This window comes from Diospyros lotus, chromosome 12, assembly GCF_014633365.1.
Source record: "Diospyros lotus cultivar Yz01 chromosome 12, ASM1463336v1, whole genome shotgun sequence".
Taxonomy (NCBI): domain Eukaryota; kingdom Viridiplantae; phylum Streptophyta; class Magnoliopsida; order Ericales; family Ebenaceae; genus Diospyros; species Diospyros lotus.
Window position 1 is genome coordinate 18,974,343 of NC_068349.1, and position 72,089 is coordinate 19,046,431.

General features: G+C 35.0%; 2 protein-coding genes across 2 annotated transcripts; one reads left to right on the plus strand and one right to left on the minus strand.

Moving 5' to 3' along the window:
- Positions 1-27,444: 27,444 nt before the first annotated feature.
- On the plus strand, positions 27,445-46,318 carry LOC127814202 (uncharacterized). Its single transcript, XM_052355545.1, has 7 exons — positions 27,445-27,890; positions 28,753-29,040; positions 32,572-32,727; positions 42,739-43,076; positions 43,990-44,512; positions 44,606-44,638; positions 45,550-46,318. Exons 1-7 carry the CDS (start codon positions 27,683-27,685, stop codon positions 46,050-46,052), a joined length of 2,049 nt encoding a protein of 682 aa, XP_052211505.1. The 5' UTR covers positions 27,445-27,682; the 3' UTR covers positions 46,053-46,318.
- Positions 46,319-49,478: 3,160 nt separating this feature from the next.
- Positions 49,479-50,775, minus strand: LOC127814203 (protein LURP-one-related 17-like). The gene is made up of 2 exons (XM_052355546.1): positions 50,141-50,775; positions 49,479-49,972 (listed from the first exon to the last, which is right to left on the minus strand). The coding sequence occupies exons 1-2, from the start codon at positions 50,462-50,464 to the stop codon at positions 49,589-49,591; spliced, it is 708 nt and encodes a 235-aa protein (XP_052211506.1). The 5' UTR covers positions 50,465-50,775; the 3' UTR covers positions 49,479-49,588.
- Between the last annotated feature and the right edge of the window lie 21,314 nt (positions 50,776-72,089).

A 72,089-nucleotide genomic window follows, 5' to 3' on the forward strand; every position in this document is an offset into this window, starting at 1 on the left:
TAAAACCCCTAAACACGCCTCGAAGTTCTCCATGTGGGCCCAATGACCTTTTTCTAGATCATTTCCATCCTGATACGGTGGAAGAGGTACAGGAAATAAGAGCCTCAACCCTTTTGTACATAGCCTCTCCTCATTGTGTAGCATCCGACACTCGATACACTTGGGATTAATGACTCCATGCCAAAATTACCCGCGACCACTTGCCTGAGTAGCATTAATCGTCGTTTGATGCAGGGGAGAAGAAACCTCTGTAATATCCCAAATTTTTTAAAGGGCTCAAGAGTAATTTTAACTTGGGCTATAAGTGAAATTATCAGAAGATTAGGGGTTTAAGTATAATTTCTTATAGTTATAAGTACCGAATCGACTGCAGGGAATACCCCAGAGTATAAATGCCTAAAGAAAATGATATGGTCTCGATGAGCATTTCAAGGTAAGATTTATAGTATTAAAAGAAATTAGAATCGAGATAGTTTTCGGTACAGTTTCTATTTAGGCTGAGAAATAGAATCGTCATATGAGACTCCTGGGAAGTCAACGGAACTCTAAGGGGGCTCTGATTTTTTGTAAGGATCAATACTGAAGTGGTTTCGGGACAAATCAAAGGTCCCGCGAGGGCCCAGGGATGAAATCGTCATTATCGAGTAAGATTTAAGTTATTAATTTTGGATTTTCGGTATCGTAACGCCAATTAATTTGATGTTTGAGGATGTAAATGCAATTAGAGAATTGTCTAAGTGAAATAGAGATGAATTTTGATATTTAAATGTGTAAATTTCTTATTATTTTAGTGTAATATGTATAATTATATATGTATATATATGTGCGCACGTGTGTGTGATGGCATATGTGAAAGCTTAATGGTTAAGCTTTGTGCAAGTGGGATGTAAAAAGTTAACGGAGAGTGATAGACAACAAACTTAATAGTTAAGTTTTCTCTGCAAGTGGATTGCTATATATAGATGGAGAAATGAGAAGGAGAGCAAGCAAATGACAATGACCAAATGAAGACAACAAGTGAAGATGGCCGAGAGCTTGGAATTAGGAAAGAAATTATCCAGGCATGCGTTTTGAGGTTATGACATGCATACCGAGAAAGCTTGAGGGGGTAAGTTAAGGTGAGTAAAATTTCTTAGAAAATATCAGAAAATCGGGAAAGTTATTTTATAAATTGTTATTGAGAAATATTTGAGAAATGTTTAGTTTGGATTTATCGATGAAAAATAAGAGGAAATAGAGGAAAATTATGAGAAAATTAAGAAAAATAGAATATTAATGTATTCTTGAATAAATATGATTTATAGGATCATTGTGGTTCGAGTTTAAGTGATTTCTAAGTTCAGCATGAAAATCAAGGTGGTGCACATTTGTCGAGGTATTCTGAACTTTGTGCAAAAAGGTAAGTGATTTAACCCAAAACTAGTTTTATGCAAATGATTCTATCATATTAGCATGCTATGTTATGTTATGCATCATGTAGAGTGCATTTACATGTATTGATGATGACTTATGCATATGTTCACGATGATAATATTGATCATGCGATGCATAAGGGTTTGGGATTAGGAACTGGCGCCGCTACTCTGCCAAGGGTCCACCCATACACTTTGGCCTGGTAAGAAGGCTGTTAAAATTGAGAGTAGCAGTTGGGTGCGATTGACTCAAACTAAAGGAATGATGTTATGTTGCATTTTACATTCATGCTCAAAATATGTTTATTGTTCCCTTACTTAAATGATTCATCATCAAACTTGGGCTTTGCCCTTGGAATGTTCAAATGTTCCAGATGGCGATTGTAGCGGAAATGAGGATGAATGAGGCATGATATGGCACTTAGCAAAGTGCAAGATGTAATGATTGAATGTTATGTAGCCCATGTGTTTAAGTTCTGCTACATCAAATTCTGAATGTTTTGAGGAATGATGATATATAACCTCATTTATGGTTAATGATAAAGTTAGGGTTCGAGGCACGTAATGACGTAGCCGATGGATTCTACATGTAGATCCGATGTTCTACTTATTCATGAAGATATGGTTATCTTATGTTTCAAGGCATGTTAAAAACTTATGTTATGTTTCAAGTTATGTTGAAAAACTTATGTTCTGTTGATGAATAGTCTTATATTTTGGGATATGTCCAAAGCGATCATGTATTATTAATGTGGTTCGATGTATGCTTGAAACATAAGATATGATTATCTTATGTTTCAAGGCATGTTGAAAACTTATGTTATGTTTCAAGTTATGTTGAAAAACTTATGTTTTGTTGATGAATAGTTTTGTACTTTGGGATATGTCTGAAGCGATCATGTAGTATTAATGTGGTTCGATGTATGCTTAGGATCGATTCATGCTTATGATGATTCTCGTGCTAGGTAGGTAAATGGAAAATTTGGGAATTAATATGATGTTGAGATTGTTCTTAAGAAAAAAAATATATCCCAAATTTGTTAAGTTTTAACATGCCCGAGAAAGTGGGGGTGTTACAACCTCGACCTTTTGCGAGCTTGGAGGACTTGGGGCTCCATCATGCCTCACTCCGCTAATGGCAGCAAAGGAGCCCACCTACGAGACAAGTTGAGCGCTAAACTAGGCTCCGCAACTGGGGATGGGATTGGTATGGGATTTACGGAAAGCTCTAGGATGATAAGGTCAGTGATCGACTGGAAGGTGGAAGGATCGACCTTTGTGCATTATTGCCACGCCTCTTTCTATAGTGAAGCGCCTCGCTAATCTCTCTCAGGCCCTCCTTCAATTCTAAAGCATAGAGCTTGGAAGGAGGAGGTGGGACCTCGAGTGAACCAGAAAGAGGTGGTTGCGCTCCATCTTTGGCTACCCCCTCCACAACCCTTCGCTGGGTGGATTAGATCATTCACTTTATATCTGTAAGGAATGAAAAAGCTCAAAGTTAGAAATTGTGGTTAAAAGTGAAAGTAACAGACGAGGCAAGAATCAATGGATAAATGAAGAAAAAAGAATCATAGGTGGGAGGGTCCAAACCCTTAGGAGGGGGCGACTCCTGGAAGAGGATTGCTCCTCCATTTATTGGGACATTGGTGGCTGGAAGAGTTGGGGTCTGTAGAGGTGACATGGATGACCCCTGGCACCATGATTGTTCTCCTGCATGGAGTGCCCAACCAGCCTTCCTTAACCTGTCCTCAGTAAGAAGGTTTGGGAGGTTCACTAGATCTCTACACAAGAGCTTGCGTCGATCGTCTTGGACCCGTTCCCGAAGCTCATGAACCAGTCTGCTTAAAGTCAATTTTGCCACCTTGTCAACAAAGACTTTTGGGAGAATGAAGCAAAATGAAGCAAAGGGATTGATAGATAAATTGAGGCAAGAAAAGTTATTGAAGTAAAATGAAGCAAGTTCTTTTGGGAGAATGAGATTTCTTTTAGGAACCAGAATAACCGAGAGAATTTTGGAGAGAAATCGCAGTAATATGTGGTAGGAAATGATGATGGAGATTACTTATCTATTATGCCCAAGTGAAAAACAAAAGAATGGGGGGCAATTGTTTTACCACTAAAAAGTGGGGGAAATCAAAAGCTTTTTTTTGGTTTAAGGAACAATCTCGAGAGAGAGAGGTTCTTTTTAGAGAAAGGTCTTTAAGAAGGAGCTTTTTCGGAGAGAGATCCTTGAGAAATAGTTCTTTTCGGAGAGAGGTTCTTCCCAGAGAGATGAAGTCTCTCCGAATCGCGAATAAATCCCTCCCCTCAGGGAAAGGTAATCCTTTCCGAAGAGAAGATCTCATTGGACTGTGAAAAATCCTTCTCTCCGGACTGTAAGAATCCTTTCCAGATAGAGCTTCTCTCCAGACTTTTAAGATCCTCTCTGGAGAGGTATTCTCTCTGGACAAAGCACAAGTAACACCATGCGCGACACGTGTCCTCCCAAGATCCAAGGGATGTGTTACATGTGTCTTCCCGACATTCTCGAGAATTATGCTCTATAAATACCAAGTTATAAGACTTAGAAAATAACCTTTGGACAATCGATAAATTTGAGACACTTAGAGAATTCTTATTATTTCAATTTCTTTCGGGTAATTACTTACTGTGAGTATTGATTTAAGCATCAGAGGGTCATCGCAGATAAGTATTCCCCATAAGCCTTCTAACCTCTTTTGTTGGTATTACCAGTGATACGAAGAAAGTCAATCGAGGCACCATTCATTCCCGAGAGGATCATATTCTTTCTAGAAGCCAAGTCAATCCTTCTCGATAGACTCCCAGTTTTCTCCAGAAGCCACCAGGACACCTTCCTGGAAGCTATCTGCATCTTTTCCGAAAGAATCTCATATCTTCCCAGAAGGCTCACAGTCCAAGCATCCTCATTCCCGAGAGATATTATTTTTGGGGTCTAATCCTTTCAAGAGACACAACTCTTTCAGGTGACATGCTTCTTTCGGGCAACATCTTTCTCTCGAGAAACTCATTTCTTTCGAGAGACTCATTTCTCTTGGGAGACTCATTTCTTTTGGGATAGTCTTTTCTCTTGGGTGATTCATTCCACTTTCCTAACAAGCATTGTTAGTCCATAAATTGTTCCCACATTACAAATCTTAATTATTGTAATCAGGCCACAATCAATATAAATAAAAATGAGTTTATTCTATCCCATCCATTTGCCTATTTTAAATCATCCTTAATTTGTATTTGTAAGCATCCCACAGCGTCAAATGAAAACTAGTCATTTTGAGTTGTTAGAATTTGAAAAACTAGTCGTTATTTGCTTTATACGGTACAAATTGTCGACAAAAAATAAGGGTTAGTCAACAATTTCTAATTAAAATTAAAGACTTAGTCGATAGATTCATAAAAACTGTCGACATATGCCATTACACATATACTGACTGTATAGATGCTCTCTAAACTGTCAACGGATGCCTTTGCACATATACTGATTGTCGACAGATGCTCTCCAAACTATCGATAGTTTCAAGGCATACAAAAAACATGTTTTCTAACTGTCGACAAAATCCAAGAGGACTGTCGATAGTTTCATGCATTTTTCCAATGCTTGTTGACAAATGATCTTGAATACACTAAAAAATGATGTATTTTGATTTAAAAGATATTTTATTGAAAATTCATTTTGATAATTGTTAACTAAGAGATTAATTTCCAAAAACCCTTGATTTCATCGAATCATATAAATTTTGAATTTGATCTAGATATTCATAAACTAAGAAATTGATTTCCAAACAAAATATTTAGATCTTTACAAAGATTCAAATATCCTTAGAAATTTACTTTGACAAGATACTTGATTTTTATATTTGCTTTAGTTCTCAAGCCAATGTTTGAAAATTGTTTTGAAATATAATTCTTTATTTTTCCAATCTCCTAAATCATGAACAACATACACATATATATGTATTAGAAAGTACTTTGACTAAACTTCTTGAAGCTTGGGATTCAAAATGAGTTTTTATTAAAATGATCTTTTTGGAAATTATACCTTGAAATTGATTTTTGTTTCCAAACCATATACTTTAACTTTGAGATATGAATCATTTATTTTTCATCATCAAAACCAACACAAGAGTAAAATATCAAAAACAACCAATTCACCCCCCTCTTGGGTAATCTTTCACCAACTGTATAGGTTTGTAGTTGAGCCTATAAAAACTACAAGGTAATATAATACACCTATGTGTGTGTTTACAAAATCCTTGGTTGTGAACCAAGGTAGTGGATTAAGTAGTTGAGGCTGAACCACTTTAAAACATGTGTTCTATCATTGCTATTTCATTTACAACATACTTATTTCAATTTTGTTTATTCAAGTTCATTTTTCAAAAAGGGTGAAAAAGCTTAATTCACCCCTCTTCTTAAGTTAATTTGTGTATCAGTGGATGACATTATTGTAAAAAGAAATGAGCCAACCAAAAGGGACTCCATTCAAAAATGCCTACTTAAAGAATTTGAGGTTAAGAAACTTGGAAAATAAAAGTATTTATTAGGTATTGAAGTGGCATACACCAAAGAAGACATATTGGTTTCTCAACGAAAAAATATGTCTGATCTCCTTAAGGAAACTGAAACATTTGGTTGTAGGGCAACTAACACACCTATTGAAATAAATCATATGTTAGGTGAAAAAGAAGATGATAATGTAATAGATAAAGAAAGATATTAAAGGTAGGTTGGGAGATTAATTTATTTGTTCCACATTAGGCCGGATATATCTTATGCTATGAGCATAGTAAGCCAATTCATGCATGATCTAAAGGAAAAACACTTACAAGCTATCCATAAGATTCTAAACAACCTTAAGGCCACACCAGGAAAAAGATGTTATTTAAGAAGAATAAAGAGCTTAATTTAGAAGTTTCTACAGATGCATACTATGTTAGGTCTATGGTAAATAGAAAGTCCACAATAGGCTATTGTACCTTCCCTAAAGGCAATCTAGTGACATAGAGGAGTAAGAAACATACCATAGTTACAAGATCAACTATTAAGGTTCAATTTAGAGCTATGGCACATGGAGTTTGTGAACTTTTATGATTGAAAATAATCCTTGATGACCTTAAAGTATGAAGAGAAAAACCTATGAAACTATACTATGATAATAAATATATTATCAATATTAGATATGATCAAGTGTAACTGTAATGTCCTTTTTTATCGTTTATATTTATATATTTTCCCTAAGGATGCGATACTAGCACGACTACCAAAAACCCATGGCGACCTCTTCCTTGGAAACCCTGGCTGAGGAATTCAAGGGGAAGCATCAGAATAGTTGGCACCTACCAGAGTTTTAATGAAAATTACAACAACTAACATACTTACTCCTGATAACAAAACTTTGCTATTGCTTTATCAACCATTCAACACATTCTTAAGCAAACTTCAGGGTCAATTACATTAAGTAAACAAACGTGAGTCTCAAGGCTCAGCAAGCATAATTGAATAAAGAAAATAGGTTAAGAATAGAGCTTTCCCATACCACATGCGTTTCATGTCAATGTAATAACACATCATGCCATGTTTAATACGTGCATTAGCACTAAATGCATAAACATAAAGTAAACTACACATAAAGGGTCCTTGGGGCCCACATAAGGTGCACATATTGGCGGCCAAGTCCTACATACAAACCTACTAGCAGCGTAACATAGGCTACCATATCATCATTCTTAACATGCTTTTTATCTCATCATTAATATCTCTTGCCATCATACATAACATATCATCATAACATATCGCTGTTGTGGGTCCATTCCATGGTCTTAAGCCATGGGCCTCACCCACTTCTCATAACCACTCTTCCTCATTATGCAATGTAACACATAAGAAATGCAATGACATCTGTAGCATAAACGTGATATCAAGGCCCCCATAAACCAAGCATTAGGCCATGCTACACCCACATAAGAACAAACACATGCGAAATACTCTAAATGCATATGCTCACCTAAGGTACCCAAGTTGACTCTTAGACCAACCAGGTCATGCCAATGCACACACATCTCCACACACACAAAGCATGTTCCCCCCTAATGAATGCAGCCTAATCCCCATGCATCACACAATATGATGATATGCATAATAACAAAGATGGGTGATAGTAGTACCTTCTTTCATGGCTCATCTGTGGCTTGTTACAACGACCGATAGTTGACGCTCATACATCCAACGATCGACTGTCACGAGCTAGCAGTCGACAACCAGTAGCTTTGTACCCCACACCCTTGGACACCCATAAACCCACACATAACATTCCCTTCACAAGGAGACACAATCCCTTGCGTACTCTGAACCTAACAATAAAGCGTCATTCCTGAAGGATTTTAGGGTGAAATGAGACCTTCGTTGAGATTACAAGTGTGTCTAAATCGAATTTAACATTATAGGCCAAATAAATTAATCAGATTAGACTATTCAGTATCGAAGAGGATAGTGCAAGAAGAGCTTACATTGAGAGCTTACAATCAGAATCGAAAAAAGGAACATGTCAGAATCTTTAAGAGGGTTAGGAGCTTGCATAAGAATCAAAAACTTGAGAAGAGAATTAGCAGCTTGCATAAAAGAAATATAGGAGTGGGAGCTTTCCTATTTAATGGCGGATCCGACGATTTTTCTATAGAAAATACCAATTCCTGTAAACCAAACGTTAAATATTTTTACATAGAATTGTTCTAAATGATCTAACTTGTTTATGTGTGAAATTTCAAGGGAAAAAAAGCTGGGATGCACCCTCATGAGCCTTAGGAAGAGGGTCCACTCTCTTGCATGCACATCCTTCGCCAGCGTATGTACTGCACACGTCGCCTTATTCTTCGGCAATAACAAGCTACCCCTATGTTTTTCGGCTATATCTCCCTCGTTTTAGCTCTAATTCGACGCTCGTTTGAACCTTTAGCTCCCTTTCTTCCCCCTCTATAGGAATATAGCAAGAAGTTGAACTTACCTTGTGATTTTTCTAACTGTTTGGCACGAACTCCACTGAAGACCCAAAAACTCCAGCAAAGCCTGTTCTTCCTCGTTTCTCCACCATTCTTCCTCATTCTTTTTGCAGAATCTCTCACACACTCTGAAGATCTTATTCCTCACCTCAAGCCCTTTCAAATGACCCAAAATTGTCACAAAATCTCACCTGAAGCTCTCTTGAATGCTTGTTCTTCCTTCCCAAGGGTCCTATTTATAGATTTTCTGTCCAATCCTGTTATGACAAGTGTCCCGCCACCTAGTGCCATAATTATTATATTGTCACTTGTGCCAATCCTATCCTGCCCCATGTCCCAAAACTATATTGGAATTCTATTTGGAATCCAAAGCCAAATTGGAATGTTATTTGAAATCCAAAGTTATATTGGAAATAGTTTTGAAATCAAAGTGATCCAAAGCTATATTGGATTTAAAGTTTGAAATCCATAACATTGAGGTCCTTGCACCAATTCCCAAGTCTTTTGGTCAATTATACTTTTACCTGAACCTCAATAATTATGATTTTTCCCTTGGCTTAGAAACTGAACTTTTCCCTCAAAACTTCCACAATTCTTTGAAATATATTATTTCCTCAAGTATTTGAGTCTAAAAATCTCGAGTATTATAGTAACATGTGAAGGGAATCACTAGTATGGTGGTACAAGCAAAAATAAATTTTTTACCATGTATCAGATACACGTAACGAAATATAATATGCATGCCATGTTCAAGTTTGGGTATTTAAGCAACACACATATTCATCAAATGAATACATAAATAATTGCATACCTATTGTCTGATGTAAGGATGGAGTACAGAAATGGTTTCTGCACTGAGATTGTATCCACCTCAAGATATGGTGGTCTTAGTCGGTTCACACCTAGTATGTTGAATGGTACCGTTTCGATCACCTCTTCCCGTGCTAGATATAGAGGGTCTGCGTATGACCAGTACCTGCGTCTCAAAATTATACACGTGACCTTCACATATAATTTATAATAGCAATAGAAATTATCAAAGGAAGCATGTGTAAGAGAATTATTAAAGTAAAAGACTATCTGCTTCTTTAATTAATTCTCTCCCTCAATCATAATTAAACTATTCCTTATTTTATTCTTTCCCTCAATCATTCTCTAATCTTCATCCTCTAATTTAAATTTCAATTGAAATCCGTTGCCTCCCACTAGCTACTCCTATTTTACACCACGTGGCAAGTTAATTATTAGCAGTCAGGGGGGACTAAGGGTTAACTTTTGACTAATAACTTTCAGAGACATTTTGAGCACACGATGTTGATATCAAATGCAATATTATATAGTGTGTGACTTTCTAGGTTTACTACTTGCTAGCAATCGGATAATACTGAAATCCCTTTTGGTATCGGTCAACTCCTTGACCCATTACCGAAACTTCTCCAAATTCTGATGACGATCCGAGAGTTCTTGAATAATGGCTAACAGCAGTTCAAGACAGTATAGGTGGTAGGCAGTCTTACTTTAAGTGAACCTATTACAATTGATGATTACTGTATGTTATAATCCGTTTATCACCTAACATCTTGATTGAGCGAGAGCCATGGAGTAAGAAACTCACAAACTCAGTAACTACGTGTCAGATATCATAAATGTGACTTGATGACACCTCAAGAAACACATTTCATAACTTTTAATCTACCTTGGACAGGGACTATCCCGTCACACTAATAGTAGATCAGATAGGATGTTCACCCCATCAAATACCGATAAGGGTGACAGATCATATTCCCAACACATGTCTTCATATACCAGCAATACAGAACCACATAGATGAATGTTCCCACCTCCTAATTGGATAGTTTGACCCATTAGCAAATCCCACACCCCAATACACAAAACAATTGTGCCGGTTCAAGTCAAGAATCAACACACCATCGCAATCTGATGACTCGACCATTATCCACCATGTCATGTGGTCAGTCATCAATGTCATATTCAGCTGATCATTTCCCAACAACCATCCACATGTCTACTAGCGACATCTCATATCATATGGTGCGTGACACACCATCCTCCCATCAGTATTCCCATATTGAACAAGATAGTAACTGTTATGCTAGTTCATACTCGATTAATCGGAGTCCCCATCCAAAAAATCTAAACACTATGAATAGTTTAAGAAGTTCTATTACCAAAGAATCATGTCACATGGTCTCAACACCTTGAGAATAAGATTCTAAGATAGAAGATCTAGGGACTCATTCATATAATTGATTGGAAAAAATATGAATGAAGAAAACCTTGCCTTTTATTGATTTATACAAAAGATACAATAAATGCATTAAATAAAAGCCCGCTAGATATCATTCAAATCTAGCATTAGGGCACGCAACACTAACAATATGGTTGCATTAAATACATTAAAATGGATAGACACTTCATAAAAGAAAAGCTTAATAGTGCCCTGATCAGTACTCCTTACATGCCATCAAGTGATAAGTTAGTATATGTTCTAAGGGACTACCCTACTTCTAGATTTTAAGAGATTACAAGGAGGTTGGGAAAGGAAAAAATCTATTTAATAGCTTGAGAGGGAGTGTTGCAGATTTGTAAATTTATTTGTTATTGATAGAATAACTATGTATAACTAGAAAATTGTATATACATTATTTAGATTAGTTAATTCTTGATTATCAAGAATCCTAGATTTTTAGGAATTGATAGAAAGGTGAAATCTCGTTAATTAGGTAGACCCTTTCACATAAATGTTGTCTATGTACTATTCATTCAGATAATTAGAAAGAATTTATTTTTCTCCAAGATTACAATTATGGGATGCATTTAACAATAGTATGTCAATTTCCTAACTAAAGTAATTAATGCTAAAGTTAGTTCCTTGATTATAGTATACTTGTACTTTACATATTTGAATGTTTGATTTATGTAGTAAATCAACCTTCTCTTGTCTCCCTCTTCTTTAAAAATTATCGAACTGATTGCATAAATACTAACTTCCAAGTATATCATTAGAAGATCTCCTAGCTTGGATTTAGTCAATAGAGGAAGAGAAAGTAGCATATTGTTTTAAGTCAGCAAAAGCCTTTTCACACTGCTCACTCCACTAGAAATCCTTTAGATTTTTAGTAATTTTAAAGAATGGGGAGCATCTATCATCAAGCCTTGACATAAATTTTCTAATTGTGGTATCCTTCTTGTTAACTTTTAAACCTCATGCATACTTTTTGGAGACTTTGTCATAAGTATAGCCTTTATCTTCTCTGGATTTGCTTCAATTCCACAATGTGTCACCATATATCCCATAACTCTAAGAACACATTTTTTAGGATTCAACCTCATCTTATATTGTCACAATATATTAAATGTTTCTTTTAAGTCCACCACGTGATCCTTAACTCTCTTTTTTTTGTGTCAACAAGTCATCAACATATTCCTCCATTTTTCTTCCAATTTGAGTCTTAAAGATCTTATTCACTAACCATTGGTTTGTAGACCTATATTCTTTAGTCCAAAGGACATCACTAAGTAACAATATAACCCTCGATTAGTAATAAAAGTAGTATGCTCTTCTTTTTCCTTACCATTCGAATTTAGTTATAGCCTGAATATGTATCCATAAAGCTCGTTAGTTCATTCCCAGATGTAACATCAACCAATTGATCTACCTTAAAGAAAGGAAAAAGATCCTTCAAATAGGATTTATTTAAGTTCATAAAATCCACACACATCTATCAATCTCCATTAGTGACCATCACAACATTTGAAATCCACATTATTAATCATGCCACTTGTATAAATCCAACTTTCAAAAGTTTATCAACTTCACACGTTATAGCTTCTTGCTTATCTAGTGAAAAGTTCCTCCTCTTTTGAGCTACTAGACAGAACTTTCTATTGATCCTTAATTGATGTTAAATCACTTTTGGATCAATGAATGGCATATCTGGGAGCCCCCACAAAAAAAAAAAAATATATTTGCAAATTCTTTTAGAAGACTTATTACATCTTTTCAAATCCCTTCTAGTCTAGAGGGTCTAAGCTTCATAATTTTTTTTTTCATCATCACGCAACATAACTAATTGAACTTCTTCAATAAGGGCAGGTGAAATCTATGAATATTCTTTTTCTACTTCCATAATTAACATTACATCCTTTTGTTTTGTGTAATCTACATAACACTTCCAAGTAGGTTGTTGGTCTCCAATTATCTCAGCCATGATTATACATTTGACCTTCAAATGCAAACTCGAACTATAACTCCCAACAAATTAAAGATAGGTCTCCAAATTATGATATTATACGAGTTGCGAGAAGCTACTAGCATTAAATTTTCCATAAAAGTTTGCTACCTTGACGATACCCAAAAGGTTACAAGTAATTATTACTTCCTCAGAGACAATCGTTTGATTGTTAAAGTTAACTAAATGATTCATTAGTGACAACTTGTCTCTATCCACTTTAAGTTGGTCAAAAGCATGTATGAATATGATATTTGTTGAACTCCTAATATCAATTAAAGTTTGATTAATATTGAAATTAACAACGATCATGGTTCAAAAAATTGCATTTGTGTGTACCAATCATACACCCTCTAAGTCATGATCAGAGAAAGATTTTGAACGAGGTTTCTTCACCAAAATTTGATAAACCTCCCCACCTATTATATAGTTACATCTACTTGCCCAGGAATTAGGTATAGGGTTGCCTAGGATCGAGTTAATCGTCCCACCCAAACCTATTTGCTTTGGTTAATCCCTTTTGGAGGAAGAGGAAACTTCTTTCTTTTCTAATTTCCTTGAATCTGAATCATTTAGTTCATCAAGTTCTTGAAAATCATTGCATCTTTGAGCAATATGTTAGAACGGGAGATGCTATGGCACACACCAAGAGGGGGGGTGAATTGGATATTTAAAAACTTAAATGATAAAACTTGAAAAACTTTTTAACCCAATTGAGGTTTTAGTGATTTAAAATATAGAACATATGAAATGACAAATGTAAAGCAAGAAGAATAAAAGACACAAAGGATTTATAGTGGTTCGGCTTAAACTAAGCCTAATCCACTACCTTAGCTCCCACTAAGGATTTTAAACCAATTCACTAAAACCTCCTACTTACACAAGTAGGCCCTCTAGCTACACAAGCTAGGAAAATAGAAACAATACAAATGAAAGAGATAAGCTAAGAGTTAACACTCTTAGTTACAAGTTATCTCACAATGAAAAACAAGGCTTAACAATAAATTTACAATGATAGAATAGCAAAGCCTTGGAGAGAAAAATAAAACAATGAAAGCCCAAACACTGTAAGCTCGAATAAAATTATTTGCAATTGCTAGATCATCTCATTTCAGTCCATTAGCCTCTCCTTGATCATCTATGAGTTGTATATATAAGCATCCATAAAGATTGAAGAAGAAACTAGCCGTTTTTGTGACCGTTGGAGTTCAAAAACTAGCCGTTATAAAATCTGTGAAACATAATAGTCGACAGAAGAAAAGATTAGTCAACTATTTTTACAAGTAAAACTAAGAATAGTCAATAGACATATACTGATAGTCGACTATTTTTAATACAAAAATCCAATAGTCGACAGACATACTTGAATAGTCGACAGTTGCTGAAATGTGAAGAAATTTTTGAATTTCATGAACAAAAATAGTCGACAGATCAAAAGGCATAGTCGACTATTTTTACTCAATAGTCGACAGATGCTAAAATAGTCGACAGATGCTTAAATAGTCGACAGAACATTAAAAACAGTCGACTATTTTGAAGCATAGTCAACAGAATAATCCTGATAGTCGACTATTCTTTAGAAAAACTTGAATTTTCAAAACAACCTTATTCGATTCTTTAAAAACTCATTTTGATTATCTTTAAAACAAGTTGAGATTATCAAAAGTATATTTTTGAAACAAATCACACTCAACCTTACTCAATATTTCTTCTATAGGTTTTCATACCTTGCTTCAAAACTCATATATTAAAAATTCATTTTCTCATTCACAAAATCCATATAGATTGATTTTCATATATTGATTTTCATATAGACATTCATCAAAACCATTTCATTACTCAAGAGTAAAATATCACAATATTCTCTTTCTCATATTCTAACGACAAAATTTGTATTCTTTCATTCCTTTTTTACTTGACCTTATATTTCTTCTCCATTAGTTGATCTTTCAAATCTACATATTCTTGTATTCTAGAATACAACTCTCGAAGGCTCTTAAGAGCTTTCTATAGAAGGTTAGTGGAAAGCCTTCAGTCTAAGATTCTACCTGTCAAAGCAGCTATAGCTACCTTTTTCATCTATATGATCAACCTCCTGTGTAACTTGCTGGAATTGCTCAATATAATAACGCAATGATTTACCTTTTTCTTATTTAACTCGAAGTAAATTAACCCAAGATTTCTTTATCTTTTGATGACTCTCAAACCTTATTATGAACTTCTCAACTTTTTAAACCTCTAAATACTCCTAGGTTCTAAATTATTAAATTAATCTTTAGCACTTTGTGGAAATCCACAACAAAGAAGTGCTTATGTTGGACTTCTATGGTTCATTTCCAACTTGTATTATGTAATATGAGCTATTGGATCATCTATACCATCATAACTTTCCAAAGAAGGAAAACTAAACCTATATGGAAGTTAATCCATTGAGATGTTTTCAGCAAAAAGGTTCAATTAGAGAATAAGAAGAATCAAAGTCTGTTCGCTATTCCTGAAGCCTTTTTTCCATGATTTTCAACAACTTGTGCAATCGTTTTGGATCAATAAAAATCTCTAAATTTCTTATTCTTTCGTCATTGAACTTTTCATCTTCTTGATAAAATGCATACTTTCGATAATATTGAAGTTCTTTATCAGTATGGTCTTTTTGGTGGTGATGATATCTTCGACTTATAATCATCTGTAATTCACTTCTATATTGTTGCTCTTCTTTCACCCAATTTTGTTCACATGGCTTATCTTCCGTAGATTCTTCCAATAAGACTTCTTCATCCACACGATTTTCATCTCACTCGATGTGTTGATGATTCTTTTCGTGCTCAAAATTTTCTACATTTTTTTCATTGTAATTTTCAAATCTAAAAATAGTTCATTATGCATTTTCATTGTAGATCTTAAAGCTTCATGCATTTCTAAAAATCACTCTTGTAATATGCATGATTCCATTGAAGCATTCAATCATTTTTCCACTTTTTCCCTCAAATTCATGTTTCCTTCTAGTTCATTGGTCATCTTCACAATTTTACTTGACAACATTCACCAAACTCAATTTCTATACCTACTAACTTCCTTGAGCTCACCTTCTCCCTCACACAATTTTGCAAAAATTGTACATGCAAGGAATCTGGGAGCCCATGATGGGTTCTAATTGATGAAGTATCGAATTTTGACTCCAATCCTAGCTATATGATTTTCTGCCTTATTTATAGGTGGCTAAGTGAATCAGCATTTCTCGTTTCTTGCTAGAGAGTCCCTACTTTTTCTCCATTTTTGTTGATGCCCACCACCTTTCACTTGTTGGTAAACAACAATCTTTCCCTTCCCCCTCATCAAAATGTTGAATACTAAATTCGAATCACACGAGGTCATCATAGAATTAAACCTAAATCACAAGAAATCGAGGTGGAATATATCCTACTTTTTTCTTCAGTTAGATAAAATATATCCTATTCTTTTTTAATGTCATTAATAGACTATTTATAAAAAAAAAGAACTAAAAGTGTTAAATTAAATCACATGGGGTCTTTATAAAGGACAATAATAAAGGTGCTGAAATTATTAATTGAAAGAAAGGGTTGACTAGTCAAAATAACCAATTCACCCTTGCTTTTGGGCAATAATTTTGATATTAGTATCGTTATTCTTTGATAAAATGACCAACCCATAAGAGGTTTGGGTTAAATTTACTTTATATTTTTTTACATAGTAATAATGATAGTGTAAAAATTATTTTTATGATAGAATCAAATGTTGAATAACACTATGTATCATTTTGCTAGTGATATGATAAGCCAAAAAAAAACAAAAAACTCTAGTAACAGTACCCTTATACCAACACTTGATATCTTAGATTCAAGTTTGGTACACAATAGCTCCTTAGGTGGAGTTGTTTGTTGTATGATCTACTAGAGATAGATAGATAGAGAGAGAGAGAGAGAGAGAGAGAGAGAGAGCGGTAATTGATGACACTAATGACTAGTCACTAACATCTTTGGGGAACTGTCTAACTTAACAGTTAACATGGGCTTCTAGAAAGTTGATGACATAAGCTTTTATCAATAGAAGTCTCCTATAAGGAGTGATAAGGACTGCATTGGAGTTCACTAGAAAAGCCAATTGGATAATTAAGTAAGGTAAATGAAGAATTAAGGTGGGACAAAGATGCATACAAGGAATAAGAGTCCATAATTCAAGTATCACACTGTAAAAAAAAATTTCACAGTTCATTTATAAGCTTGTTAAATAAGTTGTTAGCAAGAAAGTAAGTGTCAAAATTAGCTTTCAAGCATTGAAGTTTGGTTGTGGCTAATTTTTATGAGGGATTTTCCTTTCTATCTATAGCTATCCATTAAGCCACTTAAGCTACCACTCAAAGATTTCAAACAATAATCTCGAGAAATAGGTATTAGAGGGACTAGTGTGCTACACCCGCTTTAAGAGTGTTGAACCATCCTAGGCTGGCATAATCCTCAATTTAAGATCAAAAGAATTTGACAATTTGTTAGGTTAAAAATGTCTTGTAGGATTGCTATGCTGATGGTGAACGGTGGATTGCAAAGACTAAGGTGGAAAATGTGCCCAGTAAGCTTCGTAGGTTTAGAGTAGTTGTTGATTGGCTCTAGTATGATGTGGCCAACACATGATAATAGCGTTCCCCCCACATCCATCACCATGATGCCACCTTGGATAGCTCATAATGCAATTTTCTCGAATGAGTTGTCTCCACCATTTGCATAAGTACTGCCTGAACTTCTTGATAAAGACCTACTCTCATCTTGGCTCTCCTAACACACCTGATCATTCACATAGAATTACCTATAAGAGCCTTAAATAGTGTTGCAACTTGGTTATTAAAACAACCTTGGTGAACATATCAACAACATCGTTTTCCCCTACAACTTTTATTAGATTTATCTCTTTCTTTTCCAAAATCTCTCTAATAAAATGATGCCTCACTTCTATGTGTTTAGTTCTTTCATGGTGAGCTTGATTCTTAGTTAAGTGTATTTCACTTTAGCTATCACACATTAAGGTTGCCTCTATAATTTTCCCAAGTAATTCATTGTTAAGCCTTTCAACCATAAGGCTTCTTTTATAGCTTCTAAAACAACTATATATTCTGCTTCTGTGGTTGAGAGTGCCACCACAAATTGTAAACTTGTTTTCCAACTCACGGTTGAATTCCATAGCTTAAATACATATCCTGTGGTTGATCTTCTTCTATATAAATCTCCTGCATAATCAACATTTGTATATCCAAGTATGCTTGCTTCTTCTTCTATCTAAATCTCTTGCATAATCAACATCTCTATATCCAAGTATGCTTGATTCTTCTTCTATATTAACTCCACCATAAGACAAAACCATATTAATAGAACCTTTCAAATATCTAAAAATCCATTTTATAGCATTCCTTCGCAAGATTTTCCATAAACCTGCTGGTGACACTCATAGCATATGCTAGGTTAGGTCTTGTACACACCATGCTATACATTAGGCTAGCAACAACACTTGAGTAAGGTATCCTCTTTATTTCCTCAATGCTCACTTTCTTAGTTGGTGATTGCTCAGACGATAGCTTAAATGTTGAGCAAATAGAACATTCACACCTTTAGCTCCTAACATATGAAACTTCTTGATAAGTTTCACAAGGTAGGATCTCTATGATAGTAGGAGTTTCCTTTGTTGTCTGCCTCTTGAAATTTCTATACCTAAGATCTTCCTTGCCTCCCCCAACTCCATCATTTCAAAGGAAAATTTCAATTTCAACTTTAGTTCCTAAATTTCCTCATTTAATTGACTTGATATCAACATATCATCCACATATAGGAGTAGGAATATGGAGATCCTATTAGAAACATGCCTAAAATACACACAACATTCATTTGAACTCCTTTTATACCCTTGATTTAACATGAATGTATAAAATTTCTTATACCACCGCCTAGGGGATTCTTTCAATCCATAGAGGGACTTTCTCAGCAAGCATACTTGCGCCACTTTTCCTCCTAATTCAAATCCTTTTTGGTTGTTCCATTAGAATGTTTTCTTCTAATTCACCATGTAAGAAGGTAGTAGTTACATTCATTTGTTCTAGACTTATATTTAAGTGAGTTGTCATAGCAAGCAAAACTCTAATGGAAGTAGGCCTTACTACTAGTGAGAATACTTCATTAAAATTTATCTCAGGCACTTGAGTGAATTCTCTTACTATCAACCTAGCCTTATACCTAGGTTTTTCATTTTTTTTCCAGCTCCCTCTTTAATCTTAAACAACCATTTACAACCAACTACCCTCTATTTAGGCGATTTATCTACCAAAGTCTAAGTTTGGTTCTTTCTTAGGGACTTCATTTTAGATTTCATGGTTGTTATCCATTTGTGAGAATTCTGGAGTGAACAGCCTCTTTATAAGTAAGAGGCTCATCTCTTGTTACTTTTATTACACTTGTGAGTGCATATGATACAAGATCAGAGAATCCATATCTCACTAATGGCTTGCTGCACCTCCTTGCCCTATCCCTATTGAGGTTATATTGATGTAGATTTATCTATTGGTCTGTATCTATGACATCCTCATATTCCTCACTATCCTCTCGATGATTAATTTCCTGATTATGACTATCCAAGTCATTATCATGGACTTTATCTTGCAGTTCAACACCCATTGTCTTAGATTTTCCCTCTAAATCCTTTTGATCATCTATCTTAATGTCCTTAATAGTGGAATCCTCATCAAAGGTGACATCCTTGCTCACAATTGTCCTAGGAAAACCTAGTTCAGAATTCCATAACTTACATCCTTTTACTCCAGTTGGATAACCAACAAATAAGCACATTTTTTGCTCTAGGTTCTAACTTTCCTTGTTTTACATGTGCATATGCTAAGAACCCAAACACCCTCAAATGGTCTAGACTCAGCTTATGTCCAGACCACATCTCATAGGGAGTCTTAATATCTATAGCAGCTAATGGAGACCTATTTATAACATAGGTTGCAGTGGCTACTACCTCCCCTTAAAATGCCTCAGGTAATTTTGCATGAAGCATCATGCATCTTTACCCTCTCAAGCAGGGTCTTATTCATTCTTTTTGCTAGTCCATTTTGTTTAGGATTACTTGGAGCAGTTAGGTGTCTTAATATACCATTTTCATTGCATAACTGGGTAAATTCCTTATTGCAAAACTCAAGGCCATTATATGTCATAATAATCTTTATTTTCCTTCATTTCTAATTTTCTATCATGGTTTTCCAAGTTTTAAATTCCTCAAACATATGGTACTTTAACTTTAAGACATAAACCCAAACCATCCTATAGTAGTCATCAATTATAGATAGGAAATATCTAGAACCACCATGGGATAAATTCTGTGTAGGGCCCCATAAGTCTAAATGGATATAATCTAGAGGAGCCTTAGAGGAATGTATTGCTTTCTTAGGAAATTTAACCTTTACAACCTTTCCAAATATGCATGACTCACACTTGTCTAAATATATAATCTTTTTAGTACCCAATATTCCTTGCTTAGATAATTTTTTCAGTCCTTGTTCACTGATATGTGTCATACTAGAATGCGATAGTTTAGTTTGTGCATAGACTTTATTTTCCTCTACTGTAGCTAAAGAGGAATGCCATTACAAGGTGTACCAATGTAAGGTTTTAATCCATTTTCAAAACTTTTTCGAAAAAGATGGATGAAGGCAGAGGAAACATAAACAAAATTGATCTTGTAAGACTCATTTCTCATCTCCATATGCTATACGAAACTAAACCATGCCATAAAGGGTTTAGTTAATATACCTTTGAACGCTTGAAGGTTGATGTAGAGGCTAGAATCCTCCCGGTGACAGCAACTCCTTGCTCCAAGAAACAACTCTCGAACCTTCCTTCGGTTAGATGAAACCGTCCCCCGAAAATCAAGGGGCCTAGTTAGTTCACACCCCAGTGAGATGATGAATCCCACCACTCTCTTTGTGTTAGACAAAGAGAATATGGGAGATTATGGGTTGAAATAAAATGGGTTCAAAGAAGAGAAACTCTCAAGATTGATAGTCTCACTATCAATAGCTATGAACTTCAATAGCTATAAGAGAAGCAAGAGGAATAATGGGGAAGGGAGCTAGGATGATTAGTTTTGTGCACTGAAATAGAGTGAAAAATGAGCCTAGGGTTTAGAGAAAATCTCACACAAAAGGCTAGGCAAAAAGCTCTCTCATTTTTCTATTCCATTCCTTTTATATTCAAAAACACACAAATCCTAGCTACCCAAATCCTCCAAATCGAACAAAAGACATGGTGGACAAGCTGGGGAACAAGGGGAGACTACAATGACGCACGTCGTCCTTCCTTTCCATGTGCCCTAACTTTTCTGTTGCAAAAAACGATAAATGAACGTGCAAATTTGCAGAGGGATCGATAGAAACTGTCGATCGTTTTCAAAAAACTATTGACAGTTTCTTTGTTATGTCAAAGGAAACTGTTGACAGTTTCCTCAAGCTGTCGATAGTTTTGGCCGCCAATTTCCAAACTTTCATATATTGCATCTAGGTTGGCTATTAATTCTTAATAGCACTTTCATTATCTCATAATGACATTTAGGCCCCAATTAACTCTTAACAGCATGCCCATCAACACTTGACGATTACTCCTTATAAATTTGATCATTAAACTCGATCCGTTAACTCTTAACGGTAACATCATTAACTCTTAATAACGGTTTCAGCCTTAATCATTTACTCAACCATCACACTCGGATATGTGTGTGACCTTCTAGGTTCAGTACTAAGTAGCAATCAAGAAACATCAACTCTTTGACATTGACCAAACATTTTAGTCTACAACGAGGATCTCTCAATCTCCTCGTTGTACCCTGAAAGACCATGAGTGACAACTAGCATTATGTCAGGGCGATCCTACCAGTAATAAAGTCTTACTTCAGAATAGAACCTATTTGGACTTTTGATTCTCGTGTACTATAATCCCTCCATCAATTATCATCCCGATCAAGTGAGAGTCATGGACTGATCAAACTCACTAACTGGATGACTATGCCAAAATCAGTATGCTGAGATCGAGACGACACATCAGAACTTTTTCCTACATTGAAAAACTTTCCAATCAAGTGTACCATGGCCTAAGGTTTCTACAATTAAGAGCACAACTGATCGCATAGGATGTTCATCTCACATCGAAGGTCGATGGATCCCATTAGCAATCACTTGCTTTCATATGCCATTACATAGGGAGCACACAATGCATCTTCCACCTGGTAATCGGATGATTCTTTGCAACGGCAAATCCCTAGCATTGACACACAAGATAACCATGTTACCTCCAGTTAAAGGACCAATAACATAATTGAAGACTATGACAGACCATAAATCCTTTAAGCCATGTGATCTATCACATGCGTCATATTCAATAAGTGTTCCACTAACACCTACCCACATGTATACTATATCTATCCTATGGATTACGACATGCAACTCACCATTCCTTATCATTAGCATCTCATACTAATTAAAGGTAGTATCCCATGTGCCAGTATATACTTGACTAATTATAGTCACCTTCTAAGAAGTCTAAGGACTAGAAATTTATCATTAAGATATCTTTGTTACAAAGGTCAATTGCCATATATTTTAACACTTAAGAATAAGACCTTTAATAGAAAATCTAAGGACTCATTCATATATAATGATTGAAGAGTTATAAATGAAGATATGACCTCAAAATATGAAAACACATTTTGTTATATATATATATATTGCAAGAATTACATCATTAGTCCCATAATTATAAATCTAGATGCCATCTAAATCTAGCATTAGGGCACCAACACTGACAGTAGCTTCACCACATAAAGTGGAAGCTTGCAAAACATAGATTCCATTTTGCATATTAGCTTTCATGCATATAAGAGACCCTCTAGACACTTTAAGAACTCCACCATCTCGTCTATAAGAGTAACCATTTTTATCCAATTCACCTAGAGATATTAGGTTCCATTTTAAATCTGGAACATATGCCACATATGTTAAAGTCCTAATGGTTCCATCATGTAATTTAATTTTTATATCTCGTATTCCCATTACTCTACATTCATAGTTATTTCCTAACAATACCTTCCCTTCAATTATAACCTGAAAGTTTAGAAACCAATGACTATGAGGTGTCATATGATATGAACAACCAAAAGTCAAAATCCATACCTCATTTTCTTCCTTTTTAGAAACTACCAAGGCATCTGAACTGTCATATCCAAATTCACAAATAGATGTGATATTTTCAGAGCTACCTCTATCTTAGTGTAACGACCCGTTAGTGGGTCCAGGTGATTTATATATTGGAATAAGATATATATTTTATTAAAGTAATGTTTTGGTGAATTATATGTGATATTTTTACTTGATGTGCAATCGAAGCGAAAAAGTCAAAGGTTTGACTTAAATGGTAGTAGGACATGCAATGGCTTAAGGTATGTGTGGAAATGTTGTATAGTGTTGATTTAATGTTTAAGCTATTATTTAAAATATGAAATTCTCATTTAAGTGTTTTGGCACCAAGGGAATTTAAGTAGTTGTGGGTGGGAATGTGTATATATATATAAGAGAGAAAGGGGTCATCTTTGCATGTAAGGGAAGAATTAAAAGGCGAAGGAAGAGGAGGAGGACCAAGGTAGGGTTTCTTCTCCTTGCTTCCTTGTGTGTGTTTGATTTTCAAAGGGATTAAGAGGTTAATGATCACTTCATCATCTTCTTCTTTCTTCCTTTATTGCTAGTTTTCTTGTTGGAAGTGTGAACTAAAAGGTTGTGGAAGAGCATATTCTCAAGTAGGATCATCAAGAAAGGCTTCTAAGGCAAGTTCTAGTTCCTTTTATCTCTCTTGTAAGCTCTAGCCTTGATGTTTGGGGATTTAAGTACAAAAATCCTATGTTTTTCTAAAAGATACTTGTGTTGAAAGGTTATGTAGAAACCTTTGTAAATCTCCCATGTTTCTTGTTTAATCTTGTTAGTCTTTCTTGGGTTTCAAAGTAGAGCTAGTATCACCTTACAATCCTAAAGGAATGGTGCTTTGGGGCTAGGGGTGGATGGTATGAGCTTGTCTCCATTTGTCATGCATTTGGTAGGTCTCGGGAGGGTTTTAAGCTACTATCAGTCGATATTTGGGGGGAAACTGTCGATTGTTTGCAGCATCTGTCGATTGTTTTTGTCAAAAGGTCGACCATTTTTGCGATGTGGTAACCTGCGCATGCTCTACTGTTTTGGGTATAACTTTCAGTAAAAAATTCCGATTCGAGATCCATTTATTGAGTTGTAAACTAGACTTGATAAGCTTCAATTTCACATAGTATTCATACTATTTGGCTAAGTTTTTGAGTGGTTTATTCTTGATTCCAAAAAATGTCTAGATGTTTTTGAGAATAATTATGCACTCATTGGTGAGGTGTTATGTGAATTGGGGCTTCATGATAGACATGTTTGAGTATGATAATGAGCTAGTATTGGGTCATATGGAAATTTGGGATTGGAGAGCATTTCACTTGTGTAGGTGTTAATTGGGGAGTTTCTTGGGGTTTTTGATGAGTATGTATGGAGTGGTAGATGAATGAGAGATTGGGTCATATAGTGCTATGAGTTGGGGCGTAACACTTGTAGGTATGCCCTAGTAATGTTGAAATATTTAACCTGAGAGTTGCTTATGAATTTGAGAATGGATGTGAAGGTGAAGTATACGCCATGAGTGGAGTTGTAGTTTCGGGAAGAGATATGGGGTGCGGTATGAGTTCATGTGCATGCGACGACTATGGGGGTGTATATATGGTTGACCTCCCTTCTTGGCTAGAGCATCGCAAGAATGAGGCTACTACATACTTGGCGTGTGGTATCGTTGGCCGGTGCTAGCTTGTTGGGAGTGGGTTGGGAGCGAACCGAAAATGCTGCTATGATGAGGCCACTGCATATTTGACGTGTGGTATTATAGGTAGGTACTGGATAGCAGTGGACTGGGGAGTGGACTGAGGGCACTACTATGATAAGGCTACTACATACTTGGTGTGTGGTATCATGGCATGTACTAGTGCCATCAAGTTGAGAGTGAGCTAAGAGCACTATTATGGTGAGGCCACTGCATACTTGGCGTATGGTACCGTAGATGTGTGCTAACATCGCAGAATGGATGGAAATTTATGGGCCCAAAGTGGGGTGCCTTGTGGCATGAATATTATGTTACGGTGAGATAGTGAATGTGGTGCTTATAACATTATGTGGGTTCTGGAGACTATGTGGTAGCAGGGTTACCGGATTGTACCTTGATTATGGTGGGAGCTAGATAGTTGAGTGGACTACAATGATTTTCGTTATATCTTTCATGTGGTGCTCCCTGTTTCTATTTTGTCAGCAGTACTCTATGTTATGATCCTACCATATATTGCCTGTTATTGCTTATTGAGTCTCCATTGTGATATATCCCATGCAACATTTTGTTGTGTTATACTTGTTGAGCCTTGCGACTCTCTCTTTACATCATTCTAGGTACATGTAAAGCGAAGGATGAGAAGAATTCTAGCGGGTTTGATCTATTAGGTTAGATGTATACAGAGCTCACCCGAACAAAAGGTCTTGCGGACGTTGTTAGTTTGTGGCTTGCTAGTGGATGTATATTTAGAATTTGGGTTTGTTGTTTCCCATTTTGGACAGGCTAACAGAATGTAAAGGACAATGCTTATTTTGTTTTGTATGGAAAAAAAGAAAAGAAAAAAGCATTGTTATTTGTTGTATGGTATGAATGATCTTGATTGAGTTGCGCTTTGTTCCCATCTTGTGTTGGACCTCCGACTCGTTACACTTAGAACTCCTTTCTCTTTGGACAATTCTTCTTAATGTGTCATTTCTCATGGAAATGGTAGCATTTTATTACTTTCCTGCCACTCCTTGACCTAGACCTTGACTTGTTCCTGCCTCTAGTGTCTCTCTTGTCTGGTCTTATCTTGACAACAAGTACATCTCCAGTGGTGATCTTTCTCTCTACCTTATTATGCAATTCTTTAGAGTTTAAAGCACTTATAACATCATCAAGAGTTAAGGGATATCTTTGTCATGCTTTAATATATCCACAAAAAGTTTCATAAGATTTAGGTGTTTTGTCCTCATTATCATACTTTACCTCTATATTTTTAAGATCTAGGCATAACTTATTGAATTTATCAATATGCTCTTATAGTTTTTGCCCTTCATTCATCTTGAATGTAAAAAACCTAACATTCAAGTACAACCTACTTGAGAGAGATTTGGTCATAGATAGGCTTTCCAACTTAAGCCAAATCCTTGTTGTTGTCTTCATCTTAGACGCCTCTCGCAGCATCTTATCTCCTAAATTCAATATTAGGGTATTGAATGCCTTCTTACTGATTTCTTTCTTCCTTTTTGTGGTATACACGACATACATCTTTGTTTCCCCTTCAAGTGCTTCCTTTAGTCCAAGGTTTCCAAGCAAAACCCTCATTTTCATCTTCCATAATCCAAAATCATTCTATTCTTCAAACTTCTCAATGTCATACCTTGTTGTAGATGAAGTTGATGCCATTTCCACGAGTTAGAATTCTCAATTATGACTTTTTAACGTTGAATCTTGCTTTTCTTGACTAAATGACTGGGCTATGATGCCAAGTTGTTGTTTTGAACGTCAAAAACCTTAAATAAAACTTCTTGAACGCACACTTTCACGCACAAATGTTACAGAATATAAGAAAAAATAGAAGAATACAAATTATAAGAACAATAAAGAAATACGAACAAACAAGAACACTCACAAGACAAGAGGATTTATCCTGGTTTATATCATCATAGATTTGATGATCCTACATCTAGCCTTAAATCGAGAGCCAATCTTTTTACTAATCTTAATCAAACAATACACACGAACACGAGCACACTTACAAAGATTACAAAGTCTATCGCTCACTAAGCTTTCCTCTCTTGAGACACTGATTTGATTTAATTCATCTAATCTAACAATCCAACCTTCTATTTATAAAACATAGAGACATATTTTACAATGTAATTGATAGATAATTATCGTTGCAAATCCAATAATTACTTTTATAATTCTATTAGCTGCCACCTAACTACATGAAACTTAACTTGGATTAAAAATGTGCCTTTGACCTTACTTAATGCAAACAAATAACAGGTTGATTATTGGCACTACCTAAGAAAACAAAAAGAAAAAGGAGGAGAAACACCACCACACTATGTTTCTAATTGTATTGAAATTTTTATGAAATTTCAATACAATTTCATTAAAAATTTTGGTATTGAGAAAACTGTACTGAATAAGGAAACTTTGATAAAGTTTTATAAAATATAAAAGGTAAAGTAAAAAATTTCCAAGTTGCTTATACAAACTATTTTTGTATAGAAACTTCAATCGAGGGGTGTGTTGCGGTAAGAGTACTCCCAGTCCATGCTACTGGAGGAAGAGATACAGCCGCTCTTCGCATGTAGAAGCAAGGACTTAACTGTAAATCCGCTTGGCCCCTTCAACAGTCTTCTTAAACGTGTCAAGTTTTAACTGGCCAGACTTTCAAAGTACCAAAAAGCTGGCTGTACCTGAACATCACCTGAACATGGATAACGCCACGTGGAACAAAAAGAAAGGATAGGGCTAGATCACACTGATGGCAACCGCACCGGAATATACCCCACCGACGGAGCAATGCAATCGACTTTCGCGTTTTCCCGAAAACTATAAATACCTCCAATTCTCAACGTAACGCCTCCCCCATTTCGTGCCCTAGCCCCTTGAACGCCTCCGCCAGCCGCAACATGAACTCCAAAGCCCCAATTTATCCCTTTCCTTACTTCAATCCGCCGCTGAATCCTTGTTCTATGGCTCCTTTTTGACTAGAAATTTGCTCGGAAGAGCGGTGGAATGGTCTGGCCTCCTGTGAATCGGAGGTTTTTGTGCGGCTTGGGTTGTTGTTTGATTGTTGTGTTGTGGCGATGGATGCGGTGAAGTTGGCTCTTCCGGCGGCGGTTGCGGTGTCAAAGATCATGGGATCGGAGGGTTGTGGCGGCGGTGGGGCTGATGGCGGTGGTGCTGGTGGTGTTGGGGTTACGGTCGTGGAAGTCGAGGCTCGTGAATCGGACCGGATTTCTATTGTCGTTCCCCCCGCAGTCGAGAGGTTCGGCTCTTTTTTTGGCAAGAAAGGTGGGTTTTTTTTCCCTGTTTATTGTTTATCTCGTTTGATTTTGGGTATTGGTTTATCTGGTGGGTTGATGTTAGTTCGGGTAACCAAAAATTAATGAAGCTGAAATTCTATTGCTTACTGGACTTGGATGATATTCACTTTAATTATGCATGTATTATAAAAACTGAATCTAGGAGATTTAGAAATTGAGTGGACCTTTAGGGTTTGCAGCGAGATTGGTCCCATTAGGTCATTGCCAGGTCAAATATCTCCAGAATTGATAATAATCCTTGTTTGTAGTTTGTCAGTGAGGAGGATATCAAGTGAGGTTTAAAACTTATAGATTGGCATGGAGCTTTACATGAGAGGTTATGTTATGTTTAGCAGAAAGTCATTTGCGATCTTATTGATTTTGTTGAGCTTTGATGAAGCTCTTGGTCATTGTCGACATTGAGGATTCTCTGTATGCATGTAGTGGTTGTTTTTACGTGTTTCATGATTTCATTTTTTCTTTTTGTTAATTATTCAGCAGGCTAACTATTGAAAATTACTTTTGAGGAAAACACTGGGATAATTTTGTGAACATTAAATGTATCTGTACTTGCCATTGGTTTGGGGAATTTGTATAATCATCTTAGACATTGCTTGCCATTTATTTCTTGTAAATCCTATCTGTTTAATATTCTGATTTCTCAGTTATTAAGTAGACGACCTTTAGGATCATTGGGTCAGTCATTATATTTTGGTGCTTTTGAGGTAAAAAACTTGGAGATAGAGAAGATGGGATGTCAGGAGAATGTTTCCATTTTTTTTTTCTGCTTTCATTTTTGTATTTTACATTTTATTCCATTATCAAATTACTTTATGGAATGTGATTTGCAGATGAGAGAGATGCTGTTAGTGCCAAAGAACCAACTTTCCAGAACAGGATGGCATGTACTGAACTGTGTAGTGATATTAATAAGCCTGCTAGCTCTCAGTGTGAAAATGCAGCTCGAGAGCTTAAACTCCAAAATGGTTCACCTTTCCCAATTCCAATTCTTGAGAGTAAACAAATACAACGAAAATCTGGGAAAGTGGCAAGAAGTGCTACTGGTTGTTCCAAGAGACCGAGGACGGCACAAACGGAAGAAGTGTTCATAAATGAAGTTGATGCTAATGATGTAAAGGGTAGGTCTAATGAGCTTGTTTTATCTTGCAAATACCACATTTTGATTGGGAAATAAAGTTATTGACACGACATAGGTACATGCTTAAGGTTTTCAAACTGAAATATTGGTAAAAATGTAAATGTACCCAGGAAGAGATTTTTGATACTTTGACCAAGCCATGTTGTTTTGTTTGATATTGTGTGTACTTTTAGAATAACTTGATTTGATGCCTTTTTATGCTCTTCTCTCTCAGCTTTCTGTATAAGTGCATATTTGCAATAATTGATGTCTTGTAGATGGCTGCCCCCCTACATATTTATATCTGCGGTTTTGGATGTTCTGAGAATGAGTATTTTTGTTCTTGCCAATCATCTATCTGAGTGCATTTTAATTGAGCAATAAAGTGAATTATCTAGAAACATTTTGTAGACTTGGTTTCTTATTAATATCAATTATCTTTTCCTCTTGAAAGTTCTGATGGTGAATTACTTAGTATGCATTTTAAGAGGAGTAGCATCAAGAACGCTACATAGATGAGAGATGCAAGGGCACTGAAAGTGGGCATTAACAAGTGAGAGATGACGTGGGGCTGAAAAGTGTGCAAAGAAAAGGACATTTTTAGTTGTTTATCTAACTGTATATTTATTAGACCTGAATATATGGGAAATATATACATTTTTGGCAACTTAGAATTTGTGTCACAGCTTCAGCAGACTGTCACCTTTGTTCTAGTGTTCCCTGCTGTAGCATAGGATTATTCACTCATGAACCTTTAATTGATGGAAAAAATTATTCTGTGGTTGATTAACCATTTTTAGGCCTTTGTTGAAATTCAAAATTGTAACACAGTCTCAAAAGACACTATTGCCACACCCTGATGTTTCCTGAACATAGCATGGAATTATTGTAATATATGTGCGTTAACATTAATTGATGGGGAAAAGTATTCAGTATTTGATTAATCAATTTCTGAGACAATTCTTCACATTTATGCATCTAATGGATTGGAATATAGTGGCCTTATGGAAGATATGGTTATGGATAGAGATGATTGGCAAGCTTGAATCTATGCAATTAACCCTTAGTGGGATTAAGGCTTTTGTTGTTGTAATGCATCTGAATGGTTCAATTATTATAGGGGTTAGCCCTATGATGCAGCCTAGTTAATTAAAGATTTACTTTCAGTTGTCAATGAAGTACAGATTTTTATGGGAGAAGAAATTTGGATTATTGGAAGATTCCTCTGATTTTTTGAATCCTCTCTCTCTCTCTCTCTCTCTCTCTATATATATATATATATATGCAGGCTCTGGTTCTATCTCCTATGCTGGTTCTTTCCCCTTCTTTGTCGATTCTCTTTTTCTGATATGTCATGTGTGTGTGTTTCTCAAATGGTTCTATTAGCATCTTTGTTATTACTGTTCTCCAGAACTTCTCTATTTTTTCCTTTACATCTTCTTCTTTCTCTATTTTTTTATGCTGGATTTCTTTTTCACTTTACGGGAACTTGTTTTCTTCTTCTACAGAAGATTCCTTTCTTGTCTCTACTGATCAATCTTCATTTGTCTTTGCATTTTATCCTCGATTTCTGCTGCATCCTTTCCTCTGTTTCTGCTGTATCTGTGTCTTTTGAGTTTATGCTGCATGTATTTCTTTGTGTCCATTACATGTTAGAAGACATCCATGGGTTTCATCACTTTGTACTGATGTAACCTTCACAATATTGAGTTGTATTTTATTGTTGAAAAACACACTAAAGCTTGCAGCCCCAGGAAAAACATGAATTTCAATCTTTTGGGCATTGGGATTGTATTTTATTTCATTTTCTTTTTACATGGTCAAGGTTGAGCCACCTTGTGGATTCACATATCTTGTTTTATGGTTCCATGTTAAATGTTGTGTGTCAAGTCGAAGTGGTTTCTTCTGTGTATGTTAGCAGGATGAAAATTTCCTACTCAAAACATGAAATCTGTTCCAATTTCACTCTTAGTTTCAATCTCAAAATCATGTTTAAACACTCAAAAGTTAGGTAAGAATAAACATTTCCAATTGGTTGAATCTTATGCATAATTGACATCTAATTTTAACTTTATATGCAAAACTTAAACATTTCCATAAGGATATCTTATTCAATGGGAGTTAAATATTGGTTGTGTAAGAAGAATGGTAGCTCTGTGTTAAAGCTAGAAAGGAGGAAATAATGATTGAATATAATTAACTCAATAAAATTTCCTACTCAAAACTTGGAAATCTGTTTCAATTTCCTTCTCACTTTCATCCTCAAAATCATGTATAACCCTGCCCAACTCAGGTAAGAATAAAAGTTTCTAATTAGTGGAATCCTTATACATAAGCGACACCAATTTTAACTTGATAAGCACAACTTAGATATTGTAATATGGATATCTAATCTAATGACAAGTTCAAAGCTTAAAGCTATATGAGATCTAGGGTTCTTAGTGATTTAGAGACCAATATCCATGCAGGTGACTTTTATTTTCGTGTTTAGCACCAGTTTGATTTTACTACAATTTTTAGTTTTCTGTTTTCATTTTCATTTTGCAGAAAAACAGAAAATGGAGTTTGACGTGTTGTTTTCATTTAAAAAAAACACAATTTCCATTTTTGGGAAAAAAATCAATTTCCATAATCATATTTTTGCTTATATTCAATTGATTACCTACCCCGTAATTAACTTAAGCTTTGGTTACCAACCAGCCACACCCCTTAATTAATCCAACATTTATTTATGCCCCAACCATTTTTGTAGGGGATAGTATTTTTATTTATATAAAATAAATTTTTTACATATATTTAATCATCTACTAAAATATGCAACATTTTTTTTTATCAAACATTATCTTCAATTTTTATTTTCAAAATTTTGAAAAAAGACAACATTATCAAATGTAATGGTTAGTTCCTATTTTTTAATAGAAAATAAAAACAACCACAACAAATAAAATGAACATTAAAAGTGAATGCATAAAAATTAATGGCAAAGTCAAAAATGCCCTGGAAGATTCATGTCATGGCATCGCAGGTATCACTTGTTGGAACCATGTTTTGTTACCAGTATCATTTGGTAATACAACCTGCATACGTCACAAGATATCTATCCATCCTACATGTACTTGGCTTTTCATCACTGGCTCATGACATGTATGGCATCCTCCTTTTAGAGTTCATGTAAGTAAATAATGCTGCTAGGCATCATCCCGTAACCCTAGATGATTTGTTCTTTTTTTGTCCTTTCCTTTTTCCTTTTTTCCTGAACATGGTTCTTTAACTTGATGAGCAAACTTAAAGGAGAACGCAGCTTTTATGATTTTGTATTCTTCATCCATTGTTCATAACTGGATATCTGTACTATACAAAATACTCTAAAGTTATATTTTGCCTCCATCAAGTCGGTGATGTATGAAGTTACCAATTTGCAGTCCTGTCACTAGAATAAGTTTCACTGTTTCCAAAAGCCTGAGTAAATAATTTATCTTATATCTATCTGAGAAACACAGAGCATAATTGTCTCATTTTTCCATATTTCTAGAGAAAAGCCACTTGTCTAAGCAGAAGAATGGGTTACATGGAAAGCGGGGGGACAAAAGAAATGGTAAAGTTCCCATGAAAAGTAAATATGATCATTTCTCTCTGAAAGCTGGCATGGGGAGCTTCAATTCAGCTGGTGGCAGCAACAACTTTCTTGGTAAGTTGTTATTGCACATGTAGATATCCTCTAGTTGTATTTATTGTTTTTCTGGGGTGTGTTTTCCTTTATGGCTGTTACTGCAATTGAATTTCCCGAATTAAGCATTTCCTTGGGCTTTCACTCTCTCTCCCTTTGCCGGCTGGGGGGGCATTGGTTTTTTTTTTTTTGGGGGGGTGTTGGGACCAATTTGTATAATTATTTAATTATTTGAGAGGAAGGTATGAGGGCATTCCTTGGTAACAATAGTAAGATTATTCCTTTATAACTAGAAGGTCATTGGTTCAAGTTGAGGAAACAATCTCTTATAAAGGGTGAGTTTTGTACAAAATCAACCCTTTCCCTACCTTCATAAAGTGGGGAGCCTTGTGCCCTAAGTGCGTGCACTAAGCGCTCCCTTTATTTGAGAGTAAGGCATCCTATTGGTAACAATAATAGTTGCGTCTTTTTGCTATATTCCTTGTTGCATTGTCCATATTCCTAACCATTTGGGAACTAGTATATCATTTCAACCTAAGAATGAAAAAGTGATGGAATAGAAATTATAGAATTCTATCTTATGGCCTTATTTGGTATCCAGATTAAATAGTGATGGGATGGTTTAAGGATGGGATAGAATAGTGATGGGATTAAATAATATTGTCCCTTGTCGGGAAGAGAGGTATTACCACAAGTTATAACTAATACTATGTTTGGTTTCTGTAATTGTGAATGAGGTATTACTTGAAGTTAATAGCCAATTTACCCATTTCCCCTATTTGCCAAACTGTTAGCGGATTGCCCATTTACAATTAGGTGCCTGTCTACCAAGAAGAACGCCCATTTTCCATTGCCTTCAAGCTTCAATCCCAATGCCTACTTGCTTTCACACTCTCCTTGCTTCACTACCAGTTTGAAATCCTTTAAAATGTAGTTTGGTTTTGCCAAAAAATGGATTAATTATATTTTAATCATGAGAATATATATATAAATAATTTTATATATGGATGGAAGAGTGGATCGAAGATGGAAGCTGTCTTCTGCACTTCAACTAGCAACAGTTACAGAACTAGAAAGTGGCAACCCAGCATCAACCTGAGCAGAATAGGAAAATCGGAGAGGGGTTCTCAGTTTCAGGGCAAAGGCAAGAGTGTTGATCACAGGGGTGCCAGTAGTTGGCAATTTGCGGAGGGAGGGAGATCGGCCAAACAAAATAGATAGACAGAGATAGAGATAGATTGATCAGTGGAGATAGGCAGCAGTCACGGGGAGCTGAGAATGACTGCAAGGCAAGGGCTTGATTCGTCAAAGAAGATGAAGAACAGCAACATAGTTGAGGGAAGGAATCTGAAATGGAAGTTGAGGGTAGAAGATGCATTTATTGGGAGAGAGAGAGGAGGTGAACGTGGGGGGCAAAACTGTCTGAAGTGTGCAACATTTTTATTCCACTGCAGCTGGATAAATTAATACCAGGGGGTTGGGTGGGTTTATTCTATCCCACCGCAGTGGGATAATTTAATCCAAAGCTTAGATAATCCCACACCAATTTCTATACCAAATGAGGTATTGCTGCATAGGTTGTAATGCCCACCATTTAATCCGCCTACCAAACATGCCGTTTGTGGTTTAATCATAGTAGCTATAATAATATAAAGTCTCAAGTTCTGATACAAGTATGAGGATGGAGTGACTCTAAAAAGTTATGCCAGTGATGTGGTTGTATCGATGCATATTTGTTATGTATTTGGTTTTCTGTTATAGCTGATGTGAGAGTTTTATTGGGCAACTATAAGACTATCTTTGTTTTATGGCTTAAAATGTTAGGCAGTTAAGTGCCAACATGTGCAGCATGAGTGTAGCTGAAATGAGAATGTTGTGGTGGATGTGGAACTATACAAGAAAAGGAAAAAGAAGAAACGAGATCATACATAGTGTTTGTTGAGGATATAATCACAAATTAAAAAAGATAAAGGACCAAAAAAGAAGAAAGAAGAGCTGATAAAGATGCAGCTATCAGTTCCTAAAAATTAGAAGAAGATGAAGCCTCTTCTTATCCAAAAGAATAGGATAAAGTTTAGGAAATTTATCTCTACTTATCTGTTATTGTATTTGTATTTTAAATTTCTAGATTTTAGGAGTTTTTCTTTATTTAAGTTTGTAATTTGTATCTTTGAGGGTGTGAAATTTAATTGTTCCAGATTCACCCTGATTTCTTTAGTGTGTTAATCTCTAAAACTCTTAAGGTTTTTACTTTGTTCATGGTATCAGAGCCCCTGATTTCTTTAGAATGTTAATCTCTAAAACTTCAAGGTTTTTACTTTGTTCATGGTATCCAAGCCACCGATCTGGTGACTGATTCCTTCTTTTTTTTTACTTCTCCTTCCACAACGTACCTGCAACTCGATGACTGGTTCTTCAACCTCTAGCGAAAGTTCATCCCGTTGTCCTACAACCTCTCAGATTATGCCGTCATTCATTACACTGATGGCTTCTGATCAGCATACCCTTCAAATCACCTAACATCTCTTCATTGGAACGAATTACCGGGAATGGTCGCAATCAATTTTATTAGTTATGAAGGGCAGAGGAAAGGTGGGATACCTTATCGGAGAAGGCTTACAACCAGATCCAAAGGATGCTACTTATAATGCATGGGATGTGGAAATTTTCATTGCCATGTCTCGACTCATTAATTCAATGGAGCCAAAAATAGGAAGAACTTATCTATTTTATAAGACACCCAATGAGTTATGGGAAGCAGTAAAAAACCTCTATTCAGACATGGAAACCACTGCCTAGTGCTTTAAAGTTAGATCAACCATACGCACAACTCGCCAAGGTAGTCTTTCAGTTACCGAATACTATAATTTGTCATTTGGTTTGTGGCAAGAGATGGATTTATTCTATGAGGTTCGTTGGGAATGCACTAAGGATGGTGTAACTTACTCCAAGATCATAGAGAAAGAACGGGTCTTTGATTTCCTCCATGGACTAAATCCTGATTTAGATGAAGTCAAGGGGAGACTCTTAGGCTCAAAACCTTTTCCCTCTACTGGGGATGCATTTGTAGAAGTTAGGAGAGTGGAAAGTAGGAAGAAGGTGATGCTCTTAGCATCATCCGATGCTCCTATCCAGGGGGGTTCAACCCTTTTTGTCACCAAACCAAAACAAGGAGCAAATCGTGGAGATCCTTCTAAGGAGAAGCAATGGTGCGATTGTTGCCGAGGGCCCTACCATACTCGAGAAACATGTTGGAAACTTCATGGCAAGTCTGTTAATTGGAGAGGAAAGACTCAAAAGAAGCAGCAAACTGCTTATACTACAGATATAGAAGAAGGAGAAGGTAAGTCCTTTGTTTTGATCTCGGACCAAGTGGAGATATTGCAACCGTTATTCCACCAAACAAAGGTTTCAAAAACCTCAAATTTGGAAGAAAGGACCAATTTGACAACCACTATCTCTAAACCAGGTAATCTTCACAAATGCTTTGTATCTAAATTGATAGATGATGATTGGATTGTGGATACTGGGGCCTCAAATCACATGACCGAAGTATTACAAAAACTGATTGACTATAAACAGTGTAATAAAGGTGTCAAGGTGATAATGGAAGATGGTACAATTTCACATGCTAAAGGAGAAGGCTCAGTTCACCTAAATGGTTTATGGTTAAAATCAGTACTTTTTGTGCTCAACTTGAGATGTAATCTTATATCAATCAGTAAACTTACAAGGGATTAGAATTGTAAGGTGATATTTACTCTGACTTCTTGTATATTTCAGGATCTCACCTCAGGGAAGATGATTGGCAATGCTGAAGAACAAAAGGGTCTATACTACATGAAAGAGGCTACTGGCAATTCTACCTTGATTAGGTTACATAATTCCTTGTTTTCATCTAATGTCTCAGATTCTAGTATTAGGTTATGGCACAACCAATTAGGCCATCCAAGCTTTCGACAATTGAAACTCTTGTATCCCCATTTATTTGTCAATAAGAGGGATGATTTTTTTCAGTGTGAGCAATGCATTTTATCAAAACAAACAAGAACCCCTCATCCTATACATCCCTGTAAACCAACAAAACCATTATATCTTGTGCATAGTGATGTGTGGGGACGAACCAAAATCCCAAATCTTACTAACACTCGATGGTTTGTCACTTTTATAGATAATCATACTCAAGTGTGTTGGGTTTTCTTATTAAAAGAAAATTCGGATATTTATACAGTCTTCAAGCGGTTCCATCGTACGATTCTCAATATTTTTCAAACTTCTATCCATATCCTTCGTTCGGATAATGGTAGGGAATATTTTTCAGCCGAGTTTGATAATTATCTAAGTGAGAATGGCATCATACATCAAAGTACATGCTCCTATACCCCTCAACAAAATGGGGTGGCCAAGAGGAAGAATTGTCACTTGCTTGAGATTGCTAGAACCCTTATGCTCACTAGCCAAGTTCCCTCTTCCTATTGGGGATAGGCTATCCTCACTGCCTCCTACCTAATTAACCGACTTCCCACTCTGAGTACTTGGCTTCAAAACCCCATTGAGTACTCTAATTTCTTTCTATCCACTCCTTACTTGAATGCTCAATCCCTTACCCCCTCAAGTATTTGGCTGCACTGTCTTTGTACATCATTACCACTCCAAATTACACCCAAAATCATTAAAATGCGTCTTTGTTGGTTATTCCCCCACACAAAAGGAATACAAGTGCTATTGTCCTAGCACTAAGGAATTTTTTGTGTCATGTGATGTCTCATTTTTCAAGAATCAATTCTACTACTCTCACCCTTCACTGTAGGGGGAGCCACCAAGTGCAAAGCAAGATGAGAGTAGTAGTGCCGGTGCTAGTTTTTTCTTGCCTGAGACAGTCCAAAATAGTACTCTTAATCATGTATCTAATCAAGGGAGAGAACAGCCATCCTCAAACCTGCAAATGCACCTGCCTAAGCCTCCTCTTTAGGTTTATTCACGCAGGAAGACCCTGCAACAGTGAAACCAGTCATCAACCTCGGTGGAGGATTCTGAAATTGAACCAAGACAGGATGTCAGGTCACTACCAGATGCTATTACAATAGAGGGTGGACATGAAATAGATAATTTGGACATTCCTATTGCTTGGAGGAAGGGGGTAAGATCATGTACTAAGCACCCAATCTCTAATCACTTGGTCTATTCATGATTATCTCCAAGTTATAGGATGTTTACATAAAAAATTGATGAAGTCCAGATTCCTAGGAACATTAATGAAGCTCTTCAAAGCCCTCCTTGGAAATAGGCTATGATGGAAGATATGGAAGCTCTTACAAAGAATGGTACATGGGAATTGGTGAGTTTACCTCAAAATAAAAATGTGGTAGGTAGCAAGTGGGTTTTTACAATTAAATATAATTCTGATGGAAGTATTGCTAGACATAAGGTCAGGTTAGTGGCCCAAGGATTTACCCAAACTCACGGTATTGATTATGATGAAACTTCTGCACCAGTTGCAAAGCTTAATTCTATCTGTGTGTTACTATCAATTGCAACTGTTAAAACTCATTCACAATAACAAAAAGTAAAAAAATGATAGAGTTAAAAAGAGAACAAAAATGCAAACCATAATGCAACACACCCGATTTATCTTGGTTCATGCCATAAAAATGGCACTACATCCTGCACTCCAACGAAGAGAACAATCCACTAAGAACTTTCATAAATTAGTACAAGAATCCCTTACTGTCCTTCTCTTATCTCTCAAATACAATACTCTCATGAAAAGATTCCAAGAACTATACTTAATCACAGCTTTCTCTTTTTCTCACTGCACTCGAAATAAGAGAATGGAATAACAAATGATTGATGATAATCGCAGGTGCCTCTGCCCTTATATTTATAAACTAAATGGGTGGAGCTTCCTAGGGGAAATAACCGACTAATACAAAGTCTAAAATACCCCTACTAATTACAATTAATTACAGACAAATCTTGCATCCTAACTATCATCCGATCATCCTCATTCTCTTCACTGATTTCTTCTAAACTTCTAGCACAATAACTCGGGCAAAACATTAACAACAACAAATTTAGATTGAGAATTGCATCAATTAGACATAAAGAATGCATTCCTCAATGGAGACCTTGAGGAGGAGATATACATGAAGGCACCTCCTGGTTTTGAAGAAAATGGAAAGGTGTGCAAGTTGAAGAAATCATTGTATGGGCTAAAATAGTCCCCTAGAGCATGGTTTTGAAGGTTTAGCTCAACCTTGAACCTGCTGGGATATAAGTAAGGGCATTCGGATCACACGTTCACTAAACATGCTACAAATGGCTCAAAAACTATCCTAATCGTGTATGTTGATGATATCATTATCACAGGTGACAACCAGCAGTCATTTGAAGTCAAAGATCTTGGAAAGCTGAAGTACTTCCTAGGGTTGGAGATATCAAGGAGTAAGGAAGGTATCTATATCTCACAAAGGAAGTATATATTTGATTTACTAAAGGAAACATGTAAGTTAGGTTGCAAACCAGCTAGCATTCCCTTGGAACCTAACTAGAAATCTAAGGAAAATAACGTAGACTCTACTGTGGATAAGGGAAGATATTAGAGACTAGTGGAAAAATTAATCTACTTAACTCTCACACGACTGGATATTACCTATGTGGTAAGTATAGTAAGTCAGTTTATGCATGCACCCACTAATAAACACCTTAATGTTGTCCATCATATCCTAAGATATTTGAAAGGAAGCCCTAGTAAGGGAATCTTGTTCAAGAAGAATGAAGATTGGGGAATTCAATGCTTTGTAGATGCTGATTGGGCAGGATCATTGGAAGATAGTAAATCTACTTCAGGTTTTTGTACCAAGGTATGGGGAAACCTGGTGATATGGAGAAGTAAGAAGCAAAGCGTAGTGGCTAGAAGTAGTGCTGAGGCTGAATATAGAACCATTGCACAAGGTATATGTGAAATCATGTGGCTGGAAAAATTGATGGAAGATCTGAAAATTGAAAATTCTACTCCTACAAAGCTATACTGTGATAACAAGTCTGCTATAAGTATAGTAAATAATCCGGTTCAACATGACCGGATGAAACATGTGAGGATAGATAAACATTTCATTAAGCAAATGATCGAAGAAGGTGATATAAATCTGGTATATATACCTACAGGTATCCAAGAAGCTGATATTCTAACTAAAGCCATGAATAAACAAGGTTTCAAGCTAATTAGAGGCAAGTTGGGAATGATAGATATCTATTCGCCAACTTGAGGGGGAGTGTTGAGGATATAATCACAAATTAAAGAAGATAAAAGGGCTGAAAAAGAAGAAAGAAGAGCTGATAAAGATGCAGCTATCAGTTCCTAAAAATTAGAAGAAGATGAAACCTCTTCTTATCCAAAAGAATAGGAGAAAGTTTAGGAAATTTATCTCTACTTATCTATTGTTATATTTGTATTTTAAATTCCTAAATTTTAGGAGTTTTTCTTCTATTTAAGTTTGTAATTTGTATCTTTGAGGGTGTAAAATTTAATTGTTCCAGATTCACCCTAATTTCTTTAGAGTGTTAATCTCTAAAACTCTTTAAGGTTTTTACTTTGTTCATAGTATCAGAGCCCCTGATTTCTTTAGTGTTAATCTCTAAAACTTTTTTACTTTATTCATAGTTGAGTGACACTTATTTGATAATGTAAGGGAGTCACTATTAAGATGGTTTGGATATGTGAGAAAAAGATTGGTAGAAGCACTTGTAAGGTGACGGAACAAAATGGGAGGAAATTTGTAATAAAAGAGGAAGGAGAAGACCAGAGAAAACTTGGCAGCAAACCTTTAAAAATGGCATAGAATATAATGGCCTTACAAGGGATATGGCCGTGGATAGAGGTGAATGAAGCTTTAGAATTCATGTAGAGGATCCCACTTCGTGGGATTAAGACTTGTATTTTTGTTGTTGCAGGTTCTCTTTTATATTTCATTTGATCCATTAGATAATTTCTCTTTTGACATTGTACTTTCTGAAGTTTTTTTCTTGTACTTCTTGTAATTTTGCATGTTATTTTTACGGAAGGGGCATTAGCAATGTGATTCCTAACTCAAAATTGGCTTTTTAAATCATAATAAATGAGTCTCTAATTTTAGATATCCCCAGATTTTTGGGGTACCTAAAGAATTTTGCTGTAGAAGCATTTGTCTTTTTGTATGCAGGGCATCTTTAGAGGAGTGGGTGTGATGCACAACAACACACCAAAAGTACTAGAATTTTCATCCAATTAGGCAGAAGTAAATAGGTGGTATGAATTCAAAGTTTTGTCAACTGGTACCCATATGCGTGTATGTATGAATGCATACATTGCAGCATGCATATAAGGTTGCCAAATAAAGAACAGAAAACTGACCAGTTAAATACTGGAGATCCCCTAGCTTGGGTGGGTGAGAAGGAGGGCATGCGAGCTCAAGAAAATTTGCAAAGTTAGTTTGAGCTCGGCTTGCAGCAATTTTGTTTGTTTGCAGGCATTTCAGGTTTGGTTTATAATGTAGTGTGATTGTATGAACCAGCTTTCAGATATTTATTTGTTGTTGAAATTTAGAGCAGTCACAACACTTATAATAAATTTGTAGGTTACTTCAGCAGGTAAGGGTCATCATATAATAATTCTATTGAAAATTTTCACATCTATTTGCTTAGCTGTAAACAAGACAACCTTGTTAGTAGATAGATGTGCCAATTAATAGGGATACATAATTCTATAACTGCAAGTTTCACGAGCTAAGATTAAGTCATGGCTGTTGGCTCATTCTTGTGTCACAAATGGGTTTATAGTAGAGCTGTCAGTTCATTAATAAATGGTTCTATGTAAGCTCAGATATAGTTCTGTTTTATTTTCCAAAGATGATGAATTTCCTTTCTAGCTCCACATATCCACAGTTTAAAAGCAAGGTTTCTTGCCCTTGGTGTTGTTTGGATGAGTGCCTGAGAAAAGGAAAAACCTTGAAAGGGCACGTCTAATTCTACAAAACAATTTTATTTTTAGAAAATAACCAAATGCAAATATTTATTTGATAATGCTTATGAAAAAGGGGGGGAAAGTTAGTTATTAGATAACATTTTATCCTCACCATTCCTCTCTCAAAATGCCTGCCATTATAGTGTGTGTGTGTAAACTCATTCTCTGCAGTATCCTTGAGGATCATAGGAAACTTCATCCTCCTCCTCCTCTTCCTTCTCTGACTTGCCGCATTTATCTCTTCTTATCCCACTTTCTGATTTGCTTTCTTGTGCTTGATGCTTCAATTGATTCATTCACCAGGTATTTATAAGTGTCCCGATAACCCATGTTCACCACTTCGACCATTTTCACTCCATTCTCCGACCTCCTCAGTTCTCTTCACATTTAGGCAAACATCCTCATCTGAGATCTTTTTATTTGTAGGTTCCCCGTGTCTGGATTTTTCCTGGAAGTTATCCTCTTCAATTGGTTGCTCTCCCACATCGTACCGGCTTATGGGTGTTACAACATGTGTTTCTTCAACTTTATTCCTCGTCTTGGTCCAATCAGATATATGATGGAGATAGAAATATTGAATGTTTTGGGATCACTTTTTGTGGCAGTAGCTGATCTAAATCTTTGATTTGTTCCCCCACTTGGGGCCAAGGGAGGGAGGGAGAAAATATAGTCAGTATATTTTGTGCTTTCAGGATAAACCATAATATCTGCCTGTGCAAGCACTATCCATAATAGGTATCTTACATGTTATGATTTCCCATTTCGTATTTATGATGCACTTTTTTCCCCATCTGTTGTGTTGTTTTACAACCAACCTATGGTGGGGTTACTGGTTTCATATCTGAAAGGTCCAGATCACGGTGCTTACATTCTCATGCTATGACCTGAAAAGTAAATACAAACATATATCTACACTATGTATTCTGTTTATGATTATCCCCCTTAGCTTTCCTTTGTAGATGATTTTCATGTGAGGCATCATATGTATCAGACACATAAATTTATATTGTCTCGTGAGTATGTTATTTCAGGAATATATGGGTTGAAATGTGATACTTCTGATATTACAAAGCATCTGGATGAGTTATCACTTAATGAGCTCCTTGTTGGCATTTACCATGGTCCTAGTTCTGAAGATAAGGGGAAGAAAGTTGGAAGTTTGAATGAAAATATTCTACAATCAGTTAGAAAGGCTTGCTCTATTCTTCGTATACAAAAGCCCCTACAGAGCCAAAATTCTACTGAGATTGATAACAGTTGCAACCTGAAAGTTTCCATGTGCCCAGAGAGCTCTGATCCTTCCATGGCAAGCAGAAATGATGGTGATAAAGGAGATAACTGTCCTGCCGATCCTTCTTCTTTTGACAAGGTTAGTTTTAAACATTTAAGAGAATTATCTTAAATAGTGATCAGTTACACCTGAAGGAGCCTCTACAAATGTTATAATGGTGCATGAGTTGTTACATTTCTACAATCTAAGACTGGTCTTGATTACTGCAGTCAGCAACTTGATGCATCATGTGAAGAATCAATGAAACTCTGTTATGTAGCCTTTCATTTTTACAGCTTCTGTTTAGACATTGTACAATCGCTATCTTCAAGTGTGTATTATTGGGGCCTTTTACCTTATTATCCAGTGGCTGGCACTGTCAGCTAGTGGTGCTTAATGGCCTAAGACTGCTTAAAACCTGGCCTCTGTCTTTATTTGCATTTAGTTATTTCATTGACTTAAATCCTATGTTATATAGACTAGGGTGGACAGTTGGATTGTGGAATGTGTCTTTAACTATTTGCATTCCATATGCCTAATTCTCAAGTCCAAGAACTCTTAAAATCATTGCTTTGTTGCATAATTAGCTTGACTACTGTTCATGTATATCACTGCATACAACATGTTGGATGCATCCCATGCCCTTACCCAAGCACCGAGTGCTTTCTACAAGTACTTCACAGATTCAGAGAAGTGCACATGGGATTGAAAACCTTAGATGGCATAGTAAGTTTGGACTTTGGTACAGTACAGTCTGAAAAGTTCTATTTTCTTTCTAATCCAACTAATCTGTCAAAATCACTTAACCTTATTGAAAAATTGCATAAGTTTTTTGTTAGCTTTATTAGGTTACAACTTCAGTTATTTTCTTAAAGATGTGAAACACGGGAAGTTATGCTGTTGTTTAGGCATTCCTCAAGTGCTGCTAAGAATTATTTTAATTTAGTGATAACATCTGCCTTATTTTGTGGTATTGAATACTGATATTATCCCTCTCTATTTGATATTAAAGGTTCAAGATTGTCTTAGCCCAACCAAAACAACTTCCAACATTCTAGATTTCCCATTTTGTCAACCTAAAGATTTACTGGACCGCCTTGGGCTTCCTCCGCCGAAGGATTTGGATTCTTTGCTTCTTGATGTCACCAAGCCTGTTGTGCCTTTGAAGAACAATTCAGATTCACGTGCCAAGCAGATATCTCATCGGGCTAGCTTACCATCTTTTCCTTGGTCACATAACTCCGGAGGGCATTGCAAATCTAATGCCGATGCAATTAAAATATCTGCAAGCAGGGGCATATGTCATGGTAGATGGGTAAAAATGGGGCACACTACTATGTCTGTGGAAGGCAGGACTGGTTTCCTCACAGACTTAGACTCACTCACTTATGATGACAGTCTGGTTCCTTTGGGAAGTCTGAAATGTGTGCCCTTGGGAAATGAAATTACCCCATCTGCATCTGTTGGCTTTCCTTGGTTTAAATCAGGTTCATCATCATCTGCAACATGCTCCAGAGCTTCCCAGCTTCCTCCAGGTTCTTGATATAGCTTTGTCTGAATTTATTTCTTCTACTTCTCATCTGAAGCAGGCAATAACTTGAACATTCTTTTTTCATTTGCATGTGCAGAATTTTGTAGCAGTCTGAACAATGAAGGAGATGGTAAGATGTGCAGTTCCTTTGGTGCTATTGCTTTACTTTTGAAGTTATAACCTGACACATCTTAGAAGAATAAAATAAAGGAATAAACTTGTATCTGTCAAGTATGTCTATTAGTATCATAACATGATTTTACCGTGTGTATGCCTTCGGATTGCATTTATGAATATGGAAACACAAATAGCAGCAAAAAGGAAAAGGTGAAAGAATGGTTTTGCAAATGCTATCACCTACTCAAAAGATTTAAGTGATGTCTTCTTTGGGGGATATGGCTCATCTCCATAGGTTGGCGGGCTGTGTACACTGAAGCCTGGTTCCAATTTCTCCAGTAGTCTCACTAGCATGTGTGCTTATGATGCATCATTGTCAATTGCTGGAATAGTCAACTATAGTAGTAGATGAGAATGCATCATGATAGCAGTTCTACTTTGTTGGTCCACTACTTGTGGTATGGTCAATGTTTTCTGAGATTGGAAAATGCATCCTCATGTTAGAGCTAGCTGAGTGTCTTGTGTCACCCGGACCCTTTCAAAATTGTGTTTGTATCTCCATGATGGATGCTTAATAGTAGGTATAATATGCGTGTTGGGGTAATGTGTTTGATATGGCTAGTTGGATTCTTTGAATGTTTTCCGTGGTTGATTTGGGGTAACGTTAAGAGCTTGTCATAAAACCCTCCTTGGATGAATTAAAAAGTCTTCTTGTTTGTAGAAATCATTTTGCCATAAATAAATAACAATAGTTTTTCAAAAATATAGATCTGAGCTATAACCTCGTATTCTTGGACACGAGATTGGACGAGCTTTAAATGACACATATGAAGCTGCATGCTATATCTGAGGCCATATAAGATAACAATGTGTATTTATGATATCCTGCTCATTATTTCATATTTTTATATTGTTTGGTAACAGGTGGGCATTCTCCAAGATTATTGGCTGCTGCTCAGACGCTATGTGACATTGCGGCTCATTCTCGTTCCTTGAAGCGGGAGCTACATACAATGATAAGTTGGGCAAAGAAACCTTCAGAAAAGGCCATGAAAGCTTGCAGGTCAAAATTAAAAGACAAATCTGACGATGTATTTACAACACCAAAGTCAGAAGTTGTAACTGACAACCAGTCGAAGAAGCCTAGGCTGATCATCAATGACAAGTATGACAATCTTGGCCATAATACTGCAAGAAAAGGATCATCAGTAAATTGGTCTATGCCCAGATCAGGAAGACCATCTACGGGCAAATCATTTAGAGATTCCGTTCCAGAAACAAAACGTTATAATGCAAGTGATATGAACCTAACTTGCATGATGCCACCTCCATCATCACGGGTCTCAGACAAGGCTTCCAACAGAAGCCAGAAGCTGAGAAAGTTAGTGCCGATGGAGTGGAACAGGGAAGCAGGGAAGCTCGACTGAAACAATTGGTTATCAAGTAATATTACTTTTCCTGGATCGCTGGTTTAATTCTCTGAAACGCCGTTGGTTGGTTGTTGTCAAGACTGCTAGGTTTGTACATATTGTGCACAACATGTAGGCCTTGTTTGTTAGATTTTATCTTGAGGTAGAAATAGGGTCTCAGTGTTGTAATTTTAATTGTAGTACAGGTCAGAAACTGGATCATCATCCTTGCCTTGTGTAGAGCATTGGATGAGGCAATGGAAAATTCTCTCTCTCTCTCTCTCTCTCTCTCTATATATATATATATATATATATGTGTGTGTGTGTGTGTGTGTGTGTGTGTGTGTGTGTGTGTTCCATCTTTGTGGTGAGGGTCTGATTATACAGGTATAGAAAGATGAATTTGGGTGCGGAGTTTGAGCTGTTGCTTGAGATTGGTACAGTATATATATGTATATATATATGCATGTATTCTTTCTTTCTGAGTGAACCGGCAGCCAATTGTAATCACGTTTTGGGATTGATTATTCTTTGAAGTTTGAGCTGTTTATCACATTGCAAAAGCAGAGGTTTGACTGCTCTTTGAGAGGGAGAAGGGCAGTTGAAAAGCTCAAATCAAATTTGTAGGTGAAACCAGAAAGAGTTTTTCAAATTGGGTTTTGCCCACTTGCTCAGATTTGATAATTGAATTGATGCCGCTTGGCTGGCATTGGCAAATGGCAATCACCAAAAATCATATTTATTAGGATAAAAGTATTTTAGGTTCTCTTGTTTGGCAAAAAAGTCATATTGGAAAATTACTTTTGCCTTTTTTTTTTTGGTTGTTCCCTTTCTTATTGATATAGAACTGTCCTATATTTAATATTGAAACTTTTCATTAATATAAGATCTTAATTTAATACCCCATTAAAGGGTTAAGTGCAGATTACTGGGATTCTTATTTGATACAACTTTAGCATCTTCCTTCTTGACCCAGCAAATCTTTTTAATTAATTAGTTTTAGTTTTGATCCACCAGGGCAGGAGGACCTGAGATTGTAGGGTTGGGTTGGATTGGGTTGGGTTTTCTTCTCTTAAAATTTATACTGGGTCTTCTCTTTATATTGAAACCACCACCATTAGAGAGGACCATGTTATGATTGATTCATAGTGATGATGAAAATTAAGACATTTTTACTCCACAAAAGATATTATTAACTTGGTTTATTTTTAAAATTTATCAACATGAGTTTTTTTTTTTTTTTTTTTCAAGATGTAAACACTAAAGAATAAATGTAGATAAATATAACCAAAAAATTAAAAAAAATAAAAACTCTTCTATATATTTTTATTAGTAAAATACTAAACTAAGATGTTATGTTCAAATTCAAGTTTGGTTAAAATAGTAAATAACTAAACTTCAAAATTCTTAGGCATATGTATTGGTAAAATAGTAACATAAAGCTTAAGCCCCCACCCCCATTCACATCCATGTATAAGTTAAAAATCATTTTACATATAATTTGTTATGAAATATTGATCACCACCAATCTTTAAATTAAGATACAAAATTTTAAATTTATAATCATTATCTAATAATTACTTATTTATAATGCTATTATCTTGTTGGATATTATTAATTGATACATAAATTATATAAATGGTGAAAGTCGTCTTGATCATCTAAGTTGGTAAGGTGGGTGTTTCACCCACTTAGACTATGGAGTCTAAGTAATGCTTTATTATTCAACTTAGATTACAATTTAGGAATGGACATTATTAAGTTATTTTTTTTAGATCAATTACATTGGCACCCTTAGAATTAAGTAAAATTTATGGGATTTTTTTTATTTTAAAAAATTACAACAACCTTCTAATTATATGTTCAAAACTCTATATATTCAACCTTGTAATACTTTATTATTGTCTTAAATTTGATAGAATACCCAAAATGATCCTATCTCTTGTTATTTTTCCTTTTCCCCATTCTTCTATGACCTATTCTCATCGGTGTTAACTCTCTCTCTCTCATTTCTTAATTTTTTGTTAGATTTCTTCAATAGAGAAACCACCATAGAGATTCTTTTGAGTTCCTTTTATTGAACTTCTACATCTTTTTTTATTTTCCTTTTTTATATTTCTCTATCTCTTTATGTATATTTTTTATTTATCAATGAAAAATACCTCAATGATTTACAGTGATTCATTTTTCTTCAAAGACAAGCCCAAGGATATCTTTTGAACTAATTACAATGACTGTTGAAATTCACTCAGATTTTATAAGTTTAAACTCTAAACTCTACAACTTTAAAAAATACCATGTAATATTGAGAAATTACATGGTATTTTTTTAATTTTATTTTCTTGTAACAAGAAAAAAAAAAGAAGAGAAATAAATGGGGCAATAGAAGATACAAGATAGAAAGGAAGGTGAGAGAAAATTTCAAGGGTGAAAATAGTCACTTTTTATCTTGATTTTTACTAGTAACAAAAAATCGTGTAATTTTTCAAAATAAAGGAGAGGTCCTTGAATTTGCTTAATCATAAAGGTATATTTACCCATTTTTTGGTAAGTAAAAGTATATTAAATGAAAAAGAAATAAATACAAAAATAAGGTCTAAAGAGCTAATTAAGGTATGGCATAACCCGAGCTAAACAACCTAATTAAGTTCTCCCTATTTAGACCAAAATGATTAATAGATTACTCAAAAATGAACAACCAATAATTTCATTAGTTAGGTTAAAAGAGAGGGAAAAAAATACTAATTAATTTAGAGACTTATATACTTGTGAGACAAATTTCACATATGAATTAAATTCTTACTCTAAATAAAAAGAATCTTTAAATATCATATATACTATATAGAAATGTAGTACTTGTTAGTTAAGATATGAGGTAGAAAATGTCATATATGAAAATTAAGTATTTTAGATATTTGTTATTTTCAACATGTTTATTATACTTGATCTGGTGACCATTGGAAAAGAAGTCATGTGACTTCTTTATCTTGATTTTTTCAAATATGTTTATCTCTTCCCCTCTCAAGATAAGTATATTTTGATCTTTATGAATAAAAAAAAAAAAATGCTTGTATCCTTTAGTACATTCTAAAAAATTTAACAAATAATTTGACAAAAATTTTGAAATATTTTCTAGTCTTATCTTGACTATTTTATATCTTAGTTCGAAAAGCATTCTAACTATATCTTGATATTCCCTTATTTTGCTCATTTTAACAAACACTTCCAAACAAAACAATTCCTAATCAACTTAAGGATTCCGAGTTCACAAAATAACCTTCTTACAAACTTGGTTACTAAAAATTTGGCCATTTCTTTGCATCCAAATAGACAGAAGAAGAATGTCCCAAAATGATTTTGAGGGTCATCTAAGAAGCTGCCCAAGTGTCTATTTGGGCAAATTTCAATATTGAAAGGAATAAAATTTCAGACTTGGGTTGGATTTCAAAACTAGTTAATTTAATTCAATTATCAAATCAATCCATATAATAGACCGAAATTACTAAAATACCAACTCCTACAATATTACATTAATTAGTGAACGGTAACTTAATTCAAGAAAACATCTGATCCAGCAAGAGAACCATAGCCATGGCGAAGGCGGGACTGAATCCTGGCCGTACGATGAGCAGGAAGACCTCCAATCCGAAAGAAGCTCCGTGGTTGATGGGCTCCTTCCTCTTGATCTCCGCCACCACCTGCCTCCTCTCATCATCCAGCACCCTGCATGATCTCTCCGCGTATCTACCGTAAATCACGTACGCTCGTTTCTTATCGGACGGCCCAGAATACACGTCCGCAAGCACGTCCGGATTGGGCTGGAGGATATTAACGTGTTTCCTCACGCAGTAGATGGGCTTGATCTCTTTCTTGGAAGACGAACGCTCTCCAACTTCGCCTTCGTACACAAGCCACAGCTTATCCACGAGTCTAAGCTTCTGTCAACGAATTAAATCAAGTTGAATTAATTCACACAATCCGAGCAAAAAAAAGAGAGAGATTGTGATGATGAGATGAAATATATATATACATATGAAAGCTGGCAGTTAGAGAGGAAGAATTATATATTGAAGAAAAGATCAAAGATGATGATGATGAGGAAGTACCTTAGGACGACACATGGTGAGGAGAGGGTTGCCGGAGGCATCCATGAGAGTGAGTTGGTGGGGACGACGTTCATTGTAATTATCAACCCTAAACGCTAAGCCCCCATTGGAATCTATCACTGTGAACCCTTCACAGCTCAACACCAGTGATTTCCTCCACACCGTCAGCGATGTCCACGCTGGCCCATCCTCCTCCTCCTCCCTAATAATAACATCTCTTCTGCAATCCTCCACCTCTTCTTCTTCTTCTTCTTCTTCTTGCCCTTCATCACGGAGCTCATCTACTTTCCTTACTGACATGGATTTCATCGAGAACAACATCATCTCTCTCTCTCTCTCTCTCTCTTTTTAATCTCGTGGGCACTGTATTGAGATGTAGTGGTGGCTGGGAAGGATCAGAGAAGATTAGTGTATCTATAGGGAATGAATTAGAGCTGAGGCACTGTGCAAATTCTGTGAGAGAGACAGACAGCCTTACCTAACTGGGCATGCCCCATCTTCTCCGGACACACACACACACACACATATGTTGATAGTTATCATCATCATCAGATTCAAGACAAATGAATGATAAAACTAATGTTTAATGTCGAAATACAAACATGCCATTCATTTTTTCTCTAAGCCTAATGGTGAAATTCATTCTAGCTAGCTCTTGGGCTGGTGATTAATGTGAATACGTATATATATTTTTCTATATATATTAGTTGTTAAGGTTCATTTTTTTTTTTTTTTTTTTTGGTATGTGTTGTGGACATTTGATTAAATGACTTGTTAGGTATGATTTACGAACTATTTCACATATACACTGATGTGGATTTCTAATTATAAAAAAAAAAAAAAAAAATCGAGTGAGTGATAAAGAAAGAGGACAACATATATATCTTGGTCATATATATATAAAATTTCAAACTCTTACATAATCATTCTTGAAAACATTATAAACTCATATATGGCATAATTAGCGACCACCTTTAGTATTTCTTAATTAGGTACTAAACTCAAACTTGAAACCTCAAATTCAAATTAAAATTAACCTATTATTTGTTGGATGGTACGTATGTAATAGAGAGATGAAAAAATTACACCTGATATATATACTTGAGATTTAGAATAATTGTAATAACTACTTATAATATTTTAAAAAAAAAATACAAAGAGTACTTTGAAGTTTAGTGCTATGTTACAAATTGCCTTTGTTGTTAGTTAACCCTAATTAAACATTAAAAAAATGACAAAAATACTATTATATCTAAAGATTTTATCCTTCTTTCTTTCTTTTCTTTATCTTTTCTCCAAATCTCTCATAGATTTCTTTTTTGGGTCACACGTACACAAGGACAAGAACAAGTAGTAGTCCCCAGAGTATAGGTTAAGTGGTTGGGCCATGATAAGTTGAGATTCGTACCAGTAAGTTGTGGGTTCAATTTCTTGTCCTATATAGTAAGATAAAACTTTTATCTGTGATTTATCTCATCTGTCAAAATCGATGACACAAGTAATAAAAGACTATGCAAGGGCACTAATCCTAAGATAAAGAGAATAGTTTGGTAGATTAGACGAGACGTGTGGGCATGAATTACATAATATGCATGTGTTTAAGAAATTGCTGGAATGAATCTGTAGGTTAATTAATTTCCGTAGGAATGGAAGATTAATTAGGTACTCTTTACTTAAGAAGGTTGGCATTGACACGACATTAATTATTGTTGTATGTTGTTGATGGGAAGAAGAAATTAAGGAATCCACATACTCCCCCTATATATATATCCTATTCTTATTCCTATGAACATTCCATATATGTATACCAATGGCGTTTAGCCAGACGTGATTCTTTTGTCTTCCTATTCAATCATCTTATCATTCATATTCATTCTTTCATTCATTCCTTCCTAACTTCTGGCTTGGTTAATTTGTTTTAACTCTCTACCACTAGACGGACGGTTTGGTTTGGCATGACAGCTGCCCATTTTAAGATATTTTTACTAATGTATTGCTTGTTAAAATTAGGAAAATAAGTTCGTATTAAAATAAAATTAAAGTATTTTCTGAATCAAGATATGAAATTGTCAAAATAAAATTAAAAAGTATTTTAATTTTTTTTATCAAATTATTTATTAAATATTTTGAAATGTATTAGAGAATACAAGCGTCATTTTTTTTTTTTTATCTATAAAAATCAAAATATGCTTATCTCAAGGAGGGAGAGATAAGCATATATGAAAAAATCAAAATAAGAAATCCCGTGGCTTCTTTTTTAAGGATCACCAGATAAATTTAACAAATACAATGAAAATAATAAAATATTAGAAATATTCTTCATATTTAATATTTTATATCACATATCTTGATTAACAAACACTACTTAAATTAATTAATCCCTTTTTACACTCTTTATTATTATAAAAATGAATGCATTCTTTCAATAAAAAGCTATTTTATTTTAAAAGCAAATAAATAAATTCTATCATACTAGATTACTTAGGATCAAATAACGAGTAATTAAAACTTAATTACAAATTTCAAGACCACTATCATCATCTATTAATTATTACCAGGCTATAATTTTGATAGGTTTTATTTATAATTATTATTTTTTTATATCCTTTGCATATATGCTTATTAATTAGCATGGCTAATTAATTAATTAATTAAGAAAGGATAATGGCAATGGCACCACCTAAAAGATTCTTCAAAACTGTTTTGTTTGTCGGTTAACAAGAGGCAGGCAGCGTGAGATTAAGCCACAACACAAGCCGCCAAACTTCCAACTAGGGATGGTAATTGCAATCGAAATCGTGGAAAATTGAACCGAAATCAAATTAGTCAACGTGGTTAAAAATTATTTAATTGGGTAACGGTTTGGTTCAGAAAAAAACCAAACACTGTTTCAATGGGTATGGTTTGGTTATGGTTTTCACTAAAACCAAACCAAAACCTGAACCGAAATCGAACCGAATAATGGGTAACCGAACCGAACTGAATATATATAAAATATATTATATATATAATATAATATATATTATATACAACCCTGCCCACCCCAGCCCAATTGCCTTGCTTGCAAACCCTTCTCCCATTCTCTTCTTATTCCTCTCTTGACCTCGTTTTCACTCTCTCTCACCCTCACTGCCTCTCGCTCGTCCGCGCGCCCTCGCCCTTGCTTTCTACATCTCTTTTGCTCTCGCTCGCCCTCGCTGGATCTCTCTTGCTCTCGCTAGGGCTCGGCCCCTGCTCTCGCTTGCCCTTGATCTCTCTCACCCTTTCTGTTTCCTTTCTCTTGCTCCTCTGCGCGAGCTCGCCAGTCGCCCTTGCTCTCGCTAGATCTCTCTTGCTCTCGCTAGGGCTCGGCCCCTCTTGCTCTCGCTCGCCCTCGATCTCTCTCACCCTCACTGCCTCTCGCTCTCTGCCTCATCTCTCTTCATATTAATTTATTTTTTATATTTATAATTTTGTTAGATGGAGTTGGCTCATTCATTTCAGATGGATATGCATCAATTTACCAAGAATATATTAATGTTGTTGATGAATGTATTAACTTTCGTAACTAATTTTTTTTAACTTAAATTATAATTTAATTATGCACATATTAATTTATTGATCTTAACAATTGTAGGTTTGGAAATGTGATTTTATATCCAATAAATTTTGTAACTTTATGCAAGAATAAGGTAACTTTATTAAAATTTATCTTTATTTGTTGTGAAATTATCAAAAAAATTTATGAATGTTATTTGTCTTTGTTTGTTGATATGGATTAAACTAAAAAAATCATGGTTAAACCAAAACTGAATGGTTTGGTTATAGTTTTAAATTTTTAAAATCAAATGGGTAATGGTTTGGTTTTGGTTTTAGTAATTTAAGTTTGATTTGATTATAATTTTGACAAAAAATTAAAATCAAACCGAACCATTGCCAATCCTACTCCCAACCAAATGCGGGCACGTTTTCAAATGTAATTGGGTGTTGTGTTGGACTAAGTGAGTGAGTGTCACCAAACCGAAACGTACGCACCATCATCACCGGCAGGTCATCCGAATTCTTTCTAGTGAGGACGGACTGACTGAGGGCCTCCTAACTCAATTCAATTAATACCACCTTACTTAATCCTGCTTGCTTCGACACGTGGGCTGGCTCACCCATCAATTGGTCATTATTAAATTATTATTATATTATTTCTCTTTATTTCCAACTTAGAAAAAGCACCCACACCACACACGTGGGCAATTTTGAGGACGGATCCATTCCCCGCTGACACTGTTTCACTTGCCCTTGTCGCCCAATTTTGGGACACTTATAAAATTTATTTATTTAAGGGCGTGTCGTATCGTCCACGTCCACGTCCACGTTTACGTTTTGTTATTAGACTTTATGATTATAAAAATATATCTTAATTGTTTTTATCTAAAGAGTAAGGTGTGCATTCGGTTATAACTGAATCGAATCGATCAAAAAATCTTAACCGAACTAAACCGAATTGCATGTAATAATCGAACCAAATTGATCGATTAATTCTAACTAATCGAAACCGAACTAATTGAAATCTAAACTAAGTTAACCGAATCGATAACCGATTGGAAAAAATTAGTAAAAGAACAAACCGATTTGCTGAAATGAAATACAAGAACATCCATTGAATTGATACAGAAAAATGCAAAACCATTTAGAGATTGAGAGAAATACAAACCAATTTGTGCAAAACAATGAAATACAAACGAAAAACGCAGTAAAGGAAGAAATATAAGAAACTAACCTCACTGAGTCAAAAAAAAATTGAAAAATTAAAACCTTAACCTAACGTCAATACTAACCTCTGTCTGACGATCGGTCATTGTTGGTACTTGGTATGGGTCGATCATCCAAGCACAAGGAAGGGAAGAAAAAAGGAGACGAAGCCTTGTGCGATCAGTGAAGGGAAAGGCGTCAGTCTAGGTCTAATAAAGGGGACGATAATTGGCAAAGGGAAAGGCAAGGGGCGGCCGACTGCTGACAGAAAAGGGAAAGGCGTCGAAGGTGGAGGGGACACCGATGGCGACGAACTCGAAGGATCTCTCTTGGCATCTCGCGTCCATCTCGATCCAGCCTTTCAGTTCCAGGTGAGTGAGAGTCTCTAACTCTCTGCCTCGGGTGCCGCGGCGTCGACGTCGGCATCGGAAGGGGCTATGATGCTGCCATGCCAGAGCGTCGGAGACGATGGAAGAGAGAGAGAGCAGAGCAAGGAAGGATCGATTTGATCATTCCGCCTTTAGGGTCTTCTTTCCTCTGCCCTTACATGACTTCGGTTTGACGGTGGGGATATTTTCACTTTGCTTTATAAACCCAAAACTGTGTCATTTTTGTAAGTTTAAGTTTGGTTCGGTTATTTCAAGCAAAAAATCGAACCAAACACCGAAAATTGAATTTTCTAAAAAAATTAACCGAATCGAAATTTTGAAAAAAAATAACCAAACCGAACCGACCGAACTCGCCGGTTCGATTCGGTTACTTCAGTTTAACCAAAGTTGTGCTCACCTCTACTAAACAGAAGATTTAAATTCAAGTATTTTAGATATTTGTTTTTTATTTTTTATTTTTTATTTTTTTAAAAAGTATGTTTTCATGAGAATTAATTTGATTTGAACATAATGTTCAAAGTTAGGACACGTACGATTAGACAAACATAAGACGGTTGTGAGGAGTTGAATAGGTTAGTTTGAATTGAAGGGCAACCCACGTGCATGCCAAATTGATTTTGACCTCAACTTGGTACGTGGCCAATTGAAGAGCTGATCAATTAGTTAGCCAAATAAGGGATGGGAAGAGGAGGAGAAGGAGGAGGAGGAGGCTATCTTGTCATTCTAATCATCTCATGCTTTCCACACTAATAGTTATACATCAATTCAATCAATTTTTCATAGAGGCAACGAAATGTTCCAAGTCAATGTTAATTGACAAATTAATATGAATCTTGTTAGAGAAAATACAATTGATACCAAGGAATAAAAGAATGAAAGAAGAGAAGCGATCAACCAAACTATTAGGGTGTATTTGATAAAGGTGAAAAATGATGGTAGAATTTATTTTTCATCTAAATTTTAAGAAATTCTATCAAACAGTTTTTTTTTTTTTTTTTTCTTTATAAAATTTTAATTCTATTTTAGTTCAAAAAATGAAGATTTTTTTTTAAATCAAATAATTAAAATTTTTAGGGAGTGGAGTGAGAATTGAAATTTCATGAAATTAGAATTCCGCCCCACTTTTTATCCCCCAATTAAACACACCCTTAGATTAAAGGGTTCATCCTAAGGGAAGACTATTTACAAGTAGATAAACACTATTGCTCTAAATGCATGCTAATGAAATGTAGCTTCTAAAAAATATAAGAGAGAATGATTAGCACATAGGCTAGTCGTAGCGCCAAAACTATTGTATTAAAATTGATGAAAATTCAGTTTTACCTCTTCTCTCTACCCATCCTTTCTCCCAAAATATTGCACAAACTATAATGTATACAATTATGATGAAAAAGTATACAGTCGGCGACAGGTGCAAAAACAGGTACTACTCCTAATGGGGGGAAAAGTTAGGAGATGAAGAAGAGGATGAGCAAAATGCAAAGTTGAACCTTGAGCAGGAGCAAGAGTCCCCTAAAATCAATTATCATGCCCTAGAAGGACGACAAACCAATCCTAAAAACATCTGATTAATTGGATCTATTAATAATTACTCCACCCAAATCTTAATAGGTTGTGGTAGTGGACATAATTTTATGCATGGTCAAATATTTGAGAAATTGGGACTTCATATAGAGAAGTGCAGGGCTTTCAAAGTCTTAATTGGGAGTGAGATCACTTACAATATCTAAGTAATTAAATGTGTGAAAGTTCCTCTCAAAATACAATTAGTCACTTTCAATACTTGGGATTTTTATGTATTACTAGTGAAGACAGACTTGGTCCCAGGCATCCAATGGTTGGAGAATTTGGGGGAGATTAGAATGAACTTCAAAGCCTTTACCATGAATTTCCAATGGGCTAATAGAACCATGACACCACAAGGGAACAAGAGTGCAAACCACAAATATAGACATATTTGAGTTGTACCACTTGAAGATGGAAATACTCCAACAGTAGGGCTCACTATCCCTCCCCTCTGTTGAGCAACTACAAGGTCTATTGGAGCAATTTAATAGTCTTTCAGGAATCGCTAGACAAGGGATTGATACAACCCTTGTCTTATCACCCTTGAATAGATGGATAGACAGAGAGGTTACCAATAGAGCACTAGAAGCATACCTTAAAGCATGTATCTGAGAAACTTCCTTTGACTGGCTTTAACTACTTCCTTGGATTGAATTATGATACAACACCTCCTATCATTCCTTTATTCAAATGTCACCCTATCAAGCTTCGTATGAAAAAGAATTATTTAGATTAGCAGACTATGTGAAAAATGACACCCTAATTGAAGCAAATAAGAAAGGATACTCAGAAGGATTGACTTACTAAAACCCCTCAAAACTAACTTGTTGAAGGCCCAACAAACTATGAAGCTTCAACATGACAAGCATAGGATGAAAGTTGAATTTAATAAAGAGGAGTAGGTTTGGATGAAACTTCAACCTTGGTGATGGTAGACAAAAGGCAATACAAGCTCAACCCAAAATATTAATTATGACGCTTACTGAGTGCAATCCAAGAGAGGTGCAGTTGCTTATAAGCCAGCCCTTCTTACTAACTCTAAAATACACCTAGTGTTCCATGTCTCTCTACTCAAGCCTTGCCATGGAAGGCCTAATCTGGAGCAAATCACCCATTACTTGAAAAAATAAAACTTGTGAAAGCTATTAGCCCAAGTAATAAGGCAACCCAAGAGGGGACTGAATTAAGTTTTTGAAATTTTTTGATTTTCTTTCAAATAGTATTGTAAATTATATATGTAGCAAGTAAAATATGAAAACAGAAATCTCAAGTACAAACGATAAAGAATTCAATCTTGAGAAAGTAGTGAAATGAGTACACAAAATATTGCAAGAGTAAAGTATGTAATAAAGATGAATAAAAATGAAGAAAGCAAACAAATAAAACAATAGTATTTATCATGGTTTGACAACATGTCTACATCCATTATCTTGACTCATCCCCAAGGATTTTTCAATCCATTATCGTAGTGCTCTTTGAAAAGACAAGTACTATCTTCTATATAGTCATTTTTCAATGATCTTGTGCTTTTTACACAGACTCAAACACTAACCTTCTTTGTTCTTTTTCACAAGCTCAAGCACTAACCTATTTACAATACTTTTTTAAAGGGCTGAAGCAATAACCTAGATTCAATGCCTTTTCAAACCTGAAGCAGTAACCTTATAAGATAAAAAATGAAATATAAATGTGGAGAAAACTCTCAACACTAATGGCCCTCATAAAACAAGCTCAATACAAATAGTGAACACTCTAGGTTTTCTCACAAAGAAAAAAAAATGAATAAGATTGAAGAACTTTCTCTGTGGATGAGAAGGAGGAAAATCACTAAAGCTACGTTTTTTTTTTGTTATTTTCAAGTCATTTTTAATTTTTAATTTTCTAAAATAATGAAAACGCATTTTCTTTATTGTTTTTAAAAATACATTTTTGAAAACAAAAACAAATTTGTAAAGAAAACTCAAAACAATAAAAAGTTATTTTGAGTTTTTTCATCAAAAACAAACTCTATACTCAAAACATATTTATTTATTCATATTTTATTATTGTAATGAGAAAAATATTACAAAATTCATTAACTTTAAAATGTGTATATTTTTTTAATAATATATTAACATTAAATATTTCTAATTTACTGAATAATCAAATTTATTAAATAAAATATTATTAAAAAATTATTTTCAAAATTTCAAAAAGAACGTATTTTCTAATTTTCTGTTTTGAGAAAATAGTTTTTTAAAATAACAAAGAGAATGCGTTTTCAATTTTCTAAAAATAGACTATCAAAATAAAAAACTGAAAATGAATTCAAAACTCAAAATTAAAAATTAAAAGGCAAAGAGAACGCAACCTTAGGGTCTTGTTCTTTTTCAGCCTTTTTCTTGTTCTCTTATGCTTCTTCTCATCATGTATTTCATGTAGCTAATATCGATATATATATATATATATAGATCTTCTCAGCATTTTTAGGATGCATTTCAACAATAACAACTTTTTTTCATGTAGATGATTAGATAAACATTCCATTTGCAAGTAAAACATATTAGTATTTGTAATCTTTAAGAAATCAAAGGTATATTATTTGATTTGAGAGCATTAAATATTGTTTTAAACTCCACTAAATGGGACCCAAAGGTTATAAATTTAAATTTAAAGTTTCCCGAACCGTATTACACAAGTATTGTTTAATAATAGTTGAGAAAAATCTACTCTTAGTCAAGTACAAATTAAGTATAGTAATCGAGTAAAGACATAACAATGACTTAAGAGCTCTTTTGAATCAAAGCATATTAGTCTAGTCTCTCTCCTTATTATTAGTCGATTACACTTTGAGTTGCTCTCTATTGTTATATAGAAAGTCAACTAATATATTGAATTAGCTAAATATTTTTCTAATGGTTCAATAAGAGTCCAAACTTAGGAATCGAATAATTCATATTAATCAAGTACAAAATAAAGAGTTTTTTGTATCTTGATAGGAAGTCGACTGCTTACGGTAGTGGTCGAGTAACACCTTGAGATCACAAAATAAAAGTCAAGTACATTTTAACTAACTCTCTATTCTTTAGTAGGAGGTCGACTCCTTTCAAATTGTAGTCGAGTAATGTAAGACAAAAGCTTGATTCTTCCTATCAAATACTCAATTAATTTAATTAAGGAGTCGAGTAGAAAATATCTAAGTAAAACATTCAATATCAACACAAACTAACTCGAGTATTGCTAAGCATTACTCAAATAACTTTTTCTTGATACTTTGTATCCTTGATTTGTTAATGTAATACTCAAGTAATGAACTATAATACTTCAGTAATGTCCTCAAATGAAGGCCAAGCTTGATTTTTGTAACATCCCGCATCGAGCGATAGTAAGTACCGGAACAACTTACCTTGATGGGCATACGTGAACTTTCCAGGGGTCACCCATCCTTGAGCTTCCCCAGCTCAAACACGCTTAATCCAGGAGTTATTTACTTACATTCAGCCCAAAAGGTATCCAGCTGGTGTTGTTTCATTTTTTACATTATTCTCGATATATACTACTCTTTTCTGGGCTCTTGGGGTATTACAATTTTCATGGATAATAATTGATTAACATATGATTCATTATTTGATACTCAATTAACACTTTTTTCAAATTTTTAATCCTTAAGATTCAAAGAGATTACTCGAGTAATGATATCTGATACTCAAGTAATGAGTTAAAACCAAGTTTAACCTATGTATTACTTTATTGAGATATGTTCAAATACTTAGGATTTTATTTTAAAACTAAGAAATTAAAAGGCTTTTAAAAATATATCGCTGCAATTTATATTATCACGAATCCAATAATAATAAACCTAAGAGGTACAACGTACCACTACAGATTACAAGAAACAACATGAGCCCTGGAGATGATGAATAAATAATCAACAGGCCCAAAGAATACAGGAGAAAAATATGCATGAAATTCCCTTTTTGGCGGGAATAAAAACCCAGCCTCTCTCCAAATTGGCAGCTTGTGAGATTTGACTCTAGCTATAGACGCTAGCTAGCCCTAGCCCTGAGTTGTCATTGGAGCAATTAGGGTTGGGACAAAGCAGGGTCATTGTCAAAAGTGCTGAAGGAAATTCTTCATCGCTTCGTATGTATGTCGACCAGCATATTGTGGCTGTTGGTGTACGGAACAACACTTTTGTCTTCAGGCCTTGTAACACAGCTTTGGGACCGTCTTTCGCCACTATCTGTCAAAGAGCCATGCGGATTGAACCACTACTAAAGGTGTCATCTCCAAATACACCCTACAACATGCAGGGTTAATTTATGGATTAACTCCAACATCATACACCTTAGCAATGAATCTATAGGAGCTTACTTCAAAGATCCAAGAGCACAAAATATCAGTGCAATATCAGAGATTCAAGAGCTGAAATTTCCTTGAGTCTAGATGCACTGATAGTTATATTGAAATCCGACATCACTCAATCCTAAAACAAGACAGCAAACATTATGTTGACATTATTTGTGAAGCTCCAATCCAGTTTTTGTTTGGGCCAAGGGGTGGACGGCCTTTTGGAAACCGCCCATGGGCCTTCGGGAACCCATGGACTAAAGGCTCAAAACGGTAACTCTCCTTGCCGTTTGAAGCTGCTGGCACCCTATTATCCTTTTGTCTTCATCCAATCTCATCACAACCATTGAATTGCCTATTTATCTCTGCTGGCTCCTCGAGATTTGAACACGGGCAGCCTCCGCCTTATCAGATTGTGTTTCGTTTCACTCTCGATATTTTGCTTTAATTAGCTTTATATAGTGATTGTTCGTTTTCTCTCTTGCGTCTAGGTTTCTTTACCTCTAATCTGTGTCTGTGATTATGGGGTTTTGCTGTTAGAGGGTATTTTGTTCTTATACAGAGTATCGAGACTATGATGTATTTGTGGAGGCTATAACCATTTCCGATTAGTGCAGTGAGTTCTCCTCTTTGGAGCTCAACGTGGACGTAGCCCTCATTAACGGGTGAACCACGATAAAATCGTTTGTGTTCTTTGCTTTGATCTTCTTTACTTTCTGTATATGTTTTTTGAGTTGTTTTCTACCGAATAATTTGTGTTTGAAATCGGTCTATTTATTTTAAAATGGGTTAAGAAGGGTTGAGCTTAGTCTCTTCCCAACACATTAACTTTAAAGAGCATGGTCATTGGAAGAACATCCAGAAGAACATAAACTTGGATCATCTTGCAGACTTCCATCATTATTCTGTACACAACAACACAGAATTTACATTATAGTATGAGATATAGATAAGTAACATGTAAAGGAGATTTTCTGCTAGGCCTGCATAAAACCTTGATCCCAGATGTGCACCAGAATTTTGTTAAATGGAGGATGCTCTGTATTTTTTCCTTTTTCTTTTTTTTTTTGTTTTGGACAAGTATAATTGAAATAATGCCTTTAACAGTGAAAAATTAATGTACATGTAACCTGAATCAGAGTATTTAAAAAGCTAACCATTGTCTATATTAGTACCCATTTTCCTTAAATGGATGTTGAGCAATCACTAAACTTTGAGCTTTAATCCATAAGATTTCTTTTTTCTTTTTTCCAGCTACACAAAAAAACATGCAAGAAATTCCAATTTTTTAATATACTGGAGAAATCAAATGAACCAGCTCGAGTAGATGTCAAGGCCAGATTGACCAAATTGGAACTTCAGCCAGATACGTTTCAGAAGAAAAAGGAAAAGATTCAAATTGTTGTCCATGTAGAGAGAAAATATAAATTATTTATTCAGAAATGAGGATTTTCCTATCTGGTGAATTTGTTTATTATTATACCAAATTGTTGGGATTAAATCTCATCTGTATTATTATACCAAATTGTTGGGATTATACCAATTTGATTTATTATCTAATGGTCATTTTTCCCATAGTCCATTCTTAATGCTGCAGGTTTTGTTTCTGTATTAGCATATGCGAGTGGATCTTTTCTCATTCTTAATTTTCAAAACATAGGTTGTGGAGTTTACCTTTATGATTGATGGAGGATCTATAGTAATTAATAAGACAATGCTGCATAGCTTCTAATACTCTAATAAAGATCTATAGTTGTCGGACAGAATATATTGAAAGATCGAAGGTACTTTAGGATTTCTTAAAGAATCGTATATTTAAGGAAAACTTTAGGGGTGTCAACGGTTTGGATTGTTCCGATTCTATAAGAATCCAGTAATCGAACTATTTTTAATGGTTTTGAAAAAATAAAAAACGTAAACGAACCATTACATATATAAAATCAAACCATGACCATTCCGTTACACCGGACCAGTTTCGGTTCTATTCAATTAACATTTAGCTTCTAAACATTTTCGCAAAATATGAAATTACAAACAAATTTGTTAATTAAAATAAATCCATAACTTCATTAATGCTTCAAGTCTTAAAGTAAAAATAGAACAAAATAATTTATAGACTATCTCATCAAATGAGATTATATCGACTATTTAGTATAGCAATAGCGCATAAAAGTCTAGAAATAAAAGAGTTCATGAATCTCGCTAGTTTCCTAGAAAGTGATACTATTTATGCGTATGTATATATATATACCAAAAAAAATTATAATATATGTATAAGTATAATATGGGTTCCGATTCAGTTCGGTTCGAACCACAATTTGAAAAAAAAAAAAAACAATAACCAAACCAAATATATCCATTCTTAATTTTCTAGAACCAAAACCTAACTATTGAACCGTAGAACCAATCCAAAAAGCACGGTTCGGTCCGGTTCATCGGTTTTCGGATATTTTTTGACACCCCTAGAAAACTTGGTTAAGTGGTTGATATTTATTATGTGCCTTGAATAGAGTGTTAGAAAAATTAAATAAAACACACTTACCTCTAGCAATTATTTGTATGAAAAACCTGAATTGCATTTGAGTTGGATGCTTCTAATCAATCAGTCAAATGCACAACGATAGTGTATGCCATCAGATTTGGACTTGATTGGGGACCCAAACTGGTTTCACTGTTTGTATGATTGTGTTTTTTTTTCAATAGAGGAACCCTCTATTTATAGACTAATTAATGTCTATCTTCATTCAAACTAATTCCATCAAATTAGTTTGATTTAATTTGAAAGACAATTATCACTCTTTATCTAGTAGATAAATACTATAGGAGATAATTATCTAATGGTTTAAAAGATATTTCTTAGATAAATAGGACCACCTAATGATAATTATACTAATAGATAATTATAATAACTGCAATTAATCTAATAGATAATTACAGTCTCCCACTTGGTCCGTATATTTTATCTTACCAAAGAAACACCTTATAGCCATATCTTCTTATTCTTAAGAAAGAAATTAAATACATGAATCATGGCGATAAGTCCTCTACAATTGAGTATTACCTTCCATGTATCACAATGCATCAAATTTCCTTTCCCACTAGTCCCAATGTGATAATATAACTTCATGAATAAACCCTATGTTTATTCGGGTCCAAAATAGTTTATTATTCTCAAACATAAATGTGTTAGAACGGGAGATGCTATGGCACACACCAAGAGGGGGGGTGAATTGGTTATTTTAAAAAAAAAACTTTTTAATACAGGTTGAAGTTTTAATGATTTAAAACGTGAAGCATATAAAATGACAAATGTGAATCAAGTGAGGAATTAAGGAATGCTTGGAAAGATAAAGATGATTTAAAGAACACAAGCACACAAGAACACCAAGATTTATAGTGGTTCGGCTTAACCCAAGCCTAATCCACTACTTTAGCTCCTTACTAAGGATTTTTCAAACCATCCACTAAAACCCCCTACTTAAACCAAGTAGGTCCTCTAGTCCGAGACTAGGAATTACAAAATCTCCCACTCAAATTGGCCCTCTAGCTATACAAGCTAGGAAAACAAGAAATATATAGTTGGAGAGAATCTAAGAGATGAATCTCTTAGTTACAATGTCTCTCAAAAATGATACAAGACTTAAATGAATGTAAACAAATTAAGATCACAGCCTTGAAGAGAGAAAATTGAAGCACAGTGAATGTAAATAGAAACGAGTGTAAAATGTAAGCTCAATTCAATTCATTCTCGTCCATTAGCCTTCTCTTGATCATCTATGACATGTATATATAAGTGTCCCACGAAGTTGAAGAGAAATATAGGCGTTTGGAGCCGTTGGGATTTGAAAAAATAGCCGTTGGAGCTTTCTGCAAAAAGAAATAGTCGACAGAAGAAATATATAGTTGACTATTTTTACAACTAAAGCAAGAAATAGTCGACAGACAAAACGAATAGTCGACTATTTTATAACACAAAATTTCAATAGTCGACAGACACATTCCAATAGTCGACAGATGCTGAGATATGAAGAAATTTTTGAATTTCATGAACAAAAATAGTCGACAGATCAGAAGGCATAGTCGACTATTTTTACTCGATAGTCGACAGATGCTTAAATAGTCGACAGAACATCAAAAATAGTCGACTATTTTGAAGCATAGTCAACAGAATGATCCTGATAGTCGACTATTCTATAGAAAAACTTGAATTTCAATACATCCTTATTCGATTCTTTAAAAACTCATTTTGATTATCTTTAAAGCAAGTTGAGATTATCAAAAGTATGATTTGAAACAAATTATTCTTAACAAATCAATCTTTCATCCATACTCAATATTTCTTCTATAAGTTTTCATATCTTGCTTCAAAACTTATATACTAAAAATTCATTTTCTCATTCATATAATCCACATAGTAGAAATTGATTTTCATATAGTCATTTATCAAAACCATTCATTACCAAGAGATATTAGATATCAAAATACTAGGAGATAGTTTTCTAAAATGAACACTTTCTAAAATGAACACATTTTCAAAAACATGTTTTAGTTGGTCTTTTGCCTTAGAATTATTTTGACCAACAATTTCAAGGAGATTCTTTTTAGATCTTAAAACTTGTTTATGCAAATCTCCAAATAATATAAAAGATCATAGATCATTTTAACAAAGCACTTTGAAATTGATTTTTGTTTTCAAACCATATGCTTTGATTGAGAAAAAAAAATACATTTGAAATTTTTCATCATCAAAACTAAACACAAGAGTAAAATATCAAAATGTGTACACCAAAAATGAGAAATCAACAAACAACTAAATAAGAGTTTCATTACATCAATAGTTGTTTATACAACTAAATCATATCATGAGAGCAATTCCTATTCGATCTACATGATCCTTAAAACTCTTAATTTGCATGTCTTTAGTTAAAGGATCAGCTATCATCAATTCAGTGCTAATGTGCTTTATGACCAATTTATTTTCCTTAACACGTTCCCTTATGGTTAAATACTTAATGTCGATATGTTTACTTTAACTACCACTCTTGTGATTTTTAGCCAAGAAAACAACAGTTGAATTATCACAATATAACTTAAGTGGCCTAGATATAGAATCAACAATTCTAAGCCCTGAAACTAAACTCTTCAACCATACACTGTGCGATGTAGCCTCAAAACAAGCAATGAACTCAGCCTCCATAGTGAATGTAGCAACTAAGCTCTGTTTGGCACTCTTCCAAGACACGGCTCCGCTGGCTAACATAAAAATGTATCCAGATGTTGATTTTCGAGAATCAACGCAACCAGCAAAGTCTGAATCCGAGTAACCTTCCACCTCCAAATGATCAGTCCGTTTATACATGAGCATGTAATCATTAGTCCCTTGAAGGTACCTCATAACCTTTTTAGCAATCCTCCAGTGGTTCAAACTTAGATTACTCTGATATCTTCCCAACATTCCCACTGCAAATGCAATGTCAAGTCTTTTGCAAACCTGAGCATACATTAGGCTTCCAACAACTGAAGCATATGGAATGTTGTGCATTTGTTCCTTTTCAAGTTCATTTTTCGAGCATTGATCCAAATTGAACTTGTCACCCTTCACAATGGGTGCTACACTCGATCTACAATCTTTCATCCGAAATCTCTCCAACACTTTGTTGATATAGGTCTTTTGAGATAATCCCAAAATGTCTCGAGATCTTTCCCTATGGATCTTTATGCCAATGACATAAGATGCCTCACCCATATCTTTCATATCACAGTGTTTAGAGAAAAATTGTTTCACCTCATGTAACCAACCCTTATTATTGGTTGCAAGTAGGATGTCATCCACATATAAGACAAGGAAACATACTTTGCTCCCACTAATTTTCTGGTATATACATTCATCCATGACGTTCTCTACAAAATCAAATGAAGAGATAATATCATGAAATTTTAAGTACCATTGTCAGGAGGCTTGTTTCAATCCATATATGGATTTCTTAAGGTTGCATACCAAATGTTCACCATCACTAGAGGAGAATCCTTCTGGTTGTTTCATATAAATCTCTTCCTTTAGTTCTCCATTAAGGAATGCAATTTTCACATCCATTTGATGCAATTCCAAATCAAAATGTGTTACTAATGCCATTATTATAAGGAAAGAATCTTTCTTGGATACATGAGAGAAAGTCTCTATGTAATCAATTCCTTTCCTTTGAGTGAATCATTTAACAACGAGTCTTGCCTTATATCTTTTAATGTTGCCTAATGAGTCTTTCTTACTCTTAAAGACCCATTTACAACCAATGGTCCTAGCCCCATTAGGCAACATGACAAGATCCCAAACTCCATTAGTTGCCATGGAATTCATCTCATCTTTCATAGCATCATACCACAATTTGGATTCATTGCAACTCATGCCTTGTGAAAATGTTTCAGGATCATTTTCAGCTCCAATGTTATAGTCAGATTCTTAAAGATACACAACATAGTCATTAGGTATGGCTGATTTCTTTATTCTAGTTGATTTTCTTAATGTTGTGTCGATATCCTCCAGAGGAGTATCTTGCACAATTGGATCTTCTAGATTGCTATCAGCAGCTTTTGGAATATCAAAGACTGGATGTATAACACCCATTTGATCTTGAGGGGTACTATAAACTTCAGTTAGTCTTTCACTTGAAATGGGAGTTAGAATATCTGAATAATCTTTTTCAGAAGAATCCAAATTATGAGATTGATTACTCCCACTAATTAAGTCATTCTCAAGAAATTTTAGATTTCTTGATACCACAATCCTAGTGATGTGAGATGGACAATAGAATCTATATCCCTTGGATTTTTCTGCATATCCAATGAAATATCCACTTACAGTCCTTGGGTCTAATTTCCTTTCCTGTGGATTGTAAACTCTTATTTCAGATGGACATCCCCAAGTGCGTATATGTCGTAAACTCTGTTTCCAACCCTTAAATAACTCAAATGGCGTCTTAGGGACAGCCTTAGTTGGAACCCGGTTTAATATATACCCTCTCGTTTTAAGAGCTTCAGTCCAGAAGGATTTAGGAAGCTTAGAGCTGCTAAGCATACTCCTCACCATGTCCAATAATGTTTGGTTTCTCCTTTCAGTTACACCATTCTAGTCCGAAGACCCTGGCATAGTGTATTGGGCCACAATCCTATATTCCTTGAGAAACTTAGCAAACAAACCAGGTGCCTGTCCTTCCTCAGTGTATCTTCCATAATACTCTCCATCTCTATATGACCTTATGAAATGTGCTTATCATACTGCTTCTCTACTTTTGCCTTGAAAACCTTAAAGGCATCTAATGCTTCGTTCTTCTTATGAAGCAAGTAGAGATACATATATAACCTTAAAAGCATCTAATGCTTCGTTCTTGTTATGAAGCAAATAGAGATACATATATCGTGAATAGTCATCAATAAATGAGATGAAGTATTTCTGACCATACGCGTCCATATCTAGACTACATATATCCGTATGTATGATCTCCAATATTTATGTACTTCTCTTGGCACCTTTCTTTGACTTATTAGTCTGCTTTCCCTTTATGCAGTCTACACAAATATGAAAATCAGTAAAATCAAAAGCATTGAGCACTCCATCATTTACTAATCTTTTAAGTCTCTCAATGGAAATATGTCCCAATCTCCTGTGCCACAACATAGAAGAATCTTCTTTCATTACATATCTTTAAATACCTGCATTGATTTGGGCATGCACTACATTATAAGAGGCATTGTTTTGTAAATTAATTTTGAAAAGACCATCAGACAATGTACCGTTCCTAACAAGCTCAGATTTATAAAAGAAATCAAATGAGTTTTTCATAAAATTAAAGGAATATCCAAAAGGTACGAGTCTGGAAACTAAAATTAAATTCCTAGAGAAATTAGGAATATAAAAAGTCTTTTCTAAATCTAAAACAAAGCCAAAATGTAAAATCAGCCTGCATGTCCCAATTGCATCCACATGTGAATGCATCTTGTTACCTGAATAGATGCTTTGTTCACTTTCCACTGGTTTCCTCTAGTTTAGAAAACCCTACAAGGTATTTGCAATATGGATTGTAAAACCAGAATCAATCTACCATGTGTTATGAAAAATATCAATCATATTAGATTCATAACATACAACACAGTTAGATTACCTTTCTTCTCAAGCCATGACTTAAATTTGAGGCAATCCTTCTTCAGGTGTCCTTTCTTTTTGCAAAAGAAGCACTTGAATTCCTTCTTTATTTTAGGCTGGATGGGTATTTTACCTTTTCCTTTACGCCTTGCTTGAGTAGACTTATTCTTTCCTCGAGTGGCCATATATGCACTCTCTCCCATTTCTATAATCAGCCTCCCTTCTTCTTGAACACACATGGTCAATAATCCATTAATAGACCATTTATTTTTATGTGTGTTATAAGAAATTTTAAAGGGACCATACTGTTGTAGGAGAGAATTTAAAATGAAATGCACAAGGAAAGAATCAGACATCGTAACCTCCAGGGATTTCAATTGAGCTGCAATGTCCCTCATCTTCATGATGTGCTCACGCACACCTTTAATACCGGTGAGCCTCATTGATGATAACTTCATCATTAAGGTGCTGGCAAGTGCCTTATCTGAAGACTCAAACTGTTCATCAATAGCCTTCAGCAATTCGTTGACTATCTTGCATTCTGGAATTGAACCACGAATACTAGCAGAAATCTTAGTTCGAATGAACATCATACTGAGGCGATTAGATCGCTCCCATCGCTCATGCTCAGCAATCAGAGCCTTAGTGCTAGTAGGATTGACTGCAGGTGGTTCAGATTTTTGGATTGCATAGTCGAAGTCCATGCACCCTAATTATAGAAGAATCCTGTCCTTCCACTCCTTATAGTTATCACCATTCAAATTAGGAACTGTTAGATTTGAATAGCAATGGCACCAACACCAAGAAGTGGGTGAATTGGGTTGTTTTAAAAAGTTGATTGAACTTGAAAATCCTTTTGATGAAAAATGAGATTTTAGTGTAGGTGAGGATTAATGAAATGTTTGGGACAATAAATGAAACAAAAAGCACAAGCAAATAAGAGACACAACAATATATAGTAGTTCGACTTAAACCAAGCCTAATCCACTACCTTAACTCCTCACTAAGGATTTTTTAATCAATCCACTAAAAACCTCTTATCTCTCTGGATAAGCCCTCTGACAACAAGCTAGGAAATTACAATCTCTTGCTTAGAAAAACAAGCCCTCTAGCAACAAACTAGGTATTTCAATCCCTTACTTCAATAAACAAATCATCAAGCACAACAAGCTAGGAATCAAAGTCCTCCTACAAGCAATGTAGGCCCTCTAGCAAAACAAAATAGTAAAATTACAAAGAGATACAAGATAGGAGAAGATTTGAGAAACAATATTCTCAGTTACAAATTCTTTAAAAAATAAAGACAAGGCTTGATAATGAATTTAACAAAATGAATACAAAGCCTTGAAAAGAGAACAAATTTACCAATGAAGCACAACAATGATCTTAGCACTTGGGAGCTTGTAATGTAATCTCTTAGTTGGTTTGAATCACCCATTTGACTTGTATTTATAGTGCCTTGAGAGCCCATTCACGAATCTTGTCGTTGGTAGTGGAAAAGCCATTTTGGGAGAGTGGAAAAACTAGTTGTTACATGTTGTCTGCGACAAACTGGTCAACAGGTGGATCAAGGCGGTTGGCAGCTTCTTAAGATCGATCGACAGGTCGCAATGCAGAGACGGTCGACAGCAAACAACAAAGAGCATATCTAACAACCGGTCGCAACAAGATTAGAACCGGTCGATAGGTCCATGTAACTAGTTGACAGGTTGGAACAAACAGTCGACATAAATATATTAGAATTACTTGACGATACCTTCCATTTACTTTAATACATAAATGTAAATAAGAAAGTACCCCCCATTTGGATTCAATAAAAATATCTAGAAAATCAAAATCCAGAACAATAAAAAAGTAGAATTTGGGTTTTAGTACAAATTCAGGATTTAGCAATTTTACCATCTCCAAAATACATACTTTATATTTCTTGAAAAATTCATTAAAAATAATTTTAACACCAATGAATGTTAGCTATTAAAAAATCGGGATATAGTTTTCTAAAAAGAAAACATTTTCTTATATGTCTCCTTATAAAGTGCTAACCTTCCAGACTTAGAAAAATATTAAAACTCTATCAAAAGGAGTTTCGAAACATGATGCATGAACTAAAGGATTTTTTAGACATTTGAATTTCGGGCCAAAACCTTTCATGCATGTTTCAAAATATGAAAAACTTATTTCGAAATATAAGATTAACATAAATAATTTTTCATACTTTTCAACAAACACATTTATGTTCTAGTTGGTCTTTTGTCTTAGAACAATTTTAGCTCTATGTTAACCAACGACTTCAAAGCTATTTTGAAAATCATTTTAGGAGATTCTTTTAAAACTAAATACTTGACTTTGCAAATCTCCATATGAATATGAATGAATTTAATTTGGTTTTCTTTTGAACAAAATAGACCTTGATATTGAAATTGATATATGTTGAAAACCATAACCTTGACTCATGACTTAGGGATTAAGCTAATATATGTTTTTCATCATCAAAACTAATATATAAAAGTCAAACAACAGGAACGTCACACTTCATATCAGATAAATTTATAGGTAAAGCAACTGCAAAAATAAGCATATAATCATACTCATGTAACTGAATGTGAGATTACTATAACTTAATGTCATGTTTTACCAATGTAAAGCATGCAACAATTATGAATCACTAATATATAACAACTGCCTATGGACTAAGTTACTACATTTAAATTGATTCATAATATGAACTTTATGATGTGACTAACAAATTATATTCCTTTTCTTAATTCCTGTGGGTAAATTAAAAAAATAATAATTTATTATC

Bases quoted from the DNA above. Each gene is read 5' to 3' on its own strand.
- LOC127814203 (XM_052355546.1), bottom strand. From the start codon at position 50,464: ATGATGTTGTTCTCGATGAAATCCATGTCAGTAAGGAAAGTAGATGAG. The intron at 49,973-50,140 runs GTACTTCCTCAT...ATTCGTTGACAG, and splicing joins TCACCATGTGTCGTCCTAAG to AAGCTTAGACTCGTGGATAA.
- LOC127814202 (XM_052355545.1), top strand. From the start codon at position 27,683: ATGGATGCGGTGAAGTTGGCTCTTCCGGCGGCGGTTGCGGTGTCAAAG. The intron at 43,077-43,989 runs GTTAGTTTTAAA...TTGATATTAAAG, and splicing joins ATCCTTCTTCTTTTGACAAG to GTTCAAGATTGTCTTAGCCC. The intron at 44,513-44,605 runs GTTCTTGATATA...TTGCATGTGCAG, and splicing joins AGCTTCCCAGCTTCCTCCAG to AATTTTGTAGCAGTCTGAAC.